Here is a 64,620-nt window from a genome sequence, read left to right as displayed (position 1 = left end):
TTATCTTAATTATATTTTAGATTTTTTATATTTAAAATGAGATGTATATCCTGTATTTGATTATGTTTATCTATAGTTAGTTACACGAATTCAGATATGAAGCTTTAATAAGTTGTACTTACGCACAATCTACTTGTAATCTTGAGTTTTAAGTAACACGTATTAATAAGCAGTAATTTATGCATAAAAAGTGGTTCTTAAGAATTTTTGTCAAATGCTTTATAATATAGTGTGTAATTAAGATAAGTATTGGGTTCTAACAGAATACATACATAGGGTTGGGTTCACGTGAGACCAAAGGTTTTTCGTGAGACCCGTAAGACTAATTCATGTTCATTGATCAACTTTATATGATAACGATCTAATGGTTAAAACTTACAAGGTGGCATTTTTGTAATTATTGAGAAGTCTTGTGGCGTTTATGAATGTTCGCATCTGACGGCTGTAAACCTAATCCAATGGTTGATAATTGGTCTTACGGGTCTCACGAAAAACCATTGGTCTTACATGATCCCAAGTCTACATACATATGTTACATATATATACACACACTATTAAAGCTTCATATCTGTATTCCCCAAGTTACAATAAATGAATCTCATCCCTTACGTATTTCATAAAACTGACTCCTACGTTTATGGATTCATTGCGTTACATTCTATAATTACATGACTTCAACTGAATGACTAACACACTCAAAACATGTAATTCCAAATAAATATGCAATAATCGCATATAACTCCAAAGCCCAGGATAGAACAAATTAAACTGGACAAATGTCCTTAAGACTCATCTAAGTCAAAATCGAGCCAAAAGCTCAACAAGTCATTAATTCCACACTTATGTAACTAATCAATAAAAGCCAACATAAATCAACAAAATACATTTGACCAACGTTTATGCAAACATATACTTAGAAAGTATGATTAACTAAAAACACATAATTGGTTAAGACAAACCATTTTCCAAATGAAGTCATACTCTTGTATTTCCCAAATGCCCCGTAACACAATAGTTTTCCAAACGGTTTATTATACCAAATATACCAAAATGCACATATATATCAATTAATTTCCAATGACACAATAAATCATCTAAAGAAAATAGTATTGACATTTATTTATCAAATTGTCCAAAAACCTAAATATAGACATTTTACAAGATTTATTAACCAAATTTACCAGATATGCAAACTTCATCAAATACTCAACACATTTGATAAGCATCAAATAATATACTTTAATACTTCAAGATACACATTTTGGCATATACATAGTTTTCACAAAGCAACTTGAACTCATATTACTAAGTTAGGTTAAACCTAAATTCCAAATCTGACTCTAGATTCCAAACATGAAGGTTTGAGGTTCACAAGTAAAGTTCTTCCAAGAACCTTCTCTAAACATAACCCAAGCCTAAAGATACACAAAGATCAACAACGATATTAGATCCACAATAAAACTTAAATTTAGATCTCAAAATACCCAAAAACTTACCTCCTTAAGAAATTGAAAGTTCCGAGTTAAAACCTATCATGAGCCTCCTCCAATCACCTCAAAATTATCTTAAAGTGCTCCAAAATCGATCTTCTAGCCGCAAAATCGCCTAAGGAGAAGAGAAATTGGAATGGGAGAAGAAATGTGAAAAACCTTAGCAAAATCGGGCTTAAAAATGAGTTGGGCGTTTAAGGCGACTTTTGGGGCCACTTAGGTAGCCTGGCCAAAGTCGCCCCACGGCCCTTGCCAGGTCGCCCGGCCGTTACAGACCGTTCCTCGACCGTTTTCGCCCGTTACTAGATTGTTTTCTAAAAATTATGGATGTTACATCATGTACAACTTGAAAAGCCTTGGTCCCTTGTGGTTTAATGTTTGATTTCATTCACATTTTTAGCCTTTTACGCATTTTTTGTTTTATATAGAGGGACATACAGGGAAAACACATTTCTTTATCGTTGGTTAGAAAATAATAGGGTAAGCTGACTTAATTTTTGAATTCTTTTTGGCTTTGTTAGTCTAAACAAGCAATAAGCAAAGAGAGAGCATAATGGTTCATACCCTTTGCTTACCAATTAGTGACACAACCTCGTCAATGATATAGAGTCACCATATCTTTAGAAGAATATGAAAGCGGCCAAATCACGTGCAAAAACACATGTGATTTTATATTAATGGTCAGAAAAAGGTGCGCGAACGAGTTTGGCCGTGACTTCATGTCACGGGGCAAAGTCGCGTGAATTACATGTGATTTGTATGTGATGTTAGTGTAAAATCACATGTGACTCGATCATTTCCTTATTCGTTTAAATAAATGTTGTTCTTGTTTGAACCCGAATTTTTCTCTCTCACTATATGTGTGTGTATATATATATGCACCGTAGCTTTAGGTTTATCATGCGACCTATCATCGACTTTAGGTCACTTGCCTATGTCATACATTAGATTTAATCAAGACATTTTCACATAGGCATCGATGATTTTTAAAAGTGTATAATATTTATTTATGACAAACACTCAAACACTCTTCTTACCCGGTGAAAATATTTGAAATCTTTAACCCATTAATAGGATGGGTTAATATTGATAATTTCTAACTTTTCTTTGATCGCGAGATACCACTATTTATCGGGCTTCATTTTTTTAAATAAAAAATGCCATCATAATTAATAATCATTATATTTTAATAAAAAATGAAATCAAGTTGTTACATCATATTATATATATATATATATATATATATATATATATATATATATATAGAAAGGTACTCACACAATGCAGCGAGATAAATCTTGATTTTAATATTTCATTTTTTCTTTATCTCAGTCGATATTATAGTATGGTCTTATGTGATTTTAAAAAAACGATAATGTTTTTATTTTTGAATAAAATATAAATTTAAAGATATCATAAAAGTTTGATAAAAATTTATCAATATTAGTATCAAATTAACTATTTAAATTTTTTGTTTTTTGTGTAACTTTTTAATTCAATATTTTTTATTATAATTTAATTCAGGTTCGAAGTAGTTTATATTTTGTTTAATAATATAATTTTTTTTGTAAAGATAATAATTAATTATTTTATTAGAACTCGATAATTATCCTGATTATATTTTAGATTTTTTATATTTTAAAATGAGATGTTTATCCTCTATTGATTATGTTTATCCACAGTTAGTTACAGGAATTCAAACACGGAACTTTAATAAGTTGTACTTATGCATAATTTACTTATAATCTTGAATTTTAAGTAATATGCATCAATATACAGTACTTCATGCATAATTTTTTTTAAGAGTTTTTGTCAAATGCTTTATAATATAGTATGTATATATATATATATATATATATATATATATATATATATATATATTGTAGGGATCTTTATTTAATATCATTCTAATATGTGAGATCCATTTTAATCCATAAATTATATTTAATTAAAGACTAATATAGAAATTTTAGTAAATTGACTAAATAATTAATAAAGAAAATTGTAGATATTTTATATTTTCTCTCTCTCTGTGTCCCCTATATTCTCTTTTCTTTTTCCTATCTACGTTATTTTCACTGAAAATATATCATCCTTGTATAACGTGCATAATTATAAAGTATGATGTATACACAATGTGATAATAACATTCATACTATGTAAACACTTAGTTGGTGTGCATAATGTGATGTGCCTGATTCACAATGTGATAATATCACGATGTGTAGATATACCAAACAATATTGATCTTATTGTTAGTGAGTTCTTAATATTTATGATTTAATGTGTTCATTATTTGAAGCTTTTTTGTATCAGTGTGTTCACATTCTGGTGTCGATATATATATATATATTATGATTTCAAATATATATATATATATATATATACATAATTAATAAATTAAAACAATAAGATTTCAAATTATATATATATATATATATATATATAATTTGAAATCTTATTGTTTTAATTTGTTGACATTGTGAACATAATTTGATTAGAACGAATTGGATGGGAGAGGTGAGAAAAAAAGGGCGGTTACAATTTTGAGGAGAGAGAGTGACATATATATATATATATATATATATATATATATATATATCTAGGGGCCTATTTAAGGGAGAACTGAGTTGTTTGTGGTAACTGTGAGAACCAATATTAACCACAAATCAATAGATAAATTAGGAAATTTATAAATTTRGTAATTTTAAATTAAAATCTTAATGCAAGGATATTTTTGGTATTTTAAAACTCTCCTCTCTCCTCTCTTCTCTCTCCGGCCACCGTTCTCCGGCCTCCGGCCACCGTCCTCCGATGATACCACTATGATACCACTGTGATACCTAAAAATATTGACTCTGTTAAACAAAATATACATTGTGATACCTAATCATATATAAGATGCATAGTGATACCACTGTGTTACATCTTCGATCGACCACACAAACGACATTAATGTGATACCCAAGCACATATATGATGCATTGTGATAACATTGTAGTATCACCGGAGGACGGTGGCAGGAGGACAGTAGCCGGAGAGAGAAGAGAGGAGGGAGGAAAGTTTTAAAATAACAAAAATATCCTTGCATTAATATTTTAATTCAAAATTGCCAAAATTATAAATTTCTTAACTTATCTATTGATTTGTGGTTAATATTGGTTCTTACAGTTACTACAAATAATTAGTTCTCATTTTATTAGGCCCCTATCTATATATATCTATATATGTCTATATATATAGAGAGAGAGAAGGGAATATGCCAGAAGAAAACTAAGTTGCGAGAATGCAGAAGGTTTTATGGGCCGTATAACTTATTTAATAAACAGATTTAATAAAGCATTATTAAATTAATTTTAAAAATGGTTGCATTATCTGTAATCTGTAGTGATATTCCTTAAATGAATTAAAATTTGAGTTTTTTTTTTCCAAATCGATTTCTAATCCTTAATAAACCGATTTCATCACAAAGATAAATCTGTAATAACTTGATTATAATTTTTTATTACATATGATAATTTGTTCGATGATCGTATCAATCGTATGTGATAATTATATATATATATATTTGTTAATTATGTGATTATGTATATTTACATTTATAGATCCTTTTATGATGCTAATATTATTACATGTTATAATATATCAATTATATTCAGACACATAGTAATATTATTAGATGTGATGATAATAACTTATACTCACACGTATGTTATCATATGTGATATGTATAAAAATTCACAAAGTGAAACATATGTTAATCGAAACTAACCATATGTGATTCAAAACATGGATACAGAAAATAGAAAAAAATGATGAAAAAACTAATAAATTGTTGTGGATATCACATGTGATATTTGATGAAAATTGTAAATATTTTTTTATTTATCAAAAGTGCATTTAGAAAACAAAATCATATAAACTAGATAAAAAAACTATGAATTTTTATAAAATTGAAAAAAATAAATCTAAAAGATATAATGAGATTTTCAAGAGATTTAAACAATGTTTTTGTTACAATTATTTTCTTAATAAAATATTTGATCCAATTCAAAAAGGTAATTATCTTAATTTTTGAAATTATTTTTTTATTTATGGTAAACTTTAATTAATAAATTATATTGCTTCTTGCCTTCTCATAAATTGGTGGCATTCTCATTTTAACAAATCCCTATATATGTTTTTTTCCCTAATATGATTTCTACTCTTCTATGAAACATTATGTTGCTGATTTTAAAGACACACAAAATCAGTTTGTATTAAAGTGAGAAGTGCAAATTAAATTATGAATTAGTTACCCATTGTTTTTCTAACATATAATATTGTAATAAAATGCTCAAAATAGAAAAAAAGAATTTAAATCTAGGCAATTAAATGCTCTCAAACATCTTGGTTTAAAATGGTCAAATAAATATATAAAAAATTATATTATAATCCCAAATTTTTTATTTTTTATTTTTGTATCTCAATTTTTTAATTTATATTTTTATATAATCAAAACAACTACATTTTTAATTGATTAACTAGAAAAAAAAAAACAATTTTTTGATGAAATAAATATTAATTACTATAATAGTTTATGATAGGTATTTGGTCATATTTGGACAATGTTTTGTAAAGGTATGCAAGTAAAAAGCATGAAATTTAAGTGATCACTTTAATTATTTATTTATTTATTTTTTTGTTGAGAAACCATTAAAGTGTATATCATTAATTGTTGTTAGTTGAACAAAAATATTCTATTATGTATCCAACAAATCCAACAAATCTGATTTTATCTCTGTACAAATGTGACAATGAACTTAGATGATTTTATGACCGTTGGAATTTTTTTTTATCTCTCAAAGATGGACATAGAATTCATCATCTCAATTTCTTGCCTATATAATTTGTGTTGTTTTATCTATTTCTACTCCATTCTGTGATGCAGTGAAACCATTTTCAATTTTTAATTGGACTTCTAGCATCAAGTCACTACTTCTTTTCTCTCTCTCTCTCTCTCTCTCTCTCTCTCTCTCACACACACACACACACACACAACACACACACACACAACAAGAACACACACACACGCACTCTTGAAAATGGAAGGAAACGGGTTGAACAACAAGGATCGGAAAGGGAAGGCCAAGGTTGATACATCTGATGAAGAAGATGTTCAAGAGCACGTGTCCTTCCCTAATGAGGGTAGAAGCATCTTTGAGGAAGGAAATGTATCAGAAAACAAGGATCCAAAAAAGGACGCAATTGTAGGGGGTTCATCATCTGACCCTCAAGAAAACAATCCACAGGATCAACTTTCTCCTGTGGATTTACCTGTTCCTAATCAGGTGGCTGGACCTTCAGCAGTAAACATATCCAGCCCACCAACTGGCGTAAGTGAGGAGGATGCTTTGGTGCCTCCAGTTGATGATGGGTCTGCGGATGAGAGATCAAAAACGCGAACCTTCCCATGCCGATACTGCTCAAAGCAGTTCCCATCTGCGCAGGCATTGGGTGGTCACCAAAACTCTCATAAGCACGAGAGGGAGTTTGCCAAGAGGCAAAGAGTGCATGCGCAAGGGTACATGCCTTACAATTATGGCCGTCTTCCTAATAGCTTAACCCTTGGGCCTCCACGGTTTCCTTCGTATAATTATGCCAACAACTTTACCCTCGCAAGGCCACCACTTGGGTACCCTTACTCTATGCCTGGTTTTCCAAACACCCAATACCCACGGCCAACCACAGGGTTGACTTTAGGGCATTTTGGTCTATCCTCTGGTATGCTATTTAAAGGTACACAACTGCCAGGTTATGACAATAATAGAATGATCAATCCCTACACAGGGAATAGTGGTAATGTCGACAATCACCCCATTGGTAATTTCAACTCAATAGGAATAACGGGTGGTGGAGAAGGTGGCATGTTAGGAGGTTTCCAAGGGACACATGGCAATAACAGGTCTATGTGGCCTGATTTGAATTCTCTAGGTATTGCTGGTGGCAAAGAAAGTGGTAGCACTACTACAGGTATATTAATGCTAAACGGAAATAGCCGTTTTCCTGCTGATGGCTTTGATGCTGCAGGCACTAGTACTAGTGATCTGTTTAGAACCTTATTTGGGGTTTCTCAAGGTGAAACTAGTAATGCTCGTGATGACTTTCAGGATGCCATTGAAGTATGTGGTGAAGGTGATGGTACTATTGATCTTCTGTCACGGTTTGGGATGGACAGTGGAATAGATGGAGAAAGCAATGGTGGTGGTAGTAATGGTGAAACCGAAGTTACTGATGATGGTGCCCTTGATCTTTTGTCAAGAGTTGGGGTGAGGGGTCCTGAGAATGGAGAACAAAATGGCGATGGATCATCCTCCGCTCTTGATTGAAATTTGGATCTATTTTTAGTTATGCTAGTTCTGTTATTTATCTCTTGAACTATGTTCTAGGTCTTTCTATATAATCTATCGTTCTTAACTTTGGTGATGATGTAATCTGAATTTCATCTTTGGTTTGAATTATAATGAAGCTGTTTTCAGTTTTTTACTTCTGCTCCATGTTCTTCGATTAATTATTTACTCAGGCGTGACCCTTTCTTATATTACCACGATACCGAAGAATCTAAGCTAGAATGAATTTAAGAAAGCGTGACGTAATGTAGATCACATGCCAATTAAGATCTAAACGGACCAGAATTGATTGGATCTCGAGTCTAGAGAATGACACAACATTTAAAGCAAGACTTAGCATAGCTAGACCTGATCTACTTCGTGATGCACATCGCATGTTCTCATTGTTGTTCGTTAATTATAAGCATTTAACTTGTACCTTAGAAGTCATGGTAAATCTCCTCTACGACAATCAGAAAATGGAGCAAACATAACATCTAAATCCAGTTATTTACGTTTACGAAGAACACATAACATAAGTCTATCAATGTCAGTCACAAATTCTATTTTGGATAGTTTTTCTGCATATACAAAATTGCTCCTCTGAATCATCCAAAATAGTTTTCCGGCACATAGAAACAGTTTGCTCCTTTGAATCATCCCACATTGTAATTGAATAGCAAAGGTCCACATTGTACTATTTAAAACCACTCTATTTTCTTTTCAAAACCATAGTTACACTTACGTCGACACCTTGTTAGCAGGTCTCATATATACCTGCAACACTGGCTCAAGTGACTTGCCATTTGAGCCAAAGGCCACCGGTTAGAACTTTGTTTTCTACCATGTGTAGGACTATAGGTGCAATATGAAAAATATTTTCCAAATAGAATTGACAAAGGGTGGACTAGGAAAGTGTTCCCGCATCTGACTTCAGTTCATCCAGGTTTTTGAAATCTTCATTGGCCTTAATTTCGAGAAAATGAAACATGTTCTTTAATTTATGCTTTCTAGAAGAGGTAAGATTAAATCTAATTTAAGATGGGATTTAATATTCAAACTCAAAGTACTCTTAGGAGTTCTACTTTCCATTGAAAAAGCTCCTCTGACCTATCTATTTCAGTGTTGCTCTGAATGGTTCCTTCTTTTTCTTTCTAGTGACTCATGGAAATGGTTTTGCTGTTTTCAAACTGCACTTGATGCATTTGGGATAATTTACACATGAGTGCATGGTATCTCTCTTGAAAATATTGGAATCTAATAGGTCCTTCACATGGGTGCTTGAGAAATCAATCACTACTTTTTTTTATTAATTAGTGTGCAGATAGGGAGTATCCAGGGACTCTCCTAAACAGAAAAAGTTGGCCATGCCAGGCGAAAATCTAGGTATTCACCATTGTGAATTATAGTTCTATATGATTTCCGATTAGCAATCTTTTTTAGATGGAGAAGTTTGCCCCCAGAACTGCCCGAATTTGACAGCTAGGTTCCTGGTCCTAGACGTCAAAGAAGACGCAAATGTCTAGTTAGGCCTTCTGAAAAGACAAGAAAGGCTATCCCTAAACCATAATGTACAGCAATTAATAATCAAGGCAAATGAACCTGGAAGAGTTTCGCAATGTTCCACAATCCAAAAGAATTTGTCGTCATCATCGTCATCATACTTGAACTAGATGTCGAAGCTTTTTCTTTCCAACTGAATATTCATGGTTCCTTAAACATAAATGTTCAGATGCTCCATTAAATGCGAGTCGTTATCTATATTAGGTGACCTATTGCGAGCAATGGAAGGTGAGTATATATAGTGAAAAGGGTGATGGGTGGGAGGAGGAGGAGGAGGTTAATTAATGGAGCTAGAAACATTGTAACAGGATAGGATTTAAGGTTCTTCGTTGCTAAATATGTAATAATTAAAATGTTGCATTATACCAAAAGGCCTTGATACAAGTCAACTGCTACTCGAGATAATATTGGAATGTCAATTATATCAAACCACTAGAAAAACCAGGTTTCCTTTTCCCCCCCTGAAGTAGTAGTATCTGTTAGAATTTAATGACAAAATCAGATAAATTAGTTGTTGGGTCAGTAAGTTGGGCCGTAGGCCATCAAATTGTGTCAATAGGCTGTCCATTAAGACAGCAGTTACAAGTCGGTTTTTATGTGTCGGTTCCAAGAGTTGTGTCTATTCTTGGAAGCAATTCATTTTGTATATATGTTTGTCTTGTATCATCTGGTTCCGAGAACAATTTGACAGAATATTTTCAGTTTGCATAAGTTGCAGTGTGCTGTGTTTTATGTTTCAATGGAGATGAAGATTACTTCATCTCCAACAGTATCAGCATTGGCATACTTGAGAGTCAAGGCCAACGTACAAGCCGATGAACAAAATTTTCTCAATCTAGTGGTGATGGTAAGATGAATATTGGTTATGGGACTTAATGATTAGAACATAGAACCTAACAGTGTGTTGATAGAGATTGGCTGACACACATTGGAGCTTCCAACCAGAGGAGCTTCATGTAAAAGCTCAAAAAGTGAATAAAAAATGGAGCTCACTTTATACATATGTGTGTGTGTGTCCCGATTCAGCATCCTCATCTTTGACAATCTCTTTCAAGGTCTCCTGGGGTAATTTTTAGTACTGAAATTCGGTTAGAGAATCGTTAGAATGGTTGAGAAGATGATAATGGCAAACCTTATACTTTTGTAGGTTAGAATATTCTTTTCTAGACTAGTTGTAGTACTAAAGGAAAGTTTTTTTTTTTTTTTTTGTGTTAATTAATGAAATGTGAACAAGTAAGAAAATCTATTTTTTTTTCTTGACCAATTAGCTTGCTTAACCATTTTAAATTTTAGAAGGCAAGGTCGATCAATAAATACTAAATAAAGGCAAAATAAAAAAAAAAGCAACTCAATTGGATGTCTTAATTACAGATGAAAGAGAGGTGTGTCTGGAGTTCAAAGTCCTATCTCTTACATTGAATTTTTAGATGAAGTAACGCATTGCCAAAATGATTTTATTTCAGGTTGGTTGTGTTCGGTATTGGACTGGACATGACCACACATGACATAACTCACTGTTATACATTTGACGTGACATGATACAAGACAAAAACTCACATGTGGTACTGGATGGGACAAAAAAGATTTGTTCCACCAAAATAGTTGGAACATAAATTGCAATGATGGAAAAAAACTAAAAATTACCAATGTATGCTGATAGTTGATGAAACCCTAATATGATATTTGGTTTATGGTCATTGCAACAACCTCCACAGCGGCCAGCCACCACTGTTGCCGTCTCTGTCGATTCACGAGGATCTTTCTAGAAGGCTAAGGAAAGGAGATCGATCTGTTGTAGCATTTACTTTTAATGTTAGTTATAGACTTTAATTTAAATCAAGTGCTTTCAAGAACAGTAGATTGGGGATGGATTATGGCTTTGAGGTGTGGTAAAAAAAATTAAACGAACCATATATATTCATGTACTTCCTTGGGTGATCCATTGGTATTTCTTTTACCATATGAACTATGAAGAAGAGGTTGAGGCATATATAATTAAGGATGGTGATTATTTGCTTTAATGCTTCGTAGGAAATAAATATTAACTTATCTAAGACAAACATTTTCTGCAGTTTGAAGAGTTCAAGAGGGCTAAGGGAACGAGATCTGCTGTACCAATTCCTTCTACTGTTAGTTATTGAGGCTTTAACTCAAGTTCTTTCTAGAATCGTCGATTGAGGATGGATTATGGCTTGAGGTGTGCAAAGAGAAAGGAAGGATTGCTTTATGCAGGTACTCTTGTGGGTGATCCGTTGATTTTTTTACAGCTTATTATTTTCTTGAATTATTAGGGGATCATACTGATCAGGGTTAGTAATCTATTATAACAAATCTAGTTTCCTATGCATTATATAAATCTAATAAAAATAAACTAATCTGGATCCCTACTAAGAGCAGATTTTCTTTCTGTTTTATAAAAACCGTCATTAATTAATTAGAAGCCTAATGATTAGGTGAATCTTCTATTGAAAATTTTGGGGTTTTTAGACCCTCCAAGAGCTCAATTATTTCATTTGTTCGATAATTTGAATACTGTAGCAAACAGTAGCATTAGCAACAAAAAATCAGGTGCTGTAAACGACCGAAGTTTGGAACGTAGATATAGGACCCCTTATATTACTATTACTGATACTGCTCTTAGATACTAATGTTTTTTCGCTCCTTGTCATTCCTGTGCAGGTGGTACATAGTTTGGAGGATATTCTGAGAAACTTCCATCTTAGAAAGGAAACTGTAACATCTGAAATTCTGCATTAGATGGAACTGTCACAAGTGAAAAAAAGCTAAGGGTGATCTTGGAATGAATAAAATGTAGTTACTTAAGTTTATAATTCTAGAAACAGCTATGAAGGTTAACTGGGTGATTTGAAGAATTGTCTTGTGAAGGAGACTGCATTCGAATGTAGTGAATAGGAAACTGGTTCTTCCAGCAGACTGTCCCATGGAGTTGGCATTTAAGGGCATTTTGGGGGAACCTGACCCTTCTAGAATATGCCCAAAATTTGATCAGATAAGTAAAGACCCTACTACACATATCTTTGGCATGCCGTTTGGGTCGAAAAGATGAATTAATACAAGTTTCTGATGTCGTATAAAGTATCTCAATCCAAGCAAAATTTTGTTATGAATGTTATTCAAATTAAACAAAAAGTCACAGTTAGAATCTGATCCTTCGCATCTTTAGTTGTTTTTGTGTTAAGTATCTCTCAAACCAAATTTCTAAACCATGGAAAGATCGACTGGTAAAGAACATAGCCTTCTTAGAATTTTAGCCAGTGATCCTAAAACTGTTGCACTTAATTAACAAGATCAAGAATCAAGAATTTTTTTTTTCTTATAACTTGTTATTATGTTGTTCAATAGAACAGTCACTTAGTTTTGTTATCGGATCTATCCGTAAGTTGATATTTATATATTAACAGCCTTGACAGCTAAATAATACTCATCCCAACTTGTTGATGACCGTGATTTTACACCTTATATAAGGCTCAGGTAGGACATTTTACAACTTTTAGTAATCGACAAGGCTCTGGTACTGTTTTCTATCATATACCTGAGATGTTGGAGGAGGAAAACACTAAGGTTATTGTGGCTTCTACTTCCTGTCTGATCATGAGGGCCGGTACAAGAAAAGCCGATATATACTTTCATCCAAAGTGCATTGTACATCTTTCATTAATGTGCGACAAATGATAATGAGTCGTTAATTATCTCCACCAGAAGCACGGTTCTCCTTTACCTCTTACATGTAAAAGAAAGCAAACATATGGTCTAAATCCAGTCATTCACGTGTGTGGAGAACATAATGATATAGGATATTTGGTCCCTTGGAGCTTGGGAGTTTTCATCCTCTAGACAGCGAAGAAGCATCAAAGCACACCAAGCTTGCAATCTTCTCCAACTTCTTAATTACCAGGTGAGCATCACGTCCAAGTGGAAGATGAGATCATTTGGAAAGACTGGCGAGGATTTCTTGAAAATCAAGCTCAGTGTGTTTTTTGCACCATATAGAACTTCTCTACTTCCTAATGTGCGCGGATGCAATACAATAAATTATTAACAGACTGGAAAATTTGGCACTCCTGTCTAAATGGTGGATGGAATCCGATGTGTGGAAAGATTTGTAAATTAACAGGTGCAGTTTCTCGTTTTTGCCCCATGAAATCTCATTTTTGTCCCATTGCATACCCAACATGGGATTATTTTTTTTGTTCCGCTCCGTCCCACACAGTCTGCATACAAAACGCACTATGACGAAACTTATATTCCGCTAATATAATAGTTTTGTTAAGTTTTCAAGCAATGCAAGCCTAGTGATTGGTCGTATACATATAGACTTGGGATTACGTGAGACACATAAGACCACTTTTTTACTCTTGAAACCTCATAGCAAAACGTTGTGAAGGTACCTGAGACCCATGAGACAACTTTTTTACACTTGAAACCTCATAACAAAACGCTGTGAAGGTAACCTTCACAATGTTTTTGCTGTGAAGGTTCGGCTTTTTTTTACCTTCACAGCGCTTTGCTGTGAAGTTTCAAATGTAAAAAAGTGGCCTCACGGATTTCATGAAAACAAGTTGGTCTCACGTGAACCCAACCATATATGTGTATGTGTGTGTGTGGGGGGGCTTATAGTTAGAGTTAGTTTTTTTTTTGGTTAACCATGACTAATCACAGGAAAATCCCGAGTAGCCCTGCAAGACTCGAACCAAGGAAATCTGATTATTTCTAGTTGAGCTAACCCCACAAGCTTAGTTAGAGTTAGTTTAACGGGAGTATAAAATGGTAATGGTCAACAAAACACCGAAGTAAAAAATGATTCCTAATCCTCATCTATTAGAAAGCAGTTATTCATTAATTAGAAATACTAAGGTCTTTGGTTGTGGAAGACCGTCACACCCACTTGATTTGTTCATCGGCAAAGTTGCATGTAAAGAAGGCGATGAGGCGATGGATGATTCAGGTATGAAGTCTGGTGCAAATATTCCTTCTTGATATAATCCTTCTCTCTCTCAGCTGTACTCTTCGTGCTTGTACACTACATATATAATTACTATTTAAACCTGGTTTAAAAACCGGGTACTATTCTCACAATCCTTCATTAAGATGTTTTAATTGTTTTTTTGGATTATGTGTAACAATGTTCCAACAAGACAAAGAAGATCGAATTAGTATACTTGTAAGAATCAATTTGGTAATTTTTCATTTGCATGATCACTTCCTGAACACATTAAATATTTAAATTCTAGAGCTCTTCTGTTCTTGTGAAAATACCTTTCTTTGACTACAAATCTAGAATTAATGAATCAAGTTCTTGGTTTTGTATTCCCTTCATTTCTGCAGCCAGGATTACACTGGATTGGGAGTGAAGTTCTTATTGTTATTAATATGTGTCTTGATTGTAGTCCATTACAACTCCTGCTTTGGTTATTAATATGTATCTTGATTGTTATCCTGCTAAGCTGTTGTTGCAAGATTTAAATTGCTTTAGTTATGCATGGTTCTGCAGTCCTGCTTTAGCTAGTTCTGGATAACAAGCTAATAAACAGATAACATGTTAGTTAGAGAAATGAAAATGGGAAGCTAGCTTAGTCTTGCTACTAGTAAATTCCTATATATGTGGGTTTCTAAAATCCAATTTAGAAATACTCGATAACAGCTCTAAGTTCAGTGTTCAAGACTATACATTCTAGAGAAATCAAAAGTAGCTAAATTGTGTATCACAAAATACCTAAAAAAACGTGATTCAGGCCGAATGGCAACCAAAAAGTGCGTGCATGAAAGTAGTGAAAAGGTAATTGGAAAAGTGATTTTTCAATATCATTTACATAACTATATATACAAAGGAGATGCACAATTACAGGAGATAAATAAGGTAAATTACAACAATCATTGACTAAACTATAATTGGAATATATGTTGAATTAATGATAAGGGCTAACTAATTATGTATAATATTATTATTGCTAATACGCCCCCGCAAGATGGAGGTTCCGTCAGAAACACCAATCTTGGATCTTAAGTGCAAGAAAGGAGTCCGGGAGAGCGGTTTAGTGAGAGCATCCGCTAGTTGATCTTTAGTGTTGATATGATGAACTCGAAGAGTACCGGCAGCCACCTTTTCACGAACGAAATGATAATCTAAGGCCACATGCTTCATTCGTGAATGATACACTGGATTAGCACACAAATACGTAGCACCGGTATTATCGCAATAAAGGAGAGGTGAGACCGGTATTGAGATACCAAGCTCTTTGAGAAGATTTTCGACCCATGCAAGTTCGGCGGCGGCATTTGCAAGCGCTTTATATTCAGCTTCGGTGGAGGAGCGCGAAACCGACTTTTGACGAGCAGACTTCCATGAGATAATATTGCCACCGAGATAAATGACATAAGCAGTTGTGGAACGGCCAACGGAGGACACACCCCCCCAATCAGAATCGTAGAAGGCAGTGAGCTCAAGAGGTGAGTTTTTGCGTAAGAAAAGCCCATGATAAATAGTTCCCTTGAGGTACCGTAGCAAGCGTTTGAGAGCCTGCCAATCTGTTTGAGTGGGTTGATGCATGAATTGAGACAGTTTATTTACCGCAAAGGAGATATCCGGACGAGTAAAGGCAAGATATTGCAGCGAACCTACAAGCTTTCGATATGGCGTGGGTCAACTTTGGGTGTCCCGTCCTCGAGAGTTAACACCTGTAAGGAGCATAAAGGTGTCTGAACAACCTTTGCGCCATCCATTTTATGCATTGTTAGGAGATCATGGATGTGGCGGTGCTGTGAAAGGAACATGCCATGCGTGGTGGGTATGAGTTCAACACCGAAAAAGTGACTAGGAGACCCTAAGTCTTTTAGAGAGAAGCGAGAGGAGAGGCGCTGAACAAAGATATTGACAAACGCATCGTTGTTGCTTGTCAAGATTATGTCGTCGACATAGACTAAAAAATAACAAGTGACCCCATCGCAATTGTAGATAAAAAGCAAGGCATCCGCATGGGATTTGAGAAAACCAAACTCGACCAAGAAGGCGGTGAGAGCCTATTCCCTCCATCATTGCAACAATCAATACTACCCAACGGCAGCCGGCTCGTAACTCTTTTCGTTCCGCCTCTGATCTGTCCAATCGAAACACTCGTTTCCAACCCTCTTCGTCCCAGCGACCAAATCGTTTCACCAAGTCTCAACCAAGTTCCAACCCTGCCCGTTCGGCTCAATTCTGCAACTTTTGCAACATACCCGGTCATGAGACCCGTGATTGTCGGAAACTTGTTAAGTTTCTCAAAGACAATCAAGTCATGTTAACAACCAACCCTTCCAATCCGATTGCTAACCAAGCCACGTCTGCTCCAGCAAACTCAATGTGGATGATGGACAGCGGTGCTTCCCACCATCTCTCCTCCTGTCCGGCTACTCTCACCTCCGTCTCCGACTACGGAGGTCCCGATGAAATCCGCCTTGGTGATGGTACTGGTTTAACCATCACCCATCTTGATTCTACTAGTTTTTTCAATAAAACTAAATCATTATCTTTACGTGATGCTCTATGTATTCCTAGCATGCGTACTAATCTAATTTCTGTTGCAAAACTGTGTCGTACTAATCATGTTTCCGTTGAATTCTTTCCTCTTCATTTCGTTGTAAAGGATCTCAACACGGGGGCGTCTATCATGCGGAGGGAGAACATCAATGATGTGTACTACCTCAACTCTTCACCCTCATCTCCTCAAGTGAATGCAACCACCTCAACCTCGCCTCTCCAATGGCATCATCGGCTTGGACATCCGTCGTTTCGTATTTTTCAACTTCTTTGTAAAGACCTCGGTCTTAACTTTAAGTCCTTGTCAAGTTCTACCTTTCATTGTCAATCTTGTTCTATGAATAAATGTCACAAGTTGCCATTTGGACCAAATTCATTTGTGGCCATTAAACCGTTAGAACTTATTTACTCGGACGTTTGGGGACCCGTTCAACAATCCATTGACGGGTTCACATATTATGTTGTGTTTGTTGACTACTATTCCAAATATGTGTGGCTTTATCCCCTCAAACGCAAGTCTGATGTCTCAACTATTTTTCCTTAATATAAACTACTTGTGGAAAAAAATTTCCAAACCCCGATTATCTCCCTTTTCACCGACAACGGTGGTGAATGCGTGGGTCTTCTACCATTCTTACAATCCATGGGCATCTCCCACTTCACAACTCCTCCGCACACACCCAAACAAAATGGGATCGCGGAGAGGCGACATCGTCACATTGTGGAAACCGGCCTTGCACTCTTGCATTATGCACTGATCGGATTTTAAACGAGCGCTAGCTCGTCAGCGATCGAGCGCATTTCATTGAGGAACTCAACAACATGCCTGGTTCCTTTAGGATTTTTGGTGAGTTTGGTTTTTAGAGAGATGATGCGGGATCGAGAAGTGCTCGCAAAGGAGGCTGATAGGCGATCCCAGGCATCCTTAGCAGTGGATGCGGATGCGATAAGTGGCTGGATTTCATCAGAACAGGAGCCTAAGATAGCGCTATAGATGCTCTGGTCTTGGCGAGCCCATAGGGCATAGGCCGGGTTGGGTTTGGAATCGGCAAGAGTTTTGTCTGGCGCTGGGGTGTCACCAGTGATGTAGTCAGCAAGATCAAGGCCGACCAGCGAGGATTGAACGTGGCGTCTCCATACGGGGAAGTTCTGGGCAGTGAGTTTGATGTTGAAGTGAGTGGAGGCGGTAATGGTGATGATGGTGGAAGCCATGGATGAATAGGGTAAAGGATGAACAGGGATCGATGGAGGAAACTCGTGAGAGTGTTTCTATGCTCTGATACCATGAGAAGGTAATTGGAAAAGTGATTTTTCAATATCATTTACATAACTATATATACAAAAGAGATGCACAATTACATGAGATAAATAAGGTAAATTACAACAATCATTGACTAAACTATAATTGGAATATATGCTGAATTAATGATAATGGCTAACTAATTATGTATAATATTATTATTGCTAATAAGTAGCCCGGTTGGGCTCGTTTCTTCCATTTTGGCCCGTTTGGCTCCTACCCATCAAGATGAAAATTGAACATTTCACGGAACGTCATGTAACACAATAACCCACAAAACAGGAATTGGGCCGGTTAGCTACCAAAAAGCGTACATGTGCTAGAAAGTTGTCTGGCTGACCCCGTTTCGTCTATGTTCTCCCATTTGGCCCCTATCCTTGACTAGGACGGAAAAGGAAACATATATTAGGAGATGTTATATATCACAATATACCCAAAAACGTGATTTGGGCCGATTGGCCACCGGAAATGGCGTCCATGAAAGTTGCTTGGTTGGGTTTGTTTCGTATGTTTTAATCCGTTTAGCCCCTACCCAGGGCCGTTCCTAGGGAGGGCAGGATGGACATGTGCGGAGGGCCAAAAATGTATATTACGGACCCAAATTTTTTAATATATATATATATATACTATACAGTAGTAGTTCAAAAAAAAAATAGTACATGAAAGAGACCCAAATTTTTTAGCATATAATAAGTTACAAGAAGAATTTAACAAATAACAAAGACTCAAAAATATATAAACTAAGAAAATTCTTACCTTCAAAAATTTACGAACATAGTAATGACCAAACTCATATCTATAATTTTGGATTTCAAAACTACTCTTGGTTTTTCATTCATTCTAGAATTCTAATTAGCCAAGTAGAAGTACACTAATCTTACATACTCACACATCTATAATAACAGGATGGAAAAAGAAACATACAACATGTAACATCCCAAACCAATCGTATTAGATATTGTTCGTTTCGTCCGTCACCTAAACTTAGGTTTAAAAATGCATCAGATGGAAAAGGTATCCAAGTCCCTTATAAGATAATTTTTTTGTTCCCTTCCTCAACCAATGTGGGATCTTATAATCCACCCTCCTTGAGTGCCAACGTCCTTGCTGACACATCAGTCAGGTCCTCGGCTCTGGTACCATCTGTAACATCACAAGCCAACCGTAACAGATATTGTCCACTTTATCTGCACACCTAGACTCGTTGGTTTTCAAACACATCTGATAGAAGAGGTATACAAGTCCCTTATATATACGGCAACTTTTCATCCTCTTTCCAACCAATATGGAATCTTATATAACAAGCCGTTATGTCACATTATATATCCAAAAAGTAGGAATCAAGCCGATTGGCCACTGAAAAAGGAGCGTACGAAATTTGTTTAGTTGGATATATTTTATCTCTGTTTAAACCCATTTGGCCCCTACTCATAATCCGAGATTTGTTTGTGCTTGATTACCGCTTACATTAGTTCAAGTGGTATGCAATGACACTTATGCTTTCGGTTGTTTTAGAACATATCAATATATATATTATAACAGATAATAATGAGGCTTTACAGAATATTCAAAAATTATAATAACCGATACATATTTGCAAGGGCCTTTTTTTAGAACTCTCTAAATTGTGAGGTCCCTTAGAATCAATACACCATATTTCATATGATTTTTTTATCTATGGCTGGAATTATCTATATATATATATATATATATATATATAATGATTAACATATTTTTGTTTTACATGTACTTGGTTTACAATCTGAATCTTTTTTGGGGTGTTTGTGAAACAAAAAATACACATAAAAATGTTCACTTTGTTAACTAATTTGTTAACTAATTAATACATACGAAATAAACACATAATGAAACAAATATATTAATCAATACATTAAATATTATGCTTAAACGGAAAAAATAATGTGAAACAAAACCATTAGGTAAATATTCTTACAGATCTCATAAAATTTGAAATTATCAAATAATTAACCCTCATATTAATAAATATGTTAAAATTAAAATGTAATAAATAATTAAATCAACTTAAATTAAATGATTAATATATAAATATAAACATGATTTTTCTTTCAAAAGCTATCATATATTTTGAATTTGATATATAAAATCAATATATCATTTATTAGTATTTATAAAAGATTATGTCTGAGCATACACGGACCAAAAACGTTTCCGTCTATTATTTTGCACCATTTAGGGAACAAAGTAACGATTTTGGCTTCCATGGACAAGAAATGCTTAATCCATCCATTCAAACTTATATGCTAAAATTGTATGTCTGTATTTATTAAGTCATATACTTTTCAAAGAGAATGGAATAATCGACCGAGTCCGATTTCATAATATTTTAGGTACTTCGAAATTATTGGCCCTGAGAAATTAAAAAAACTATCACTAAAATAATGTGGGATTGTTAGATACACCGCAACAAAATTGGGTTTATAGGACACTCCCAATTTTTAAGCATCCTAATAGACATCTTTATAAGAGTTAATTTAAACCAAAAAAATAAAGTGTCCATCCACTACAACAAAATTGGGTTTATAGGACACCATCAATCTTTAAGCATCCCAATAAACCGCTTTATAAGACTTAATTTTTAGAACCAAAATATAAAGCGTCATATCTAAAGGTGTTGTAATAAGTTTATATGACGCTTTTGAACGTTTTAACAAGTTTTTTAAGACATTTTTAATACAAAGTGTCGTATTAGCAACTTTATAAGACACTTTTGAGAAAGTGTCATATAAACTCAATTTTTTATAGGACATTTTGTTATTATAGAACAATTTTTCAAATAGTATCCTATAAAGTTGTTAATGGGACATTTTGTATTAAAAAAGTGTCCTGAAAAACTTATTACGACGTCAAAAAACGTCATATAAAACTTATTACAACACCTTTAGATAGGACGCTTTATTTTTTTGGTCCTATAAACTATGTCTTATAAAGAGGTCTATTAGGACGCTTAAAAATTAGAAGTGTCCTATAAACCTGATTTTGTTGTAGTGATCTAAAGGCATTGTAATAAGTTTATATGATATTTTTTGACGTCGTAATAAGTTTTTTAGGACACTTTTAATATAAAGCGTCCCATTAGCAACTTTATAGGACACAATTTGAAAAACTATCTTATAAAAACAAGTGTCCTATAAAAATGAGTTTGGATGACACTTTCTTAAAAGTGTCATATAAAGTTGCTAATGCGACACTTTGTATTTAAAATGTCTTAAAAAACTTGTTAAGACGCTTAAAAACGTCATATAAACTTATTACAACACCTTTAGATAGGGCATTTTATATTTTGGTCCTATAAATGAAGTCCTATAAAACAATCTATTGGGACGCTTAGAGATTAAGGGTGTCCTGTAAACTCAATTTTGTTATAGTAATATATATTTCATTTATAAGAACATTAGTATTAAAAGAACCATAAAATCTTATAAGTTGATGGCTTGATGCATATATACATTAAATTAATATTGACAATAAAAGCCTTTAGATGTACTTAAGAACCACTTTTTCTATATATTGTAGATACTTAACCAAAATATTCTAATAAATAATAAGTGATTGAGTAACCATTTTTGGTCGGTTCATGTGTACATAGACAACTTAGAGATCATCGAAATCTTTTTTCAATTTAATGCTCTTAATTTCAGGCTCTGAAATGATCCTTTTATGCCTAACTATTGAATTCAAGAAAAATCAATCCAAATTTAAAATCTATTTACATAGAAATTATGATTTGTGCAATTTGAACCATGTTAAAATTAATCTGTTAATTGCCTAAAGGTATATGACAGTTGTATAGTATGTCGACGATAAATTAAAACGAAATTATTGATCTTATATATCCGATGTTCTTGAACATTAATACGATATGTCCATTTCTATATTTTGCAATATTAGAAAGAATATAAATAAATTATTATAAGATGGGGAAATATATCATTTTTTTTTATTTTAATTAAAAATTATGAAATTTATTATTGGCCTAAAATTGGGCATAAATTAGAGATCTTCTCTCATTCCCTTCATAATCATATTGCATAATTTATGTTAAATATATAAATGATTTTTTTTTAATTTTCCAGAAAATATGGCATGAAATTAAATAATTGGGTAGAAATTTGAATGGTTTAATTAAATAGGTAATGCAAATTGATTATAAGTTATAGAGGAAATCTCTCCTTAATATAATTCAATTAATTAATGTGTTTCTAAATATTTTGCATTGAAGACGAAACTATCTTGAGAAATAAAACTCAGGGACTTGAATTCTCTTGAGTGCAAAGATGAACACTGTGTTTTCTTTAAAACTAGAGATATAATCAATTCATCACCCATTATATATGCTTAATTATGTGCTAGTTTTACTCCATGCGATGATTGCACTAGACATTGTTTCCGTTTATACAAGATCTCATGCATTTAACTCTCTTTATTTAAATAGGCATGGTTTCCATCTCTCTCCAGATCTCTCTCTTTCGATCTCTACTGCAATCTCTTGATCTGTTTGAACAATGGAAGAAGAGCATAAATCAGAGCCATGTCCGTCTGAGGCTTCCAGCATATCGGCAGAAGGAGAAAGCTTGAAGAATAAGACGCTGGATAGCAAAGCTTTGGCAGAGGGTTCTTCTGATATCCAACTGAACAGGAGGGTTGGCAATCAGTCCTCTTCTAGGGCTTTCCTTGATATCAAATTCTCAAATACAGAAGATAAGAGATTAGAACTCAATCTGTTTAACCCTTCAAAGGTGGCGGCAGAGGGGGCAACTTCATCGCAGGTAAGTGAGTCTTCGAAGGAGACCACTCGAGAAAAGTCTAGGGTTTTTTCTTGCAACTACTGCAAGAGAGAGTTCTCAACCTCTCAAGCCCTGGGAGGTCACCAGAATGCCCATAAACAGGAGCGGCAAATTGCCAAAAGGCGGCAGATGGAGGTTCCGCCGTATGGCCACCTAGGGCCACCACCACCACATTATGGTAATTTTACCTACTACCCTTCGTTCCCAAATTTGACTAGTGCCTCAATCAGCAGCAATAGGTCATCACTTGGAATTAGAAATGAACCATTCATTCAACGATCACCTTCTTGGTCAACCTCACAGTTTAATTATCGGTATGCCTCAGTAGGGCATCATGACCAATTCACTACTGGATTACCATATTTTGATAGGCCAAAGATGTTGGAGGGTTTTCAAGGAAACATCACAAACAATAGTGACTGTTATGGTTCTCCTGCAGTAGCAACAGCTTCTTCCTCTTTTAAATTTGAGGGAGTCCCAGGAGCGGCTCATGATTTTTTTGGACCTTCTTCTGGAAATGGCAATCCAACACCTGCACTTGAAAATGGTATCGAAGGAGAAATTAGTGCCAATAACCTTCTCGCATTAGGTGTGGTTCATCCCGAGAACGATCAAGATGGATCCACTGTGGATCTTGATCTAAATCTCAAACTCTAATCATCAATTTTGTCATTTGTTAATTCGGTGTTGTGTTTTAAGAAACTTTTCCGAGTGGTTATGAATTATGCTATAGAAAATTATGATGTTTTGAATGAGTACTTGTTTGGTTGATGTTCAATGCCTATTTGTTTATATATGTTGATTTTGCATTTGTCTTATTTGTTCACATATGTCGATTTTATGTTTGTCTTGATAAGCGCGATGACTTAATTACACAAATTCGATTGACTTGACCACCATTTCTCACATGTAACAAGTGATACTGTTATATTTGTGCCTCAAAATCGGGTTTTATACCCATTCATGATGCCTTGTTGTTGGTCACGATCGTGAACTGAAGAGGCATCAAAACAGAAGGCTTTCATGGTTGTTTTCACAATCACAGACACATAATTGAAGAAAATTGAGGAAATATTTCAAATATTAAACCCATATATATACCTTTAGTTTAAGCACCTGTCCCGGTTTAAGTAATGAAATAGGTTGGTATCTGAACTATCCTGAACCAGTGAAAACCGAATGAACTTGTGGATGTGTCCTTGTTTTATGCACCAATCTCTCATGAATGGTGTGGTATTCCTCTCTCGCTTCTTTCACCTGCTACGAGCTGGCAGCACTGTGATACAGGGAGATTTGGCGACAAAATCAACGAGACGGAATAACTACAATACAAAAAGGAGAAAGAAGTCCTCTCGCGACCTCTTGCGTGACTTTTGGCGCCTCCAACTCTCTCGAGGGCGAGATAGAGGATCTTGCAACCAACCATGCGCCTTAAGCCATGTGGCTAGTCGCCCGTGTGCACCTGGGCGGCCACATCATCGTTTCCTCAACGATTTCCTTTGTATTTATGAATTTATTTCTTTCCTAATTACTTTAAGTTTCTTTTTTAATTATTATTTAAATACTTTCCTAGTTGATTTAACATTAGTTCAGTTTAAATTACGTAGTTATCTCTTCATTAGTTTAGTCCATTATTGTTTTCATTAACGTTAAGTTTATTATTGATCAATAAAATTATCGTAGAGTTTTATCTCTAGTTTTATGAGTCTTCTCTTAATTTTCCCAGTGATATGCTTGTAGACTCGTTATCCTTTAAAAGTTTAGACATTTGTCTCCCCTTCCACAATTTCCCGTTGCATCACACTGATAATTAACCTGGATATCCAACCCGCTATGATAAGAAGAGAGTGATTGATAAGAAGAGGTTGATTGAAGATGTTGGACAAGGTTTCTAGGCTTCCAAGATTTGTAGTTACCCTCAAGGAATGAACCTGCTGAGTGTTGAAGTTGGAGATAATTGGAACATGAGTCTTGGCAAATTGGCTAGGATTTGGAAAGGAGAGTGTATTATCAAAGGCAAGGTTTTTGGATAGAATCAAGAAGTACAAGTGGTACTAGGAAATTATAATGTAAATTATTGTTGTAGATTATTTCCTATCAATGGTGGATTCCAATTATGCAGTAGAGATGGTGCAAAAGGAGGCATCATGGACAAGGGTTTTGGGTTAACTACAATAAAATTGGGTTTATAAGAAGTCAAATTTTTTTAATATCCTAATAGACCCATTTATAGGAGCAAAAAATAAAGTGTCTTATATAAAGACTTAATAAGTTTATAAAACGTTTTTCAACATCATGAGAAGTCTTTAGAACATTTTTATACAAAAACATCGTATTTGCTATTTATTAGGACACTATTTGAAAATGTTTCATACAAAAACAAGTGTGTTATAAAAAGATAGATTTATAAGATATTTTTCAAAAGTGTCATATAAAATTGCTAATGTGAGGTTTTGTATTAAAAGTATCCTAAAATTTTTATTAAGACGATCAAAAGCGCCATATAAACTTATTACAACCTTTTTAGATAAAACATTTTATTTTTTGATCATATAAATTCAGTCCGATAAATCAGTCTATTAAGTTCTAAACCCAATTTTGTTGCAATTTCTGCAAGGGACTTGTTGTGGGCTCATAGTTATGAGAGGATTGATCTAATAATGATCTTCTCGGAACTTTTCGTATATAATGGTCGAAGCCTGCCAGGAGGAGAACGTGTTTGCAATACACCCAGAAAAAAGGTAACTAGTTGGGGGAAGAAGTTGACAAACAAAATTTTAGAGGTTTGTTTTGAAGTATTAAGGAACAGTAATATTTGAACTCATTGTCAATTAAACTGTGGTGAATTCAGTCCCTTCGTATCCCTCTTCTTTACCAATAAATTTAGGGCCCTGTCTCTCTCTTGGGAATTTCAGAATGACCAGCTATGTCAAGAACTTTAGTTAACTTGTGGGCGGCAGTGAGGCCAAGCCAAATAAAAGAAGAGCGATTGTTGGGCTTATTGACTTGGGCTTACTTTTGAGTCATGGAATTGATTAGTGGAAAAGTAATGCATGTTTCATATCAAAGAAGTTGGCTTGCTGATCAGAAGTAATAACATTTGAACTCTCAATTAATGTGCCTTTTTTTAATCCAAGGCAAATAGTAGAAGCATATGGTAACATTATCATGCAATAATAGTATGATACATTAGTCTTTTGTAACATTTGAAGTTCCTTCCAAGAGTTGGCATCACTCTCATAAGCCTTAGTGGCAAGCTATCTATCCAATCTACTGTGAAATAGGCTGTCTAGGTGTACTATACAAGGCCACTATCATGAATTTCCTGACTCGGGTTTGTTTGCAGGTTTAGCATAATAATCTATGTACATAGTTATGTTTATAGCTAAGGCTTAAAGGGAAATGTATGCTAGTGTAGGCAGTAGCAATTTGTGCACTTGATGATGACACAGACTTGTGAAATATGATGATAAAGATAGACTCTAGAAAAGAAGCAAGAAAGGAAGTGTATTCTTTTTTTCAAGTAGAAAGACCTGCATTTTCAAGATTAGGATGAGTTCTTGTTACTGTTGCACATGGCATCTTACTGTAACCAATCCAAACTGTTTCAAGATCTACACTTCCCTCTTCCATTTGCATCTCCATTTCATCTAATCTTTTCACTTTGATGATCTTCACGAGCACCATTCCTATAAAACTCACCAAAAGCACCGTCACAGACCCAACCCCCCACCAAACCCACACTCCTACTGCCTTCTTCCTCTTTGGTATAACAACCGAGAACCGACCATAGCTTCTAGTATGACACACATTTCCAACACTAATTTCACCAACAGAAACTTTACCATTTGAGACTCCAAAAGAAGCACACTTCGCACCTCTAGGAAACTTCAAGTTTGGAAAACGAACTGATATGGGTGCTTCACTTGTGTTGAAATCAAGCTTTCTGACATTTCCGGTGGTCGGATTAGATGCATCATAAACTCTAAAACCAACAACTGAAGACACTAACGAGTAGCCCGGAACCGTGTGGTTATATAATTGATATGACAAGTTGCCCAAATCTTGATACATTATGACAACTCTTTTCACATAAGGCATTGGGAGAGTTCTTGATGGGATTTGAAAACTACTGAAGTTTGCTCCTTTTCTCCATAAGGTTTTGCTTCTGAGCCTAACATAGGAGACATCCATGCCTGATAAACTAGCGGGTAACTTGATCTCATAAAGAGTCCCAGTTTCATTGCGCTGGCGGTGAAATAGTAGGGATTTTAGAGCATGATCTTGGAGGATAAAATCTAATGGTTCAGCAGCAGTAGCAATGTGTTTACTATCAAAGCTTTGGGCAAAAGAGCAGAAAGATGAGCAAAGAAGGAACAGCAATATCATGATATCTTCCATTGTCACACAAATTAACCGAGTCGTTGGGTCATTAGTAGTTGTTTAAACGTGATGCGAAAGGCTAATCATTGATATTTTTTCTCCATTCTTGTGGGTCAGGTTGTTAGCGACAGATGGGATTTGTAAGCTTTCTAATTCTACAAATCGATGGTGAGAAAGCATTTCAAAAAATATAGTAAAGAAATCTAAGAGTAGCAACTTTATTGATGATAAATAATCATGATGGAGTGAAGCATGAGATGAGGGTCTTTCTTTTCCCGTGGAATGCGGGATGATTGTTGTCCCAAAGGGTCCCAATTTGTAGGAGAGCCAATTTAGCATCTAAATTTGTAAGAGAATGGACACTTAAGTCTAGTGGGGTAAGTTTAAATCATTAAGCATTTAGCTTCAATGTATCTGAATCATCTTAACCAATAAGATTTTTTAAGTTTATAGATTTAAATCTGCTTTTACTTCCCACTTATCCTAGAAAAGGCTAGGCTCCATTTAAACCACATGAATTGAGAAATCAACGGCTACATAGATGAAGAAATCTAGACAAGTGAAGTGACATATAAGAGGTCATGATAATAGGAGATATCTACTAATGGATAAACATTTATAGATTAATAATGTAGACTTGGGATCATGTGGGAACAAAGGTTTTTCGTGAGACCTGTAAGACCAATTCTTAATCCTTGGATTAGATCTACAATCTGAACATTCATAATCACAAAATTGCCACGAGACTTCTCAATAATCACAAAATTTTCACCGTGCAACTTTAGACCATTAGATCGTTAGCTTATAAAGTTGATCAATGAATATAAATTGGTCTTACGGGTCTCACGAAAAAGCATTGGTCTCATGTGAACCCAACCCTAATAATATATTGGAGGATAACTCCCATATAATATTATATCTAAATTAACACTAACACATGATCAAGGGTAATTCAGAGTTGATCATTGATGTTTATGGTTTAAATTTTAACGCTATTGTATACGTTTTGCAAATGTTTGCAATGTTTCTTTTGGGAACTTGGGATACATGGAATGTTGCACAGAATGTTACATTTGTGGCACAAAAGGTCAAATTGCACATGAAGGTTGGTCAAAGAGAAGGTTGGGGCCGGTCAAGAAAATAACACCAACATAAAGTGCTAATCAAAACTTTGAACACATATGATATCGTTCTTGTGTGCATTTGTCTATAAATAATAGTGTTGAAAAAGGCACGTTATATGCAAGGCGCATCTCCATCGATACGATAAGATCTGTAGCGTTTGTATAAGGCGTGTGTCACAATGCATGTCTTTTCGAGGCGTGGTTTTTCCTCAATTTTTTTTGTTCTTTTAACGTCTGTGTTTTTACACTTCTAACTTTATATTTTACAATTTTACAGACTCACCTAATCACATGATTCAGAGTTTTCATGGATTCACGCATGTTACGGACTCACGGTTGAAACAAAGCAGTAAAACCATTCTAAGTTTTATTTTGAATATTTGATCACAAACTATTTATACAATGGTAGTTAATATATATGATTTTTTTTCTTTTAATATAAATGTAAAAATGTTAATATCACTATATTCTTGATAATAAAATGGAAAAAAATAATAATATCGATATATAGTTATATATACGAAATAAATTTGTCATCTTATGTCACGCCTTGATAACTGTCGCATTACCGTCATGACATGTAAAGTTTAAGACTTGAGCTCGTCAGTACACCACATTTTGAATTGATTATATAACATCTTACAAATCTGTAATAATTATATTCAAAAAATAAGATGTGGAATTTATATAAGTTGGTAATTTAATATGTAGATTAATTCCCTTTATATTTAAATTATTTTAAAATAATCTAGAAGAAAATCTAAATCTGAAATTGTTGGATAATTAATAAAGAATCACAAGCAAGTAACCTGGTATATATGTTCTTACATGAAAAAAAAAAAAATTATTTTTAACATTGTGGTGTCACAAGCCAATCATACCACATAGTATTTATTTTGTCTATATATTTGGACTCAAAATTTTAAAACGTGTCTGATGGAGGAAGGTATCAATCCCTTTATAAGAGGATTTTTGTTCTCTTTCCCAACCAATGTGGGATCTTACATTTAATACATATGGAACATTATTCTTTTTTGATACATATGAATCATTATTCGTTTGATTTGGTGTTAGTCTTTTTTCCAACACATGAAACATTATTATAGATCGTTTTTAAAAAAGTTAATGTGTTGTTTCATAAATGAAACAACATTGATATAAAACTAGGGCAACAAAAACTCTTATTAAATAATGTATTGTTTCATTAGTGAAATAACAAAGCATGAAATTAAGGTAACAAAACAATTATTATTTCACATGAAACCCAATGATTGGTATGTTTTAATTTGAGAAACAAAACATTCACATGAAGATGATTGGAGAGAAAACGAAGAAATCATTTATGACAGCCAAATGAGATTCTTAAATAAGAGATTATCCCTTAAACAAATTCATTAAATATAATATCCTGCGAGATATTTAAAGAAGATTAATTGCGTGAGCGATCGAATCCCTAGCCTGTGTTACTATTTAGCACATTTTTGGGGTTAATTAAAGTTATATATTTGTTATTACATATTAAAACATAAGGGTAATTGTTACGAATGTTCAGCTACATATAAACGGAGTAAATAATGGACCGGATATTTCTCTTGTTATAATGGGTAAATTTTTCAAAATAAATAGACTACTTAACACGTAATATACAATGTTGTATCATAAAAATAAAAAAAAAACATTGAAGTAAAATACTACTTTTTGCATTTAGATCTTAAAGATATTATTGTTGAACATGAGGTCTAATTCGATTCAAAACATGTACACAATCTCACGAATAAGGGCATTGAATCTTATCCCATTTATCTTCCTCCCATTTCATTGTTTTTCCTACATGCATGGATTACACTTAAATCAGAATTCAGAAGTCAAGAATCTTGTTTTAGCACCACAAATTAAAATTTCTTCAATAACAAAGAGGAAGAACAAGGAGGCATGGGGGATGGACTGGGGAAATGAGCTCATACATAAATGCTTAAGGACATACAGAAATCTTATACAACTAAAGGAGGATTTTGCAGCAAAACCTAACCTTCAAGCACACGAATTACGTTAGAGAACTTAAAATGGTTGTGTGGGTCTTGATCCAAGTGTAATTAAGAAGCTACATTCTACAACTCGTTGCTACCTTCGCTATTCACCCTATATTTTGCAAGTTGACCATTAACGTATTGGGTTGGGTTTTTCTGTAGGGTGATGTGATCAGACCCGCAACCGCAAACGTACCTTGTTCAGGGCTCTTCTAAATATCGCCCAACCCCATTTGGACTGTGAGCAGAGACAAGAGGTAGGTGGAGAGCTTGACATTTGGATAAAAAGAAAATTGCATACATGTTTTTTTATTTCTTACACAGCGGTAGACATTTTTTTTTTTTATTAACCTGGATATCCAACCCGTTCAGTAAGCCGACTAATCCCAGGACGACCATCTGCTTTGCAGATAGCCCAGAGTCATCGCATTTGAACCTCCGTAACCACAAAAGGATTTTTATTCCTCCTTAAATTTGAACTTAGGACCTCCTGGTACTTTTGATATTTAGAATCAAACTTAAATCAATCAGACACCACCGTTAAGGTTTGAAATACATATTTTTGTGTTGCATTGGGGGTGGAAAGAATCAAACAAACAAGGGTTATACTTATACCTGGTGAAAAGAAAGGTCATTGGCAAAAATGGTAACCCTAGAAATAGGTAGGTAGGTAGGTTAACTCCAGTGGAATCTTTAGGTCTCTGTTCAAAAACGTTTTGTTGTGAAGACTTGAGGCAACTTGGTACTATCTCTCAGGAAATCAGGGATTTATGGATTTTGTGGTTAAAATAATCCATTCTAATTCTAGGGTGATAATTGAAGTTAAGGAATTATAAAACACTTCATTTAACTTGTTTTCTTTGCTTTTAATTTTATTTTTCACCATTTGCTTTTCACTTTTTGTGTGGGGAGCAAATTAACACATCTATATATAGTAATCCCTTTGAATAATATAAAGTATGTATCCGTGTTACACGAGGACTCAGTACATTTAGTTTAGCATAAAAAAATTTAATTATTTTGATCGATGAGTCTAGTTTTGTCAAATTGTTTTTTATATTAGACACCGGAGGAACATTTTTCAAAAAAATGTAAAATACATCGTTCTTGAATAATCAATGGTCAAATAAGTTGATTCAAAATCCGTACAACAAAACGTTGGAACAGTGTACGGATTGTCAATATTGGAATTGTTAATTAAGTTGCAGCATATTGCAGGATTATATAAACATTCTAAACTTAAACTGGAAAAAAAAAATCAATACACTATCTTATTACTTATCTTATTTGGTTGGTTAGATGATTTTTATTGAGATCTTAAATAGAAATCTTTTTTATGGTAGGATCTAGTTTTACTAAGGGCATCTCCTATTTTTTTTATCATTTGCACTCTAATGAAGACATTATAATTTACTCTAAAATGATATTATGAATAGTAAAATACCAAACTTAGTGTAAACGTATTTAATAATACTACTTTTTGTTAAGTTTTCACAATTACAATGGTCCATCAAGTTTGAGATTTATTTATTTTTTACTTTATTTTGTAGAATATATAGTTGACATCTCTTTCAGAAATGGCAATTCATTAAAACAAAGCAAGCAAGGGGATAGCGAAAAGATTACAACATACTGATGTAGTTACAAGGGGAAATTCTCCACTCAACAATGCTTTTTTGGCTCTCGTTACGTCTAAGAATCACCCAACTAAAAGACTTTGCGATAATGAAATCAAACAAATCACTTAACCTCGGTTTAGAGTTTTCAAAGAGAGATATATTGAGAAAGCATCAAATAGAGTAGCAAGTCACCATGAAAATGGCCGTTATACTTTTGCAAAGCAGATGGGTAACCCAGGCAGAATCGATGTCGATAAGGGCCGTTTCCAAAGAGGTAAAACGAGCAAAGGGAAGTTCCATCATCTGTCAACTTTAACCTATATCTCCTTAGCCCAACTGCAAGAGAAAAGCAGACGATTGACAATGCTTTATGCCCCCTAGCATTACAGAGTGGGCATATAGCATTGTCTAAGTCGATTCCCATAGAGACCAACCTCTCTTTACACGGAATGCGGTTGAGGTGTCTTCTCCAAGGGTGCGTTTGGTACGCAGACAGGACAGGACAGGACATGTGTTCAGCGTTTGGTAAGATATGACAGAACAGGACATAACTGGTTAAAATGATCAATTTACCTCAGTGACATTTCAAGTACAGGACTACATATCAGACGAAACAATAGGCAAAATCGAGTGTGTTGAGAAACGGTAGGCAAAACAGTAGGCAAAATCGATTACCGGTTGTGAAGAAGACGACGAAGATGGAGGAGACGATGGAGATGGAGGCGGAGGCGGCTGGCTGTGAAGAATACCCAGTTCATCATTGATCAAAAGTCACAATACCCATTTCATGATTCAACTAAAAACACAAAATCAATAGAAAAAACATTTCGAATTTCATCAATTAGAACAAACCCCAGTTCATAATTCATCAGAAAAAAAAAACCTTAGTTCGTGATTCATCAAACGAACAAAAACCCAATTCGTGAAATCCAAATAGAACACATAGAAAATTGAGAGAAATTGACCGTACTTTTGTTCTTAAAGGATGCTGTGAAGAAATCAATGGAGATCGATAGAGATGGAGGTTTCCTGTGAAGAAATCGATGGAGATGGAGGTGGATGGAGACAGTAGATCGATGGAGATGGAGGTCTCCTGTGAAGAAATCGATGGAGATGGAGATCGATGGAGATGGAGGTGTCGATCCTGTGAAGAAATCGATGGAGATGGAGGTGGATGGAGACGGTAGATGGGTACTAGGTTTAGGGTATATTTGTCAAATATGTCTTGTTCCACTTAGTTCTAGGGGGGGTGAGGGTGAACAGGCGTGTCCCATACGTGTTCCACTTAGTTCCACTTAGAAACATACCAAACATGGGACAAGTGTGTCTTGTCCTGTCCTGTCTCACCCTGTTCCACGTACCAAACACACCCCAAAGGAAGATATTAATCTTTACTGGGAGGAGTTCGTTCCATCTGGTCTTATAAAGGCCGAATCCTAGTTGGGATTTTTCGATTTCCTTTCTTAGTGCTATATTAATAGTTGACATTTTAATTTTAAGAATTTTTATGTGTTTCCTATATCATATTCTAAATTATATTTACATAAAATGCATATAGTATATGTTCTTTGATGTGTGATATGATATGACTTTTATTTAATGTAATGTTTGTTTTAGATAATAATACAATTTAATTTGGATTGAATTAATTATGAGCTAATAATATAGTTTGCTTAAAATAGTTTAATAATATAATTTATTAAGTAATTGCAAGAATAAGAATACACAGGTTATGATTTATAGAATTAATAAATATATTATTGACAATTTAATAATAAAAAATAAAAAAGAATATATTTATCGTCATTCAGTTTTTATGTAAAAAAATTATGTAACATGTTGGAAAATATTGGTGTTTGCATATCTTTTACATCAAAATAAATATACTTTGATGTATGCAATATGCATAGTCTAGTTAAATCAAAAATAGTCATGAAGCTATTACCTCGATGGTATAATTTTTTTTTTTATTAACTTAGATATCCAACCCGCTTTGCAAGTCGACTAATCACAGAGCAACCACCTACTTTGCAGATAGTTCGGAATCATCGCATTTGAACCTCCGTAGCCACAAATAAATTTTTGTTCCTTCTTAGATTTGAACCTAGGACCTCCTGGTATTTTTGATATTCGGAGTCAAGCTCAAACCAATCAAACACCACCCTTGTGGTTAAAAAAAATTATAATTTTAAAATCAATTTGTATTGCTTTTATGTAAATTTTAATGAATATTTTAAGTGTTATGGAGACCTATTTTTAGACTATATAATGGGCATTCTTCCCCATCAAAGAACCCACCCATGAAACCCTAAGAATTTACTTCTTTATCTCCCATCAAAGAACACATGAAACCCTACGAATTATTAATGCTTTCCCTCTCGGCCCCTCTCCAAAGGGTACACTTGGTTTTTCTATCAAAGTTGGATCTATTCATGCATTTACCTCTTGATTTATGTAGATTTATTTCTAGCTACCTCTTCTCTTTTTCTTTGTATTACTTCCAAAAGTACTCTCGAAGCTTTGTGAATACTAGACTTTTGTTGTATAGGTTTTTGACTTCGAGCTGCAAAAGAGATAGAGAGCTTTCTTCAATCCATTCATGGGTTGTTGCAAGATTTCAATTAGTTGCCGACTCATTCATCCACATACTAAGTTAAAAGCATGGTACTTAGTAAATGAAAGAATGATGCGGAAACAAATTGGATCTTATGTTCCCTGCGGTTGGACTGAAGGGAGCTCCCTACATACTTTCACTTCAAGTTTCCAATCTGTGTGTATTTTTTAGTAATGAGTGAATGACCTAGTACCTGATTTTTATATGCAAAATAGTGTTAATTTTTATAAAAAAAATTCTATTGTTTACCAAAAAAATGACAGCAGTATTTGAGGATGGATTGATATGAAGTTAACGTTGTTCTTCCTCAAATTTTAACTTCTCTTAATCAAACAACTTGACGGATTGCTTCCCGCTTGTGGTTGTTGTACTTCATGCAGTTTGTGTAGTACACGGAAGCAACGAAGTTTCGTAGGTAGGGTTTGCATGCAAACGAGAGCATTCTCTTCATCTTCTACATGACCATCCGGCGTTGTCTTGGGTTTTGCCCTAGCTATCAATTTATCACTATAAATCGATCTTATTCCATTCGATTTTCTATTTGCCACTAGGTATTTTTAAAACCTTCTATATCTAATAGTATTGGATTGATTTTTTGAACTTGTACATTTATTTTTCCATAACAGTAGTACTAGCTATTCTTGTCTTGAACAAAAATTCTATTTTTATTTCTATAATACTTGAAATGCAAAAAATGGAGAACAACAAAACTTCATATAACAATTTGGTGTATTGTAATTCCATTGTTGAATAACTTCGTATATTATTTTTGAAGTACATAATTATATACGGCAAATACTCACACACACTACTCACCTTTAATGAGGTTTGAATCTTTGAGTCTTGACCTCCTGGAAGGTTGGATCTGCCTTTAACCCACATGTTACCACTAGAACAATGAACTTTTGGTAAATTCCCTCCATCTTTCTGTCCTATAGATGTATAGTTTTTTGTTGGTAATTTTAGTGTCATCAATTATTTTAGTGTGATTGTGGTTCACTCGAGATCGAATAAAATGATGAGACAAACATAATTGAGTTAGGAGATGCAGAGTGCACACTCACAAATGTTGCGTCTATCACCTTAGATCGTCATAAGGTGGGGATAAAGAGGGCAACACGCCCTTGCGGGGTTCCGAGGGGCAGAGCCCCTTGGTGGTAAGTTTAAATATGGGCAAGTAATATCAAAGTTCTAATAATCAGAGTTATGATGATTTGTATAAGGACCTAACTCGGGACCTTGAGTCTAGACTTGTGTCTAAGTCTAAATCTTTGAGTTCAGAGATGTGGAATTTGAGTCCAAACTTGAGTTGAAGTCTGATGTAATGGGTTTAGAGATTTGAACCTTTGGGTCTAGACTTAGGTTCAGATTTGTGACTTCTATATTTCATGTCAGACTTGTCTGATGTGGTTATAACTTTTCTTCAATCTTATCAATTGATGCTTACTACCATTTAACCGTTTGTAACTGTCTATCTCTCATTTAAACATGTAAAAACGAGAATCTAGGTTTAAAAATCTTGATTTCACAGCCTTTGAAATGAGAGAAAAAGTTAGAGGTATCCCAACACTGAGTTCGTGAACCCAAGGCTGTTAGGATCGAATTAGAGTATTTGAAAAGTGTTTCTAACACGATTCTTGAGTTTATTCAGTTCCAATTTCATCTCCTATGCCCTTTGATTCTAAGATTTTTCATATTATAGGCTAACTAACTAAACAAAAGAAGCAAGAAAAAGTTATTGAAATTATTTGTGAAGGAGATTATGGTTAGGTGTCCGTTGCTTTCAAACATATTATTTTCTTGTTAATTTCGTGTGAGCCTCATGTATAACGTGGGATAGACAATTAATGATCCCCGACAAGTAATATATGAGGACCTTCTTCCGAGAACCAATGAAATTGTGATAACATTGAGAACTAGTACATCATGTGTCATTTCATATGATTTTTTCTTTCAAGACTAATATTTGTCTTAGAATATAAAATATTAATTAACATATAATTTATTATACAAGTATGTCTCACAAGGTGAGCGCTTTTGGTCTGTTTATAAAACAAAAGTTACATGTAAAAATGTTTCTCATTGTGAACTCAATAGATATGAAGCAAACATATTGTGAAAACAAATATATGTTTATCAATACATTAAATGTTAGCTTTAGAAGAGGAAAAAATCATTTAAAACAATACCTTAAGATAAAAGTTATCACATTATATGAAGCTCTCATTTGATTACACCTATATATGTGTGTGTGTGTGTGTGTGCTTGGAGGGGAGATGGCATAACTTTAACTCTGACCAAGTTCGAACCGAAGACATTACAACTAGTCATTCTGCTAATTTCTTTCCCCCTTTTCTTATAAATTAAACCTACCAAATCAACGATTGGAGCTCAACATATCTTAGCTGGACTCCAAAAATTAATTATGAGTTTCAGTCAATATACAAGAGTGAGCAATGGATCTTTACTAAAATCCTAATTTTCTCTATAATTTTGAAGTTGTTATTTACCTATAAAATTAATTTTGTTTTATTAATTGTGCTTCACTTTAATGATTTTTATCAAGTTTTATTGTTTAAAATTTTAATTTAAATATCATAATTTTGTTGATCGCATTCATACATATGTTACAATCATCCAAGATCTTCTTCAAACACCAATTTGATAACACGTTTAGGAAAAGGGTGTATTCAACCAACATAACACTATTAAGAGAGCATTAATTAATCATGTTCTTAATAATGCTATCAATCATATTAAAAACCTATCATTTTTTTCTAACCTCAAAACACACACACATACACATGTATATATACACATACATATATATATATATATATATATATAAGGTTGAGTTGCGTAGAGAATATGACAACACCTTCAGATCCGTCGATCTCTTTTGATCCAACAAAGATAATTGTGAGTTATTTAAAGGATGCTACTTTTGGACCTGAGCATGATTGATCCGATCTGTTTTTGTGAAGTTACCATTAATTTCTTCACTTACCTTCACCCACATTTACTTACCATCATATGTTTTTATCATTACGACTAAAACCTTAAACGATTCACGCATATGAAAGTAACTGAAGGTAAGTGAAGGTGCGAGTAATTAAAGGTATATGCAGGTCCAATTTTCTTCTACACCAGGCCACTGAAGTTTCACTTATTTACAAAAATATCTACGTTTTTATGACAATGATTAAACTAAACAAATATCATCCAAAGGCTTAGAATGCATTTTCATTGTTACCAAACTCAATAGTTCTCATACGATCTCAATTATATTTATATATATATATATATATATATATGTTTGGTAATTAATAATTCAACTAAATTCATACATTATCATCTCTACAAGTTACTAATCTATTAGTTGTAATCTACTAAGGTTTTATTTCATCATAATTAAATGATGTTTTAGACACTTCATCATAAATCATATTCTTTTTTAATTTTACTAAAAATAAATTAACTTTTATTTTTCATATAATCAAAGAGAATCATTTTCCAAAAATAGAAAAATCTAATTAATAATGTTAAAGGGAAAAAAACTCATCAAACAATAATACCACGTATCATAATTATGAAAGAATCACATTTACTTTTATAGTAATTTAATGAGAATAAAAATGTTATGATTTAAAAATATTTTTTTATATGATTTCTTTCGTAAAATATTAGGGTTTAAAATATTGATTTACATACATTTGTTTTACAATGTGATAGTCTCACATGTATTTGTTTCATCATGTGAATATTTTATACGTGTATTTTTTGTTTCACTAAGTAAACCAAAAAAGAAGTTTCATATATAATTTTTTCACAAACATATCACTACAACAAATTTGGGTTTATAGGACGCCACCAATTTTAACAGGTCTTTTAGGACACTTTTAATACAAAATATCGTATTAGCAATTTTATAAGACATTTTTGTTTTATAAAATAGTACCCTATAAAATTGTTAATGCGACGTTTTATATTAAAAGTGCTCTAAAAAAACATTTCAAGACGTTCAAAAACGTCCTATAAACTTATTAATTATAACGCATTTAGATATGAGATTTAATTTTTAGTTCTAAAAGTTAAGTCTATAAAACGGTCAATGAAGATGCTCAAAAAATTTGGCGTCCAATAAATCTAATTTTGTTATAACACCTTGTAATTAAAAAATATATTTTTATATCAATTTTATAACATTTTTGTGGTTATTATTTGATTATCCTCTTACTTTATATTCATATCATTTTCATCAATAAATTAAATATCAAAAACTGTGGAGATATTTAACATTAAATAGTTAATACAATTATAAATTTCCAATTAATATATATATTTATGCAAATTCAAAAATTATTTTGTCCCTTGACAGCCTTAAAAATTTACCAAGATCCATTTGTCTTTTCTATGATTTGATGAGTCAAGTGAGCATCTGTTTCTCCATTATTTTCTGTCATTTTTCATCATGTATTGTTTTTATCTCCAAAGTAGAAAACTCTTGTAGCAATTATTTATTTTGCAGGCATTTTCAAAGAAAATGCATTTTTATTTTAAAAAATGCATGTTTAAGGTGGTCTACAAGTTAATTACAATTCAAAATAATTTTTAAAAATAAATAATATGAAGAAAGAAAATCTATTTAATAGTCTAATATATTTGTACCTCGTTTACTCTTTAAAAGAATCATTTGAGGAGAAAAGTAATATTCTAACGTGTATATAAAGAGCAATGGTCAAAGTTTAACAGACGTAAGACCTTAACATTTCCTCTCCAATGGAGGCTGACAGACACAATTGTCTTAGAATGTCGAATGGGGGCAAGACAGGTGAGGGGACAGGACGAGTATAGATTGTCCAAGAGTACTATCGAGTTCTAGAGTAGTAGATTTTAGTTCGGATATCATGTGAGAATATATAGAATCTTCATATTATTTTCTAAAAGAACGCTTTAAAAGGAGAACGGATACGATATTCCAATATATATATATATAGAGAGAGAGAGAGAGAAGAAATGGTCAAAATATAGACGATGTAAGACTCTTGACAAATGACCATATTGATTTGCTTTTTCAAGCTATAGATCTATAAATACAAGTTTTTAGAATAGCAATTAAATAAAAATACGTGTTTATTTATTGGTACTAGAATGATACTCGTGCAATGCATCAAGACACATCTTGATTTCAATGTTTCATCTTATTCTTTATCTATGTCGATATAATACAGTTTTATGTGGTTTTGAGAAAGCGATAATGTTTTTATTTTTTAAATAAGATATAAATTTGAAAATATCATAAAATTTTGAAATATATATATATCAATATTAGTATCAAATTAACTATTTAAAAGTTTTAATTTTTTGTAATTTCTTTAATTCAAAATTTTTATTATAATTTAATTTAACGTAACGAAGTAATTTAATTTACGTTTAATAATATAATTTTTTATAAAGATAATCATCATTCTATTAGAACTCAATGATTATTCTAATTATATTTAAGATTTTTTATATTTAAAATGAGTTGGTTACACGAATTCAAATATAGAGCTTTAAGAAGTTGTACTTACACACAACTTACTTGTAATCTTGAATTTTAAGTAATATGTATTAATAAACAGTACTCCGTACATAAGAAAATGGGTTTTAAGAGTTTTTGTCAAATATTTTATAATATAGTATAGATATATTGGCAAACTTTATTTATCTTAAGGGTAAAATACAAATTTGGTCCCTATTGTTAGTCAAAAATAACCTTTTTTTTTAATTATAAAATAACTATTGTAGTTTTTAAAAACATTTAGATTGGTCCCTTCTTCTAATGGTCGTAAAAAATCCATTAAATGGGGGGAATTTTTGTTATTTTATAGAAAAAATTGTTTTTTAACCAATCAGCTTGATTCTATGATTTTGATCTATGTGATTTTTGATTTAATAAAAGACAAAAAAATTGATAAAAGAAACGAAAATATCCCTCATGTAACGGATGTTAGAGAAAGTGATCAAATCCCACAATGATCATCTTATAATTTCAAAACTACGGGAATGAAAAATGTTATTTTTGACAAACAACAGTGGGGAAATTTGTATGTTTATCTTAGAGAAAAGTTTAAAAAACCCAACAAACTTTTTCATTTTGAATAATTTAGTCCCTAAACTATTTTATTGAATGAAAAAACCAATAAACTTTCTCATTTTAAATGATTAAGTTCTTGAACTATTTATTTAAATTAAAAAACCATTAAACTTTCACATTTTGAAAGAGTAAGACCCTGAATTTTTTTAAAAAATGAACTATCGAACTTTTACTAGTTGGTTAATGTAACTTTTTTGGGTTAACAGAATGTAGGTAACTAAATTTTAAAAGTGTGATGGTTTATTTATTAAAAAAATGTCCAGAGACTTGATCAATCAAAATAAAATAAAAATTAATTGTTTTTTCATACAAAAAAGAAAGGTTAATGGTTTTTCATTCAAAGAAATAGTTCATAGACTTGATCATTTAAAATCAGAAAATCAATTATTTTCCCATTCAAAAAAATAGTTTAGGGATTATAAGTCGTTCTAAGTAGAGATGGCCAAATGGGCCCGGACCGGCCCGTAACCGCCGGAGGACCGGAACCGGGACCGGAGAGGGACCGAAACCGGCCCAAGACCGGTATAGACCGGTTGTGGACCGCCGGTTATGAACCGGTTATGGATTTTAACGTTTTTTAGGACCGAGACCGGTTAAGACCGGAACTGGTTATGTAACCGGTTATAGGCCCGGCCCGGCCCGGCCCGGTCAACAAAAGTCAACGTGTGTATATATATATATATATATATATAACAAAACGTATTTATAAAATTAAACGTATATATACATATATATATATTAATTACCAAAAATTTGAAAAAAAATATTTTTTTTTCAAAGGACCGGCCGTAACCGGTTATGGGACCGGAACTGGGACCGGACGGCTTAACCGGTTACCGATAAGCTTGACCGGTTATGAAAGATTTCACCGGAACCGGGACCGGTTATGGAACGTTTTTGTCTTGATCGGGACCGGCCGTAACCGGTTATGGCCCGGCCCGGGACCGATTTTTGGCCACCTCTAGTTCTAAGTGAAAAGGTTTGTTGGGTTTTTTGAAATTTTTCAGTAATTCTATAATTAAATAGTTTAAAAGTTAAGAAATATTATAATCTTGCATGGGCTTGGGCCTAAATAATGCGGTAGATCGATTTTTAGCCCAAATGAGAAACATTGACGGTTGGGTTTAAGAGAAATGGTGCCCAAATAAATGAAATCTATGTCGTATTTTAATATTAAACAACATATATATCTTGTTTACGGTTTGATAAACCTCAACCTAAGCGTACCATGTAGATCGGGTAGGTTGGTCGTTTGAAACTTTGATACATCAGTTTTCAATCTAGCTAAATCATTTTATGTTTAAATGACTTAATCAAAATAAGAACAAACAAATAAAATTAACAAGCTCGATTAATATTAAGTTGCTTCGAGTCGAGTTGAGTTATGTCGAGTTGGATTGGCCATGTTAGTCGGATTTTACCAACTTTTCCGTTCCATCTTTTGGTTTTTAAAATAATGAATACACCAAAATTACATATGTCATTAAAATAATAATTTGATTTCATTAACCACAAGGGTGGTGGCTGATTGGTTTGAGCTTGACTCTAAAGGTCAAAATCTTCTTGTGGCCACGAGGTTCAAATGCGGTCCGGACTATTTACAAAGCAGGTGGTCGTCCTAGAATAATCATCTGGCATAGCGGGTTGGATATCCAGGTTAATCTGGAAGAAAAAAAATCTGATTTTATTTAGAATTAAAAAGTAAATATAATTGAAATCAAATGACTTCTAAAATAAACGAGTTGACTCCAACGGCCTATAGTTTCAAAAGGGGTAGATAAGGTGAAACATCAACTCTCAGTTGCAGAGTCAGCCATGGAAGCTGCAAAGGGACTGGAGATTTATGAAATCGGACCCTGTAAAGATCCATATCAAATGGGTTTCTCCATTGGCAACCATTTCTCCAATCTCATAAGAAGCAGACTCTCCAGAGACTCCATTTTCAACCACCAACTTCTCCCTTTCTCTCAAACTCCACAAGCACAATCCCTCCTCCACTCTCTCTCCCACAACAATAACACCAAATTCCCAGATTACTGGAACGAAATCCGAGGAATGGCACATGGATCCGGCGTCCCCTTTCTTCATGTACGCAAATTCCCCTAATACTTTCAGTCAATTTCGTTTTCCCCAATTTTGATTGCAAAACGACAGATGATGATGCGATGAATCTTGTAACAGATTATGATTTTGAATTTTCGAAAAGAGATCCTCCCTTTCATTCCGAAGTCGGAAAAAGTTGAAGATGAAGAGACGATCGATGATTGCTCCGATATTCTTGTTGTTAGTGATTCAATGGCGGTTGCTGCTCATAATGAGGATGCTAACGTCGCTCTTGTCGGCCATACGTAATCCCTCCCAACTCCAAATTCTAATGTTTCCATGGAGAATTAACAGATGATTCAGATTTTTGGACAGTAGAAATGCTAGATCAGTCTTTAGATTTCATCTCTATTGTTTTCTAGCGATTGAATCTGTGATATTTGTGCATAGTTGTTCTAATTATCTGCAACATTATGAACATTGCAGATATCTGATTAAAGCAACACTATCTAATGGACTATCTTACACAGCTTACACCTATGCCGGAGAGCTCCCGAGCTGCGCATTTGGTTTCAATAACCACGGTCTGGTAAACAGCGTTTTCAATGATTTAGGGGCTGTTCGGTTAGTTTTTTGTTCGAGAAGGTTTTTCCATAGAGGGAAGAAACTTGTTCTTTTATTGGGAGTCGGATCTGAAAAAAATTTGGCTTTCTCATCCATAAAAGAGCCTGCTTGTTAGCAGCTTAATGAGTTATTTACCGTTTGATAGTGGCTTAATGATATAGAAATTGACTTATTTAGTAAGCCTCTAGGAAGTGGTTTATACATAAAGCCAAGTTTTTTTCTAAACCTGCCCCTCCCAACAAAACATGTTTCTTCCATCTATGAAAAAACCTCCAAGCCGAAAAACCTCTAGGGACTTATTGGAGTCCCACATCAGCTAGACTTTAACCATTTGGTTCCACGTGTCTCACATAAACTACCCGAAAACGGTGTTACATAAGTACTTAACTACTAACCATTCCGTATAGGCATTTACACTGAACTCGGTGCCGCCAAGCGAATCGGAGATTGTGGCAGGTGGGATCGGGAGAAACTTCGTTTCTAGAGATCTTCTTGAAGCAACAAGCATCGAAGATGCAGTTACCGTAAGTCTCGGATTTCTCTCTTGATCAAAGGTTTAACTTTTTTTTCCTGGTTTCTCATTTGTACGGCTTTCTTTAGAGGATTCGTTCATCACAAGTTTCAGTTGGGCACAGCTATAATCTAATAGATGTAAAGCTACGGAGGATCTTAAACGTCGAGACTGCATCAAGTCAACGACTTTCACTTCATGAAGTCGGGTCAACCCCTTTCTTCCATGCCAATATGTACCTTCATCTTGAAGTCAACCAGGTAACAATGTATTACATCGTGACTTTTGGTCCTAACCTAACGCAAAACACTGAATCTTATTCCGAATTATGAAGGCACACGATCAGAACTCAATAAGCCGACAAAACCGAGCAGCTTTGCTGCCAAAACGGTCGAAAGATGACCTTCTTTCGCTCATTGGAGACACAGCTGATGAGGAGTATCCTATCTATATGCAAGGTATAATAATCAAACCATCTCGATGTTTATTATGAGAATATATATATATATATATATATATATATATATATATATGTGTGTGTGTGTAGAGAGAGAGAGACAGAGAGGGGTTCTAGAAAACCTCTAAAAATGAAAAACTTAGGAACACCCTGGTAGCTGTTCATCTGGACGGTATGCACATGCACAAGTAATTTTTAAGCAATTTGTCCAGTATGCACATGTGCATAACATGCATACCAGACAACATTTATGATCCGATGTTAAAGTTTTCTAATTTTAACTTTCAGGCCCGACTCTTTACACGCTATGTACGGCTATGATCGACTTGGATGAAAGAACGCTAGTGATAACCGAATCTAATCCTAGAAAAGGCGAGGTTTTTTATGTTTTCACGATGGTTTAAGAATCGGCATTCATAATCCTTGATCTATTTAATTATGTCGACAAATTTGTAAGGAATTTAAGCATATTTTGATATTCAAAACGCCGAGCAGCATGTAAAATTGATACAAGAAATACATGTATTGAAACCGAAAAGACATGATACAACGATTTGTAGATTTATGCACACCGAAAACAGATAACTTGTGAAAGGCCGAGAAAAAGGTGAAGTTTAGAACGAAACCTTGTTAGTTTTTACACGAGAACCCGATCTATGACCCCGTGTTCTTGCTTCAAGTAACTTTGACTTCAAGCTAGTTTGATCCTTTGACTCAACCGGGACTTTTGCCGATGACTCGGAAAGCTCAAGATCTTCTATCGGTAGCCTTGTGGTCCAACCCCGAACCGGACTCGGATGACTTTTCCACATGGGTTTACTAACGGAGTCATCGAAGTCATTTCCCGTTTCCCGATAATGGTTTTTGAGTAAACTATCCAAATATTTCGAGTTTAAACCGACCTCTTCTTCAGTTATTTCGACATGATTTTCTTCTCCGGTTTTTGTTTGACCTAATATCGCCTGTGCCATTTGCTCTTCAAACTTCACCTGCAAACTAGATGAATCACGCCCTTTTCCCGTTCCTTGCGACACAAGTTTTTTCTTACCCTGATCCAGCTTCGTGGTTGAATTTCCGATCTCATCTTTGCCACGGGCAACTGGTTTATCTAGCTCGAAACACGGTGAATCACCACCGCCACCAGATGAAACATCGTCATCGTCATCACCATCATCAGGAGGAGCACTAGCGGCCAAATTCATTGGGATGGACTCGAGCGAATGTCGTCGTCGAGCTGTTGCTCCCGCCCCCGATCCCGACCCTAACTTTTGTAAACCTTTCCGTTTCGCTTCAAGAAAAGCCTCGATTTCCGAGCTTAACTTTTCTGCAACAGAGTTCTTCAAAGGTGTCGTCTCTTGCTTGGTTTGCATTCGCTCGTCGAGCCAAGATTCGGATATATGAAGAATCAGTCTGTCTCGAACCACCGCTCTATGATTCGAACCATTACCTTTATCGGGAGTTATAACCTTCAACGAATGCATTTCTTGTTCGTAGGTTTTAATCCCCCAAGCAAACTCATCACAAAGATCTTCCAAAAGCACCCTTGATCGCCGCTCGTTTTCCAATTCCCGCAACGCTGTTGTGAGAGATGTTTTCGACTCGTAGAGCTCCCGAGCCAATTTCCGATGAAGCGTCTCCGACCTTTTCCGTAACTTCCGCTCATCTTCAAGCTCGTCTTTCACCGACTGAATGGCGGTAGCGGCTTGACCTTGTTTATCTTCAGCAATTTGCTTCACCAAGTGTTCCATTTCATGCCGATCAGATTGTCGGTCCCGGGAAAGTTCTTTGATCTTTGATCGGGACAAATCTAGTTCACGTTTCAAAGCTCTCACGAGGGTTACGTTGGCTGCATGTTGTTCTTCGAGGCTCCAAATTCGATTCAAAACTTTTAGAAGCTCAGTGGACGTTTTGAGACTATAACTTGTTTCGCCATTTCCTCCTTTAAACTCGATAGAACTTGTAGGAGTAACAGCAGGATTATAAGGTGCTACCTGCAAAAGAAATAGCGAATGGTCAAATGGTCTTCCTTTCGAATCCAAACCAAACTCGATTTTGTTTACATTTTCAAAATCGGTTTCTTGCTTCCGATTCACAGTTTGTGTAATTTTAGCACCATCGATTGTTTTTCCTCTAAATGTGTATAAATCTTTGATAATTATGGACCCAAAATCAACCCTATTGACCAAAGAAGTCAACAAATCTCCCATAAACACAAGTGCAGTATGGTTCAATGGTCAAACCTGCCATTTTTCAAATTCGAAATCAACTGGATTTTATTTCGTTTTCAATATAATCTTTTGTCATTCACTTCACACTTTATATAGTTTTAACACCATTGAAAGTCTTCCTTTTGATATATACAAATTTGAGACAGTTATGGATCGAAAAACCGAACCACTTGACCAAAAAAAGTCAACACATTCCAATCTAGAACAAATGGAACAAGATTAGAGATGATTTTGTACCTCCATGGAACTACTACCGTAACTTGCAGGTGATACTGCTCGTACAGCGTTACGGTCGTTATGGTTCCTTTGAATCGTGCGGTTATGTTGCATCATTGACGCCGCAACGTGTCTTCTCAAACTACTAGCACTCCCCTACATTTATCAAAAACAAACTCGACATATTATTTCCTTGATAGTTGTTGCAATTAAGCCGAATCGAAGGTTTTATCATAGAAATCTAAGGGCCTGTTTGTTAGCAGCTTAACGAGCTTAATAGAACTCATAGCTTATTCGGTCAGCTATACATGATTTTTTTGGTAGTGACTTAATGATATAGAAATTGACTTATTCACTAAGCTTCTAGGAGGGAACTTTGTGCAGAAAGGATTTTTTCCAAACCCGCCCTTCTCAAATAAATATACGTTCCTTCCATCTATGAAAAAACCCTCCAAAACCAAAGCTTTCCAAATCTATACAGTATGATGAATCCAGACAGACAGAATAACAACCAAATAGCCCCCTAAATGGTACTACTATTGTAATTGTAACACCCCATTAGCAAGCTGACTGAAAGAAGTTTTTGGTAACCAGAGGCCTTCCCAAGTGCCTCTTTTTTTTTATTAACCTGGATATCCAACCCGTTATGTGAGCGGACTAATCCCTGGACGACGACCTGCTTTGCAGATAGCCCGGAGTCACCACATTTGAACCTCTGGCATAACCCTAAAAGAAATGGTACCAAAAGAAATGCCCCTTTTTTTCTCCTTAGATGTTATCATCTTAAATGCTTCAAATCAACATTAACTGTCCAAATGGCAAAATTGGAGATTGAAATGTGAATAAGTATGATCCATACAGTATCTTAAATGAGCACAAAAGACCATGTAATTACCATAAAAACGACCCCCACCACCCCACGCATCATAATCAACAACTCAGAAACTCCATTAATGAATCTTGAAGAAGAACCACATTGACCATATCAAATCAATCAACAAACCTCAATTGAATTCTAAAAGGAAAACAGATCCATCCACAAGAAACAAAAGGGTATCAAAAGATTCAAGATTTCAAGAAGGGTTCAGTGTAAATTTACCAGTTCAGGAGAAGCAGGAGAAGGATCAGGGTTATCTTCAAGAAGATGATGCCGGAGGTGGTGATGGTGGTGGAGGTGGTGGAGCTGCTGATACCGGTGGTTCCTCCGGCTCCCTCCTCCTCCTCCTCCACCACCGCCGTTGTACATTTTAGTAATCGGAAGATCGTATTGATGAAGCTCCCAAACAGTAGCAGCTATCGTTCTAGCAGAAGCACCAGGTGGCACAGAGGCTGTCCAACTCAAAACAGGGTTCTTCTCTTCCACCTCGGACACGCTGCTATATTGCGCACCACCGCCGCTGCTAAATTGAGCCTGAAATGTCAAAACAGGAGTGGTTTGTCCACCTCTTTTCCCTGCTATTCTCCTCAACTTTTCCCCTAAATTTTCTTGATTTTCTGGTGGTGGCTCCTTCCCCTCTTCTCCCCTACCTTTTTCTCCTCCTTCTCCACCCCACTTTTTCATCTAACCTTTTTTAACTTTATCCCTCCACCCACTCACCCACCCACCAACTTTTCTCTCTCTAGAATTCCCTTTTGATTTTTTGTTTTCTTTTTCAGTTTGAATTTATCATATCACTGGAAGAGGGTAAAGGGTTTTCTGTGTGTTGTTCTTGTTCTTCAACAGTGTGAAGTGGAAATGTGATTGAATCATTTGATGTGGGACCCAAGGGTTCATGGTGAGAGGGCCAAGGTTTTGTTTTTAATTAGGGAAGTGTCTGGGGGTGTGGGGTTCATTCCCTGCCATGGAAAAGGAAGGATTCATGTAATCAATCTATTTTTCACTTTCTACATTGTTCCAATACTAAATTACAATTTTAGTCCAGTAGTTTGGTAAATAATACAGATTAGGTCTTTCAAACGAAATAATTACAAGAGTCGTTATTATGGTTTTCATTTTATTTCAAATCAACTCTATCCTACTTAGGCTTAGGAGTGTTAACGAGCCAACAGTATCAAAAAAAAACTGATTTTACAGGACGTCTAATATGTAGAAACATTTTAAAAAAATACCAAGACTTAAGTTTATAGGATCAAACCAAAAAACATTATAGACTCGTCTAAAAATGTTACAATAGGTTTATAGGACGTTTTTAAAGTAAAGTGTCATATTAACTATTCTATACAACACTGTTTGAAAAGATGTCCTATAACACAAGTTTCCTATAAAAAGATGGGTTTATAGGAAACTTCTATAAACTTCTATGCTCGTTTAACAAATTTGAAGTTAAGCTCACTTATGGGCTCGAACCCAATAACTTCTATATTTTATTTTACAATATATGAGCAAGTTGGACTCAGAAAAGTATACACTTGAGCTTGAATGACTTGACTTGACTCGAAAAATTTAATAGAGCTTTTGAACGAGTTGAGTGTAATGAAATTCAGCTCTTTAAGTTAAATGAGCTTTATTTTATGTTTGAGATTAACTCGAGCTCGTTGCAAACTAAAACCGTTAAAACACCCATACTCATACCATTATATACATGTAAAACTAGAACCACAAAAATGTTTAATACTATGAGTATCATTAAACCATTCAACGAGTCTAAATTTAGGCTAGGATTCAACTCTACTATCATCGTTTTCCTGTCTCTGTGTATTTTTCTTGTTTTACATGTAAAACCGTTCTATTTGTTTCACATATAAAACCATTTTTGTTGTAGAATTTGATCCACCTTTTACAAATAGTAAAAAAAGTTCAAACAAGAATAGAAACAAAACAAGAACAAATCACTCACTATCCATCCATCATCTACTTGGTAGGAGTAGGACCCAGCAGACAAATTCCAGTTTGAAAATTTCTCCAAAAATGTGTGTTTTTAATAAGATGAAAACCAACATGTTTCCCATAGAAGGAACAGAAAACCATGTGTAATAATAAGAAGAAAACACCAATCTTTCCCCTACATAAACTGTAACCTGGGTTCAAAACAAAATCCAGAAAAGATCTCAAGAGGAAACTTCTTATGCATCTGACATTTCTGACACCAAAACCACTGTCTTGTATCCATATCATATATAAGCACAGCTGTTCCACCATAACTCTGTATGTATATCAAATCCCCACCTCCACTGCTTGCAAATACATCATCCAACTCCCCAAAACCCTGCACAAACTTCTGTGGCATTCTTGTAACTTCCTTCCATTCTTTCCCATTAAGCACCCATATGCCAATTCCCTTTATTACCCCTGGTCTATCTGCCCTCCCTATCCCCCCCACCAAAACCACCTGTCTTTGAACCTTCATTAGCCTCCCACACGTTAGAGCACAGGGTGCTGAAATTACAGATTCCTCCTTCAACACTCCAATGGGGTTGAAGGTTTCAAGATTGTAAGTTATCAATCCATGGAAGTTTTGGACTTCATTTGGCCTTGTGCAGAACACCAAGATGTACAAGATGTTGTCACATATTAAGCTTACATCACCTGGTCTCCATCCTTCCATGCCTCCCATGACTGGGGGTAACCATGTCTTTTCCTTTGAATTGTAAATGTGAATAGAAACAAGCCATGATAAGAAATCCTCTGAAGCTTGCATGGCTCTAACAATGGAGATTGTGTATTTTGAGTTTGACTGGTCAACAGAGAACGCTAACGCGCTATACACGGGGAAACCTGGGCTCGGTGGGTTCTTTAGAGTTTCGTATTCACGAGTGATTGGATTGCAAATGTGGATCTTTTTACAGGTTTCGTCGTCCATGAAGCTTACGAGGCCACACGAGGGAGCGATTTTCCAGGTGTGGTGGACCAGGAATGGGAGCTCGAAGTTGTACCATTTTCGTAGACCGGAATCGTAAAGATAACCTACGGGTTCGGCTGAGCTAGTGAACATGAAGTACCAGGTTTTTTCCGAAAGGAAATTTGCGTCTGTTAAGGTGAATTTCTTGGAGTGGACGATTTGGTTCCATTTCTTACAGACGCAGGCCGCTTTGAATATCGCTGATAAAGGGAGACGTGATAGAATTCTCTCGTGAATGTCATCAGGGAGGATGTCGATTGAGACGGAATTCTCTTCTTGATTGTTATCGTTCTCAATGAGTTCCAAATTCAGAAGGAAAACCCCGCTTCCCTTTCGGTTGGTATCAGATTCATCATCAGACCATGAAGCTCCCGGCACAGACAAACTGAAAGAATCCTGAAACACAACGGAGATCGCTTATAACGTTTTCTTACAATTATAACAACGTTTTACCATGTAGTAACATTAGTATGAACCCGAAAAGACTGGTTTTATTATCACGTGCAATATGAAATTTGACCAAGTCTTTGCTTCGGTGCGTCCAAGAGTTCTTGTTAAACACTTGATATCACCATAACATCGAGCAACAAACAGAAAACTAATGCAACCACTATCAAGAGATATCCATGTTTGTTAACAGCTTAATGAGCTTAATGAGACTCACAACTTATTTAATCAAATATATATGACTGTTTGGTAGTGGCATAAATGATAGAGAAAGTGATTTATCTGGTAAGCTTCTAGGGGAAGCTTTATGCAAGAAGCCAAGTTTTTTACAAACCTGCCTCTCCTCAATTAAAGAACACGCTCCTTCCATCTATGAAAAAACCTTCCCAGATAAAACCTTCCTAATCTATATAGACAGATTAATCCACATAGACGGCTTTATCCACACAAAACTTAATGGAAAACCAACCAAACAGCCCCTCAGGTTCAAATGTACGCGGTTCACATAACATTTATGTATTTCCATTCTTCACGATGGAAGAAGTTAGAAAAGAGGATACTTATGGTTATTTCAATCATTCACGGCTATAATAACTTTCATGAAGAAACAAGTACCCTTAACCATACGTGATTCGTTCAGCTAGGATGAACATTTGATCACATTTTTTTGTGGCCTGTTGTCTGTGAAGTGCTACACTGCTAGCAAATCAAGTAAGTTCCATGTTCGCTTTTACCAAATTACTCCTAAAAATTCTTGACTACCCTATAATCGAACTCTTCTTTTCTTGGGAAATGTATAAAATTGATTTGAGATCGATCCCTTTTCGAGTTAAGACATAAGAAGCATGTTTTACTTCTCATATACAATTATGCTAATTCCACCATCCTATTGCTCTTTCCCGTTACAACAAAACCAAAGCCCAAGTTTTATCACCCTTGATTTTTCCACAACATGTGCTCGAAATGAAAGAAAGCGCGAATAATCACACACAAAATACAAGATTTATGTGTCCACCCCATAAGGATTATATGGAGAAGAAAAACGATGTCCCTAACCCTAAAGGAATGTAATATTTATAGACGCCAATTTAGGAGCATTCTTGCTAGGATTCTAACTCAAACAAATAAAAAACACACACATACGCACACTTGCACACTATAAATACATAAGATGTGATCGGAAATAGGACAACCGTTGCTTCAGACTAATGAGAGATGGGGAGAGTCTTTGATTCTGAATCAAAGTCTTAAAATGGGGAGATCATAGGACTATAGGAGTATAAGGACTTTTTGCATATCCATCAAACACATATAAAAATAGAATGAGAACCCATTTTCTTGATAGGGATGCCCTTTTGGACTAGAATTCAAGAATCCCAATAGAGGTAATATGTTATATATTAAATTTTACCATGCTCATCATATAAACCCCATCCTGTAGCCACCGTTGTTGCTACACCTCGAATATGCTAACCAAACAAGTATATGTCTCATTGCCTTATGATCCAACTTAGGTCAAGCAAAGAACAATTTACCTCCTGTAATGTATGATACTAGCAATACTTTTTGCATAAATTTAACATGAAAAAGATTCGAACGTTTCCAATATATATATATATATAGAGAGAGAGGGAGGTTTTTGGGAAAACCCCAAAAAAACAAAAAAGTAAGAAACACCCTGATAATCCTTCATCTGGACGGTCTTCACATGTGCATATACATCCCGTCCAGATGAACGGTTACCATGTTGTTCCTCGGTTTTTTTTTTTTTTTTGCGGTTTTCCCCCGAACCTGACCTATATATCAGATATACACTACTGTTTCAGTAAACTCAGCATCCAAACAACTTTTTCTTCAGACTAATTGCTTGTTCAAAGATAAACTAATTCCTTCTTCAAATAATCTCAAAAGAGAGTAATATTAGTGCAAATTCAAGGTAATATCCCCTTTCCTCAATTGGGGTTCGCCTAGCTGAAAACAAGTAGCAAGATATCCTTAATGCTCACTAATCACAGAAGGTGAAACCTAATTTGAGATTGAAACTGAAGAAACCCGACAACCAAATCCTACAATATCGGGCAAACTTTTGAAGAAATTAAGTACTAAACAAGATTACCGTAACCCAAAACAACATAGATCGATTAATCAAAGCATACAAACATCAAAATTGAACCAAAAGTAACCTCCAATTGCACACTACATATACCTTAATGTTAAATGAATTCCAAAAGAGGGTTTAAAATTCGTACCATTTTGGAAACGGTGAAATCGAACGGAGAGCGATGAATCGGTCTCCAAACTTGCTTAATACGAGGTGGGTTTCTCTGTGTTCATCAGAAAATCGCAAAATTTCAGACAATTTAAAGAAAAACGTACAGATCCCACAAATTGTTTCTAGGGTTTATGCCGATTTGATGGATCAATTTTCTTAAATGCTGATCATCGGCTTTAATTAACAACCCGTTTCGCCCTCGCCACAAACACCGATGTAGCTCGTGTGTATTTGGGGCGGGGGGTGCGGTGGGGTTTGTGGGTGCGCTGCAAAGAACGAGAAGAACAGTGGGATGGCGGATTCTGATTGGCTGAATATATCCACGTGGATATACACGTCAAGGATACAAAATTGGGACCAAAATCAACGGTCTAAAAACAATCACCGTATGGCGTGGATCTTGGTGGTGAATCCGTGGTCGTTGATACACCGTATCATTAGGTTTCCATAAAAATTACAACCATTTTTTATTTCATCGAATCGTATTGAATAATTCGAAAATCCTTCGATTTCTATCGATTTTGGTAGGTTTTCAGCGTTAATCATGTATTTGGAAAACGATAATTACAATGGAAATCATTGGTCGGAAACATGATGAATTTCGATCGAGAATTGAATATGCATATCAACAACAAGAACAGGTAACCTATTACGACCAAAAAGGAAGAGAGAAGAGCATACCTTGTATTTTGGTTTCCATTGATGATGCATGACCGTAAAAGATGTGTATCTGCTTAGCACAAAATGGTAGAAAAAAACTGTTGAAAAATAACAACAATTTGACATTTATATGTAAAATAGAACGTATCTCGATGGATGACATTTGAAGATACGAGAAATTATTCACCGAATCCTAAAAATTTTAAATTTTATTTCAGATAATATATAATTGTCTTTTATATTATATATTAATAGAAGCACACAATGCAACTCGATACATCTTGATTTTAATATTTTGTTTTGTTTTATTATTTATCTCTGCTAATTTTGTAATAAGGTTTTGTATGATTTTGAGAAAACGACTCCTGCAATTGCACTATGATCAAATTATGACCATAAAACTCAATATAATGAACTATATTTATTAGTTAAGTTAGAACCTAAACTAACTAAGTTAAGCTACAGTCACTGAATTATAAATAAAATTGACCATAAATATAATATACGTTTGAACCAATTGGTCAATTCCTTTAATCCAGTACCATCTTCCTAATTGTCGTGAATTAAACTGAAGTCGAAGAACATAATGAAAAACCAAACTAGCATCGTTAATTGTTATCAAAAAATTCACCATGACTTGAAATGAACTCCGATCGTTCAACGTTTGTTGCCAAAACCAACCGATGAATAAAGGTATCAACTTCGAAATTCTCATTTAAAATAAATCCGAAATTTATGTTTGAAAAAAAAAATACAATTTGTTAACACGTGTTTTGCGTTTTTAAAGATCTGATAAATAAAACCCAAAATAAATGTATCAGTATGTGTATCAAATTAAATATTGAAAAATTCTTATTTTTTATATAATTTTTTTATTCAAAGTTTATTATAATTAAAATATTTTAAAAATAAAGATATAATTTATTTTAGTTTTATTGGTAAATTCTGAATAAAGATGATGATAAAGTATTTGTAGGAATTAATAGTTATCATTTAATTGCGTCGATTGAAATTATTAAAAAAGGGCTACGAATAAATTCTCCGATATTAAATTTATTCCAAAATAATTTTAAACAAAAATTATTAATGGTATGAATTTATATTTTATTTATAAAAAATAGTAATAAAAAACGAGGATTTTAGTCAATCTTGTGTTTCTACATATTCTTGTAAACTTCTCCAAAATAAAGAAAGCAGAAGAAAAAGTGTAAATCTCTTCATATATGGAAATTCTTCAAAAATAATTACCATAAAAGAGAGAACATTTTATTATATTCTCCTAAAAAATGAAATGAAATGAAATGTTTAGTAGAGAAAAATATTATCTATACTATATTATAAAACATTTGAATAGAATTTCTTAAAACCATTTTTAATGCATCAAGTACTGTTTAATGGTGTATATTACTTAAAATTCAAAATTACAAGTAAATGGTGTATGAATACATTTTTTTAAAATTATATGTTTGAATTCATGCTAGGAAGTTGTTTTTCCATAGTTTTTCGTTAAGTGTGACATGAAGGAGACCTTAATTAACATATTCTTGAAAGACAGGTTTGCGAAATACATGCTAAATTAACAGATTCTTTAAAGACAGTCTTGCTAAATACATGGAACCCTTGAGAAACACAAACCCATGCCCTGAGTTCAAAGTGATCCTTCACTTTCTCTTGGTTGTAGAAAACTTTGGCAATGATGGTTTTACCTAGACAAGATTATGCAATTTGATCGTAACTTCATCTACCTTTGAACTTATCTTATGATGATACAAAATGTTACGAGGAGTGAAATTAGTGCAACAAGGTGGCATCGCTTCAATACCATATTGGTATTGATGTGATGCTCACATAAGATTCTCGATTCAACTTACGATGCATCATGCATAGCTTTGGTGCCTAAATCATCGAGTAGATCGTCTATTTCGTAAGCCAAATTATGGAGATCGTGCAATCGACATATCTCTCTTTTATCTGCTTTTGGCCAGCATCGACAAGCACAACTTGGATTGCTTTTGAGAATTAATTCATTGAGATTGAGCGAGTTTGATCAAGTCAGCTTATCAAACAAAACAGTGAGGAATTCGGTGAGAATGATTTATGCAATAGCAACCGGAAATGAAAAGGGTTGTTCTGATTTCAAGGAAAAGGAGTGAGATGAAGCAAAGGTTGAATACTTGTCCAAATACTTTGGTAAAATAAAAATAAAAAGGATTTAAGAGCATAACTTCACAAATCTATAGACTCAAAAAAACAATTTTTTTAATTAAAGGTTTAATTTGGGAGAAGAAATAATGTTATGAAATATTAGAAGGCAGTGACATACATCTTAATTTTAATGTTTTGTTTTTTTTTTTTTTTGTTTTTTTATTAATGTTATAATATGATTATGTGGTTCTAATTTTACTTTTGAATCAAATTGAAACATGTAAATTTGAAAAATAATATATCGATATTAGTATCAAATTAACTATTTAAAAATTATTGTTTTTTTGTGTAATTTCTTGAATTTAATTTAAGTTTAATAACGAAGTAATTTATTTTTTGATTTAATAATATAATTTTTTATAAAGATAATAATTAAGAGTCTGTTTACCAAATGCTTACCCGGGTAAGTGCTTACCAAATCACATTACATTATCGGATGAATATGGTAAGGACCAATAATCTTACCCGGTAAGAGCGAGACAAGGGCCAAAAGTCTTAACCGGTAAGTGAGGGCAACGACTCTTACCACGATAAGTGTTTACCGGGCAGATTGTTTCATACGACGTCATTTTGATGGACTAAAATCTTACATGATAAGTAATTGATAGTGTTAATTTTGCCGGTAAGCGCTTATCGAGTAAGTGTTTGGTAAATGGTCCCTAAGTATTATGGTAGAACTCAATAGTTATCTTAATTATATATTAGACTTTTTACACAAATTAAAACATGAAGTTTCAATAAGTTGTATTTACGTACAATCTACTTGTTATATTAAATTTTAAATAATATGCATCAATAAACAGTACTTTATGCAGAAAAATTGTTTTTAAAAGTTTTTAACAAATGTTTTATAATATACTATAGATAACTAACTGATAAACATAATTAAATACAGATAAACATATCGTTTTAAATATAAAGAATTTAAAATATAATTATGATAAATTCTAATAGAATACTTAATTATTATCTTTAAAAAAATATTTTAATAAACCTAATATAAGTTATTTTGTTATTAAACTTAAATTAAATTACAACAAAAAAAAATATTGAACTAAAAATCATCTCTATAAAAAAAAATTATATTATTAGACTTAAAATAAATTACTTTGTTATTAAATATAAATTAAATTACACTAAAAATTTGAACTAAAAAAATTATACAAGAAAAAAACACAAAACTTTTAAATAGTTAATTTGAATTGATACCAGCTGAAATTTTTATGGGTCTTCAAAATTATATCTTATTCAAATATAAAAGCATTATCATTTTCTCAAAACCATATAAAACCGTGTTATAAAACAAAATATTAAAATTGAGACGTATCTCGTTGCATTACGTGAGTACACTTCTAGTTTTATTAAACATATGTTTTAATAATATAATTAATGATGTGATCTATAAAATGCACATCCTTTGGAGTTGAATCAAATATTTTGAACTTTGATTCTCCATTTTGAATCTAAATTAAGAAAGTTTTATCGCATATTTTTCTCTCTCTATTTTTGAGTATCTACAACAATGTGTACCTAATTTCTACAAATTAACGGCAAATATTTTATCGCATATTTTTCTCTCTCTATTTTGGATAATTCTTAAAATTCGGAGAATATTCCGCTTTGTCTTGTATTTTCCTTAAATTGAGGTTATTTTCGTCTAAATTTCATGATACCCATATATTTTAGGGTCGAAATTTAACTGAAAGAAAATGCACCGTTACACAGTCTTTCACATTGTTCTTCGAGTGATCACTTTGATTTCTCACTGGACCATGTATACCCCAACGAACCTTTTCATGAATACTCGACAAGAAGTTCGTTTGTGTTTGTTTTTTAATAAACGGTTGAAATGAAAGGCGTTTTTGGTTCGTTTCGTTAAACAAACAAAAATTTATAACGCCTTTATTTGATCATCTCTATTTGTGGCTAAAAGATGGAAGAGAAAATAAAATATAAGGCCCAATTCACATTGTGTTTATTGGGCTTATAAATGGGCTTAATTTGGTAAAAGGCTTGTTCACTTTTGGCCCATCTACCTTTTTAACATTTGAATATTTAAACACCTATTTCTAATATTGAGAAGATAAATTTAAGATTGTTTTTATCAAAATAATTACAAGATTACTTTGAAATTCTTAGGTTTTATAGCATTTATATTTTACTCAACAACTGGCATCATTTTCTTTCTTTAATTAGTTTTGTCAAACATACATTTATTTAAATTATAGATATATATAGGGGCACATTCAAATGCAAATCATTCAATTTGTATAAACCGTGCAAATCTCATTCAACCAATCATATTTTTTTATTTTGTTCATTTTTTTTGTAATTCAGAGAGGTTGATTAATTAGATATTATCATCTTCATTATTTTAATTTTTGAGAAATACAAGAAATAGTTTCATTAAGTATCGTATGAAATAATTTCATAACCATATATGAAACAACTACATCAAAAAAAATATTATATGAAACAATTTCACAAGATTAAACAATTTCATGAAAAAATTTCATAAGATTAAACAATGAAATCGACAGATGAGGGTGGTTTGCACGATTTTATACAAATTATGTGGTTTGCATTTGATTGCTCATCTCTCTCTCTCTCTTTATATATATATATATATATATATATATATATATATGTGATTGGATTCGGTCCGTTTAATTTTATTAGATTGTTTAGTACCATCCAAAAATTGACCCATCCAATTAAGATTTTAAAATTGATTTAATATAGCTTGATGACAATAGGAGAATCAATTATGGTAAGTCGTTTCATATTCGGAGGTGTTTGAGATTGCTTATAAAAATAACTTATTGACTTATTATGGTGTGACACCGGTAATAAGCACTTTCGAGTGTTTGGATGAACAACTTATACCGGTGCCAATCACCCCTTAAATTGGATCAATTCTATCCCTTTTTATACACACCTAATTTATAAATAAGTAAATTACATTTTTGGTATTTATAGTTGCCATTCATCATCAAGTTGAGTCCATTTTTTAAACTAATTACAATTTTGATCAACATGGTTGTCATTTTATTTTGCTTTTGATCCGTTTGACCAATTCTAGTTAAAAAGGTTAGTCAGCTAGCCAAAGGGTATCTTGGTCCTTCTATTATTTATTTTTTTTCGTGTTTTTCATTTTATGTTTTATCGGATTATATGATAAATTACAATTTTCGTCCTTGTGGTTTGTCTTTTATCCCTTTTTGTCTTTCCTACTCTTTTTATTATTTCATTCTATAACTTTGTTATATTAATTAATTAATAATAATTTTAACTAACAATAAATTAAAAATAGGTATTCATTTTGTAAGTTACACAATTAAAAAAGTTTTGTCGATATCTTTAAAATAAGTTAAGTATTAAATATTTTTAATTTTTTTTATACAATTTATCTGTTATATATCTGCAAATCCGTATACACAAATCCAAAAAAAACTTTTCTATTTTAAGTTGTGTTTTAAAAAAATTATCCCTTTTTCTTATTTATGTAATATAAAAATCAAAATTTTTTTACGTCTATTTTTTTTTTTTTTTGAAAGGCAAAAAGGAAGGACAAGGAAGAGAGCTACGGCATGGCCATCACCCTCACCAAGCCAACCAATAGATAAAAAACGGATCCAGCAAGAAGCTAGACGCAAGCAGATACAAGAGTCCAATACAACGAAACAAGAACATAAGGGTACAAGACCAAAAAGACCTCAAAAAAAGAGGTCTTTTTACGTCTATTAATAAAAAAATGTATCATTTTTAGATATTTCATTTAATTACATGTTTTTTTTAAGTGCATACCAAATGAAAAAACTCTATAATATAATTATTAAACTTTTTTAAAATTATAAACTTAAATTTATTATAATGAAAAATAAATAACCAAGCATTTAAGTGTAATATAGAAACAAATAAAACAATGAAAATGTGTTGCTGTGGCATATCAATGCAATCCGATGATTTCAAATCCAGAAAATCTTTCAAACCAAACATGAGATTGGAATAAAAGCCAATTTCAATTATGTGTTTGGTTTAAAGTAAAGTCTGGAACTAAAATTCCACAAATACGGGATAAAAATTCCCATGGAGTATTTAGCTGTTAGCATTTCGTTAGATCTAATTATTTTTATATATTATTTATCAAAAATGATATTTATTCTATCTCCAAACTACAAACTAAACAACCACGCATACTTTACGTTATAAATTACTTTTTTTCTGATGTACTGATTTATTAAAATAAATTAAAAAAATGAATATGTGTAGTTATTAGTTGGTTATTTATTTTTAATTGTAATTTACTTTATAATCTAATAAAAAAAATTGGAAAAAAAAAACAAAAGTAAAAGAACTAAAATATCCTTTAAGTTAACAAATCAGTTTAATTAAAATTAGTCAGAGGGATGGCCAAAAATATAATTAGTTTAAAAAGAGACCAAATTTGATAATAAGTAACAAATATAGGGACCAAAAATGTAATTTACTCTTTATAAAATACTACATACATCTAATATGCACGTATTTGACATTTCAATCGCATATTAATAATATAATAAAAATACTAGGTTGAAAATTATATGAATAAAAAATACTTGAGAGTTTTGATGAGGAGACATGACATGAAATTACTTCAATAAATAAATAAAAAGTCAAAGGGTGGACTATGATCCTGAATTCGTGTACGTGTTATCATTATTGAATAAAAGCATATATATTATATTATATTAAAAAATAATGTGTTTATAATTATCCATTGGACTATATTTAGGGGCTGTTTAGCAGTTGCTGAATGATTTAGTGCAGAATAGTTAAGAGGTCAGAATGGTTAAGTGCTGAATGAAATAATGTTGTTTGGTAACTGTTCTCTGAATGACAACAAATTACCATTTTAATCTTCTGCCTATTTGCAACATGATTAACCTGCTTATGTTTAAAAACAGTACCCATGGGCTCAAAGCCACTGTTTCAAGAAACCTCATCATGTGATTGCAAGGTTTAAACATAAACATTGAAGGAGGCGGTAGAGGAAGCAGATGTAGAGAAGCGAGGAGATCGATTTTAGGAAAATACCTTAAGCGAACGACGACCGTCAAAGGAGATGGAGGGAACGACGACCGTCGGAGGAGATGAAGGGGAACGGCGACCGTGGAAGCAGATGAAGGGGAAGTAGGCGACTGTGGGATTATCGCTGTAGGGGAGGCGACCGGAGACAGGCGAACGACGATGGAGGGAAGGCGATACGTGGGATGCGATGTGAAGAAGAGCGGCTGGAAGAGAGGGTAATTTTGGAACAATAGGGAGATGCAGAGATGGTGGAGGCGACAACCGGCGACGGAGGAGACGGAGACGGTGGAGGCGACCGGCGATGGAGACGGTGGAGGTGACCGGAGACGGTGGAGAAGACAACCGGCGAAGCTGTGGAATGCGACGTGAAGGCGACGTGAACTCGGTGAAGGCGACGGCTGGAAGGAGAGGAGATGGGGGGAAGGGTAATCCTGGAAAAATAAGCCTCTGAACCATTAGGCAACCCATTAGATGCAAAATGGTTAAGAGGTAATTGTCACCATTAAGAGGCTCTATTTTTTTTGCCAAACAGCCTCTGCCTCTTACCGATTAAGAGGCTTTCTCTTAATGTCACGCAAACAAACAGCCCCTTAGTTATCATTGTTTGTCACAAATAACTCTTTCACCCCTGTAATTTTAAAATTTTAAGGTGGCCGTTACGGTTTGTAAAAATGATTAGATTTGTCTCCTTTGTCTTCTGACGACGATTAAAATTCCGTTAAATGAAAGACATTTTCATTCTTTTATTGTTTTTTTTTATCTTTTATTCAATCGAAATTAATAGTAGGGAAATTGACTAAAATAGTCAATTTTATCAACCAAATTCACTTTAATAGCCACTTTCCAGAGTCTCAGTCTCTTCCTAAAATAGTAAATTGAATCTTTACGCAGAAATTTGATTTCTGGAAGAAAAAAAACGCATAAATTTGAAGCTTTACGCAGAAAGTAGAAAGTTAAGCAAAAAGAGTTTTTGCGTAAGGTTTGTTTTAGAAATCTTTTCTTTTTGGTTGAAATCAATACTTTTTTTTATTAACCTGGATATTCAATCCGCAATACGAGCCGATTAATCCCAAGATGACCACCTGCTTTGCAGATAGCCCGGAGTCACCGCATTTGAACCTCCATGGTCACAAGAATATTTTTATTTCTCGTTGGATTTAAACCTGGGACCTCCAAGTACTTTTAACCTTTGGAGCCAAGCTCAAACCAATCAGGCACCTCCTTTGTGGTTGAAATCAATACTTACGCATAACGTGTAAGGATTATAATGCACAAACTATGGTTATTTGGGGAAGTGGGTTATTGACATGGCTAAAAAGTGAATTGATATTGTAAGTGACCAATATACCCTCACTACAAGCAAATTGTATGACAATGTTATAGTAATAAATCTGATTGATTTGTTATACTGATCATTGTAAAAAAATAAAATCAAACAATGTATGAATCCTATTTGGATTCGGGTTATGAACTTACAGTAGAAAAACGTAACCATTATATATCAAGAAAAAAAACTTCAAAACATAAAAGATTGAAAGGTCACGTCACCAACCCAAAAACCTCTAATGCTACATTTGATTGAAGTCAACGACCTATATGACCTATTTATATTAATGGTGACTCGTTAATAAATCAGTGAGTTCATTTTCAATCAACTGACTCTTTAAGTTTTAAGTCTTCGTTTTTCTTGCAAACAGACGAGTCAAATACAATTAAACCATAAGCAAACATCATCGACGAGTGGTGCTGAGTCTATTAGATGTTACATCTGCGACTAAGTGGGTGCAGGTGTAGAGAACAAAGTCAACATGTGAGTGGTGAATCTGTAGCACAAAGTTAGTTTTTTATGTGTCGGCCAAAGTAATAACCTATGACTCATGAGCTCCATTTCAAGGTATCTCTGACCACCATTTATCCATGTTTTAGGCAGGAGTTCAAACGAGAGACACTTTTGTTTTACGAAAATGCGAGAACACTTCTGAGCCTCCAAATTAATTAATCAATAATAAAAAATAGAATAAATAAAAAAAGACCAAGTATTTATCAACAATTTACAATTGCCTTAGATTTTTCTTTATCTCTTAAATGTTGTTGAAATCATTGAAGACTTCTTACTTCGTGATAATAGTTTGATAAATCGAAGACTTCTTATGATGTGATTTTGTTGTGATAATGTTGTGACAACGATATGATTTTGCAGTGACAAATCAAAAACCAGTGATGATCACTTCCATAATCGTTGGCGCTCTCTGTTCATTATGTGATTTGCCAAAAAAAAAAAAAAAACCCTACATGCCTTTGACATTCCTAAAAAAGGTAAATTTTTATATTACTGCTCTCTTAATCCTTCTAACACATGTGTACTCATCTGAAAGATGGGTGTTACAAGATTTATATAATATAGATCTCTCAGACTATTTGCAAATGGAGATTAATGCAAGTATACATTTCCCAACCAATTGTCGTCTTTTATAAGTAATAAAACGGTAAAATATTGAGTTTCGATCTACAAGGAAAAAGAGTAAAAGTCTTAATTTGAAGTCTAGTAAAAGAGATGAATTCAAAGAACTGTTTTTTCAGTGGGTTTCTTATAACTACTTGATGATAAATAAATTCTTTAAAAATGAGTAAGGATGTAAGGATCTGTTAAGATTTTCAAACACATAAATCAGATAAAACTTTGAGACAAACAACTCATTTTATCCAACCATCAGCTTGTATACTACACTCTTGCGATTTTGAGAAAGGCACGTATCGAAAGACTAACTCTAATATTTCCACAATAAAGTTAAGTTATGACAATGACACAATCTACCACTTGTATAAGCTATATGAAATGAAAACAAGTCTCATTGGTTCTAAGTAACTCTCTCGGGTATACTACCATATCATTTCAGGAATTAGCTCTAGAATGCTACTAGGGATGCTGCAACACCGTGTAGAATTGTAACCAACAAGATTGGAAATAGCATTTGTGAAGAAATCTGCAATATTTGTATACTATTTATATATATGTTTCGATTTTATTCGGATTGAAATTATTGACCTTTAAAAAAAT

At 33.7% G+C, this 64,620-nt stretch overlaps 5 protein-coding genes across 5 annotated transcripts; 2 read left to right on the top strand and 3 right to left on the bottom strand.

The window, feature by feature from the left end:
• Positions 1–22,802: 22,802 nt before the first annotated feature.
• On the top strand, positions 22,803–23,741 carry LOC112528632 (zinc finger protein 3-like). Its single transcript, XM_025139655.1, has one exon. It carries the CDS (start codon positions 22,803–22,805, stop codon positions 23,739–23,741), a length of 939 nt encoding a protein of 312 aa, XP_024995423.1.
• Positions 23,742–26,237: 2,496 nt separating this feature from the next.
• LOC112528631 lies at positions 26,238–27,485 on the bottom strand. The gene has a single exon (XM_025139654.1). It carries the CDS (start codon positions 27,483–27,485, stop codon positions 26,604–26,606), a length of 882 nt encoding a protein of 293 aa, XP_024995422.1. The 3' UTR covers positions 26,238–26,603.
• Positions 27,486–42,795: 15,310 nt separating this feature from the next.
• On the top strand, positions 42,796–45,176 carry LOC112527580. The gene is made up of 7 exons (XM_025138301.1): positions 42,796–43,078; positions 43,172–43,338; positions 43,520–43,622; positions 44,065–44,181; positions 44,258–44,428; positions 44,503–44,626; positions 44,914–45,176. Exons 1-7 carry the CDS (start codon positions 42,806–42,808, stop codon positions 45,027–45,029), a joined length of 1,071 nt encoding a protein of 356 aa, XP_024994069.1. The 5' UTR covers positions 42,796–42,805; the 3' UTR covers positions 45,030–45,176.
• On the bottom strand, positions 45,081–48,630 carry LOC112528630 (uncharacterized protein At5g41620-like). The gene is made up of 3 exons (XM_025139653.1): positions 48,169–48,630; positions 47,091–47,225; positions 45,081–46,616 (listed from the first exon to the last, which is right to left on the bottom strand). The coding sequence occupies exons 1-3, from the start codon at positions 48,628–48,630 to the stop codon at positions 45,240–45,242; spliced, it is 1,974 nt and encodes a 657-aa protein (XP_024995421.1). The 3' UTR covers positions 45,081–45,239.
• A 1,269-nt stretch (positions 48,631–49,899) lies between these two features.
• Positions 49,900–62,018, bottom strand: LOC112528629 (F-box/kelch-repeat protein At3g61590-like). The gene is made up of 3 exons (XM_025139652.1): positions 61,569–62,018; positions 53,605–53,685; positions 49,900–51,304 (listed from the first exon to the last, which is right to left on the bottom strand). The coding sequence occupies exons 1-3, from the start codon at positions 62,016–62,018 to the stop codon at positions 50,072–50,074; spliced, it is 1,764 nt and encodes a 587-aa protein (XP_024995420.1). The 3' UTR covers positions 49,900–50,071.
• Positions 62,019–64,620: the final 2,602 nt, after the last annotated feature.

The sequence above is a fragment of the Cynara cardunculus genome, assembly GCF_001531365.2.
Source record: "Cynara cardunculus var. scolymus isolate 2C chromosome LG 15, CcrdV1, whole genome shotgun sequence".
NCBI classification, from domain to species: Eukaryota; Viridiplantae; Streptophyta; class Magnoliopsida; order Asterales; family Asteraceae; genus Cynara; species Cynara cardunculus.
The sequence above is the reverse complement of the archived record's forward strand: the minus strand, read 5'-3'. Positions and strand labels throughout refer to the sequence as shown.

Excerpts from the sequence above, each read along its gene's own strand:
- LOC112528630 (XM_025139653.1), bottom strand. The coding sequence starts at position 48,630 with ATGAAAAAGTGGGGTGGAGAAGGAGGAGAAAAAGGTAGGGGAGAAGAG. Across the intron at positions 47,226-48,168 it reads CTCCTGCTTCTCCTGAACTG|GGGAGTGCTAGTAGTTTGAG; the intron begins GTAAATTTACAC and ends TGATAAATGTAG. Across the intron at positions 46,617-47,090 it reads ACGGTAGTAGTTCCATGGAG|GTAGCACCTTATAATCCTGC; the intron begins GTACAAAATCAT and ends TTTCTTTTGCAG.
- LOC112528632 (XM_025139655.1), top strand. The coding sequence starts at position 22,803 with ATGGAAGAAGAGCATAAATCAGAGCCATGTCCGTCTGAGGCTTCCAGC.
- LOC112527580 (XM_025138301.1), top strand. The coding sequence starts at position 42,806 with ATGGAAGCTGCAAAGGGACTGGAGATTTATGAAATCGGACCCTGTAAA. Across the intron at positions 43,623-44,064 it reads GTTTCAATAACCACGGTCTG|GCATTTACACTGAACTCGGT; the intron begins GTAAACAGCGTT and ends CATTCCGTATAG. Across the intron at positions 44,429-44,502 it reads TTCATCTTGAAGTCAACCAG|GCACACGATCAGAACTCAAT; the intron begins GTAACAATGTAT and ends CGAATTATGAAG.
- LOC112528629 (XM_025139652.1), bottom strand. The coding sequence starts at position 62,018 with ATGGTTCAGAGGCTTATTTTTCCAGGATTACCCTTCCCCCCATCTCCT. Across the intron at positions 53,686-61,568 it reads ACGGTCGTCGTTCGCTTAAG|ACACAGAGAAACCCACCTCG; the intron begins GTATTTTCCTAA and ends ATTTTCTGATGA. Across the intron at positions 51,305-53,604 it reads ATTTCACCGTTTCCAAAATG|GATTCTTTCAGTTTGTCTGT; the intron begins GTACGAATTTTA and ends GTTGTGTTTCAG.
- LOC112528631 (XM_025139654.1), bottom strand. The coding sequence starts at position 27,485 with ATGGAAGATATCATGATATTGCTGTTCCTTCTTTGCTCATCTTTCTGC.